At 39.6% G+C, this 71169-nt stretch overlaps 4 protein-coding genes and 1 long non-coding RNA gene across 10 annotated transcripts; 1 reads left to right on the top strand and 4 right to left on the bottom strand.

The window, feature by feature from the left end:
* Positions 1–950: 950 nt before the first annotated feature.
* ywhaba (tyrosine 3-monooxygenase/tryptophan 5-monooxygenase activation protein, beta polypeptide a) lies at positions 951–17651 on the top strand. The gene is made up of 7 exons (XM_044025022.1): positions 951–1066; positions 9080–9240; positions 11237–11371; positions 15365–15488; positions 15783–15946; positions 16027–16122; positions 17008–17651. The coding sequence occupies exons 2-7, from the start codon at positions 9088–9090 to the stop codon at positions 17062–17064; spliced, it is 729 nt and encodes a 242-aa protein (XP_043880957.1). The 5' UTR covers positions 951–1066; positions 9080–9087; the 3' UTR covers positions 17065–17651.
* A 2582-nt stretch (positions 17652–20233) lies between these two features.
* Positions 20234–28271, bottom strand: tomm34 (translocase of outer mitochondrial membrane 34). Of its 6 annotated transcripts, XR_006360357.1 has the most exons (10): positions 27958–28271; positions 26667–26812; positions 25795–25894; positions 25476–25628; positions 24669–24841; positions 24345–24492; positions 23456–23582; positions 23022–23151; positions 21749–21779; positions 20234–20571 (listed from the first exon to the last, which is right to left on the bottom strand). XR_006360357.1 is itself a non-coding variant. In XM_044025017.1 (9 exons), the coding sequence occupies exons 2-8, from the start codon at positions 26797–26799 to the stop codon at positions 23050–23052; spliced, it is 936 nt and encodes a 311-aa protein (XP_043880952.1). In that variant the 5' UTR covers positions 26800–26812; positions 27958–28270; the 3' UTR covers positions 20234–20571; positions 23022–23049. The 6 variants fall into 6 exon arrangements, 4 of the variants coding, with proteins under 4 accessions (XP_043880952.1, XP_043880955.1, XP_043880954.1 ...); XR_006360356.1 differs by having other exon boundaries at positions 21749–23151; positions 27958–28270; XM_044025017.1 differs by lacking the exon at positions 21749–21779 and having other exon boundaries at positions 27958–28270.
* A 1049-nt stretch (positions 28272–29320) lies between these two features.
* Positions 29321–29698, bottom strand: LOC122768665. The gene is made up of 3 exons (XR_006360342.1): positions 29673–29698; positions 29421–29592; positions 29321–29340 (listed from the first exon to the last, which is right to left on the bottom strand). It is a non-coding gene; the product is annotated as an uncharacterized LOC122768665 (long non-coding RNA).
* Positions 29699–35889: 6191 nt separating this feature from the next.
* Positions 35890–46820, bottom strand: tgm8 (transglutaminase 8). Its single transcript, XM_044022970.1, has 15 exons — positions 46702–46820; positions 43678–43848; positions 42817–43071; positions 42600–42718; positions 42170–42298; positions 41872–42049; positions 40927–41062; positions 40278–40387; positions 39767–39882; positions 39300–39426; positions 38981–39144; positions 38046–38220; positions 37790–37956; positions 37279–37412; positions 35890–37173 (listed from the first exon to the last, which is right to left on the bottom strand). The coding sequence occupies exons 1-15, from the start codon at positions 46724–46726 to the stop codon at positions 37026–37028; spliced, it is 2154 nt and encodes a 717-aa protein (XP_043878905.1). The 5' UTR covers positions 46727–46820; the 3' UTR covers positions 35890–37025.
* A 2334-nt stretch (positions 46821–49154) lies between these two features.
* On the bottom strand, positions 49155–56946 carry ccndbp1 (cyclin D-type binding-protein 1). Its single transcript, XM_044023028.1, has 11 exons — positions 56781–56946; positions 55608–55667; positions 55287–55366; positions 54902–54983; positions 53922–54018; positions 53529–53602; positions 52587–52663; positions 52041–52300; positions 51904–51964; positions 50035–50081; positions 49155–49743 (listed from the first exon to the last, which is right to left on the bottom strand). The coding sequence occupies exons 1-11, from the start codon at positions 56866–56868 to the stop codon at positions 49635–49637; spliced, it is 1035 nt and encodes a 344-aa protein (XP_043878963.1). The 5' UTR covers positions 56869–56946; the 3' UTR covers positions 49155–49634.
* Positions 56947–71169: the final 14223 nt, after the last annotated feature.

The following is a 71169-nucleotide window of genomic DNA, read 5'->3' on the forward strand; positions in this document are numbered from 1 at the left end:
TGAATGATGTCATCAGATACCTGCTGTGGAAACTTGCCAGATGTACAAAAGGCATCTTATTAGATTTGAGGAGACAAATGAATAAGTATTTCTTCATGTCTGACAGTGTGGCGCTGTCTGGCACAATTAATGCTTTATTGCTGAATTTAAGGAGACTTATTTTGATTTTGGTCCTCCTATGACAGTAACCGGAATATTCTTGTTATGTGGACAACAACTGAGGACATATTGAGGTTTGGGGAACAACAGACAACTCTTGAGTGTCAACTCTTTAGTTAATGATGAAAATATCTGTACAAATATTTCACCAGTGATTTGAACATTCTCCTGTGATGTGAAGATAATAATAATAAAAAAACAGGTTTTGACAGGTTGTTCTAGGTGCAGCATGAAAGCAATACTTACTGTATGTTCTTGATTTGCTGTCTTGCAAAAGGGCAACATTTAAAGGCAAAAAATAGTGACGTGGGATACAAAAATGTGGGAAAATTAAAGTAAAAATAAGTGAAAATGTGGGTTGCTTTTTTTAATCTTCTTTCTAGATGAGTAATTTGACTGCAATAATTAATAATCACATTCTATATCAACTATAAAGTCAATATTGAGTGCTCAGTATTTCTTAGAAAAACAAATTGTCATAAGTGTCAGTGTAGGTGGTGACGAGTGATTAACAAATCTGTTGGTTATTAACTGCGTACACTTGTTAAAATGAAGAGGAAACAAATCTGAGTAACGCACACAAAGCTGTGTCAGCTGACACGATGGTGAACTCAGATACGACTGCAGCGGCCTCTTGGAGACAGTTGCCACGGAGATTTGCGCACGTCATTCTATGTAGCGGTTACCATGGTGCTCGTGACGTCAAAGCCCCTCGCAAGATGCTTAGGAGACCCCTGGCACAGTTGCCATGGATACTGGCGGGGGGAGGGGTGGGGTTTAGAGGAAGCGGAAGTGTCAAAGCAGGCGGAAGTGGTACTGCCCTGAATACGCTTAGCAGCAAGCGGAGGACGGCCTGATAAACTCATCTTTCAGAGAATAAAATCGGGATTCCACGTACGCTCTAAATGTGAGTTAAATTGCTTATCATTCGATCAATGTCTTGTAGATCAGTCAAATGTGAGTTTTTCGGGTGGAATTGCAGTCGCAGCGGTGGCCTTAATTCTCTGCCTTTGCGACGGAAGGTCCCTATTGTGGACTGGGGCTGGGTTCGAGGATTTAGGCCGAGCCTTGTGGCCACATAGCCAGAAATAACCCACAAATTTCCTGGCATGGGGTTACCTGTATTCTTTAGCCGGTCGATTGCGCTAAAATGGTTGCTTTTCTTTGTTCGTTTTTAAATAAATATATAATTATATATTTATATATATATTTATATATGGCCGGCCTCCGCTCCGGACCATGCGTGATGTCCAGTGCCCGTGTGGGTAGAGAGACGCGGCCCCGAGTTTGCCATTTTGACAGGGGCAGCCGTGTCCCTGCCCGTCCTTAGCACCGCGAACCCGCAAGACTGCATTGTCTGGCGAATAACGGAGAGTAAAGACAACGCCTGAGGCCATAACGGGACCGCCGCATACACATGGCCTCAGCCTATGCTGAAAGAGTCCGTTTCGACGCCTTTAACTGATCACTGTCATGGCGTATTGAATCAATGTGGAAGCTCAGACGCCCTCAATATTTGCGAAATTCATATTTTTTTTCCCGTTTTTCGGTATTAAAACTCTTTCCTTTCGACGTCGTGTAACGACTGGTGGGGCTTCGATGGAGCGTAACCGAAGCCGTTTTGTACGCGTGACAAAAAAAATTCTGCGTTCAATATGTAGCATCGCCATTCGGTCTGAACTGGGTCATGGTGTGTTAGCAGCTGAAGTGTCCGCTGAGTCCATCGACCGCGCATTGACGTTCATTTAGCATGCTAAGCTAGGTGGCGGTAATCTAGCTCTCCATTTTAAAATTCCGCAGGGGAATGCGACAAGGAGGGCGTAGCTGTTAGCAGAACGACTGAGCCTCGTAGTCGGAATATTCCTTCTCTGAGGGGGGAGTGGTGGTGAGCAAGAGCGATGAAACATTAACAGAGGCTGTTTTGTAAGCCGCTCGCCGTATCTCTTCGCAGTTGAAGACGGCGTTGTCCATTTTTATGTCGGTGCGCACAAGCACATAAACCTCGGAGCGAGCTAGGCAGTCGGATGACGGCAGCATTGACAATATCGAATGCGTTTGTGACGAAGCCCGGTGATTGTTACCATGGTAGAAGAGGCCTGCGTGGATCGTCGCTAACCGATGCGTGGATCGTCGCAGCGGTTAACTAGCAATTGATTTAAGCGTCTGTAATCGCTGAGGCAGTTACCCGGTGCTAAGTGCTAGGATGCTAAAATGAGACGGATTGGCCTGACGGCATTACGTGGTTGTTGAAATGACAGCATTGTCTGTGTGAATGCCACGTGCAGCCCCGAAATTCACTTTCTGTTGTAATCTTTGTTCACTGCAAATATCCGTCATTCAGCCCTGTTGTTGTTTTTTTCTGACATCTAAGTGGGGGGTGGGGGATCTCGGCAGTCTTTCTGAAAGAAGACGGTAAAATATGATTTCTATATGTGAAACTGCGTTTTACGATATAAAGGTGCTTATTCATACTTGTATTTTATGTACCATAGAAACCAACAGTAGATGAGTCAATTTAAAATTGTGACCACCTCACATTTGAGTACAGTCTGAATTTAAATTTATGGGCTACAACGCTTCTGGGGAATGATTTGATATGACACGATATATTTCTCAGATTTAAACATTCATTTTGAATTGTGAATTAGAAAAAGCCAAATCTATCACTACTAAATAGGTATTTCATAAAATATGGTAGAATCATGTAAATTTAATGTACCAAAAAAATAATGAACCATTCTCCTACCGTTTTTTTTTTTTCTTAAGCACCATTTCACAAATTATAATAGAGGCATTGTGAATATTAACTTAGTCTGTGCGGACACACCCATGCCCATAATATCAAAAATAAAAAACGCATTTCAGAGCCATCAATTCATTTTGTAATGTTATGAGTCATCCTACCATAGTATTTCTATTTTCCATACTAAATAGCACATTATCTTTTCCATGATTGCTCATTTAAACAAGTATTAGCTCTTTTGTCATTACAGTCACTTCATATATTGCAGGTTGCTGTAAAAGTGAATGTGTCTTAACAAAATCTTAAAGTACATTAGGTGGATTTTTGCAATGGCAGGTAAACCATCCTCCACCAGTATCTTTTCAATTTCACAGGTCCTGATGGGAGTTAAAAAGTCCCTCATCTAATAAAGACTGTCAATGAAAGAAGTGTCAATGTAGTAGGGCTCCACATCAAATGTTTTGTTCAACTGATTTGTTCTTAAAATGTCTTAAATTTATGTCACTTAACCTGAAAGAGGTTCCAGTTAGGTATGCAATCACATTATGCTTATGGTGATTACACAACCAATAATAGGTATATATATATATATATATATATATATGTATATATGTTATGTTGCTTCTTATAAAACAAATTAAAAAATGTAATTTATTGGAAATTTCTACCCATCCTTCAGTCTGTTTTTGTTAACTTATTTTCAGAATTAAAATTTCAATGAATAACAATATTCAATGAATAACAATATTCAAAGTATGTCCAGAGCTTAGATATTTGTAAAAATGGTATTAGTTGTTCGTTTTAAAAGTAAATATGTTGTGAATATAAGGTCTCTTGCTAAAATACCTCAAAGTGATCATGTAATGATACTGATGTTGGGGATTGGGTCAATGCCAAACAATCAGATTTAGTTTTTGTAAACTAATGGAACTGCACTCAATATCAGCAGGTAATGGATTTTTAGGGTCTAGCCCTTGAGTCCGCATTGGGAATGGGCCATGACTGCTCTTGATATACAGAGGTAGACCATAGATAATGCATTAGTGGCAGCACGATCAAACTTTGTGAATGAAGGTTTAGAACGTGTGCTCATCTATTTTTCACAGTTGTAGCTGTTAAAGTAAAACTTTAAGCAAGTCTGGTCACTTTTTTGCCTTCTTTTCCAAGGAGCTCCCCCTTGTGTCTACTGCTTAAAATTAGGTTAAAATCCTGCCATTACTATCTTATGTAAAATAATGATCATACCTTACATGTGATAACTTTAAGGTGAAATTAAATAATAATGGTAGTGATTTTCTGTATTAGTGTTTTTTAAGGGCACATAGCTAGTAAATATAGATACGACTGTGAAGCACAGTGAAACATGCGATACATAGGATTTTTAGGTTGTATTTGTCAGTATCCCATACCGATTCCCAAAACTAGTAATAAGTGTGGGTGAAGTAATTTGTAGTTTTTGTATAACTCACCCAATCAATATTTTCCCTCTAATTTTAGGGTTAAGTCTATAATATGCAACAGTGGCCTTTTTCGTGAAGATGAGAAGCATTTCACATAACACAGGGACATGGTTGTTAAGAAGAATTAATCTAGGGAAAGATACAAGACATTTATCAAGGCCCCAAATTCTTGTAGTCCACTAAGATCACTCATGTAGATATTGGGGAAAATATGGCACTGCTGTAAATCTGCTGTCAGAAGTCCCTTTTCTTACAAATAATGATAGAGATGGGAGCCCAAGTGTGCCGCATAAACTCTTGATGGTAAACTTTAACATAGAAGAAAATCTTGAATGCATCATTTGACCTACAGCAAATTTGACTATTTTTGACTGACCAATATTTTTAATTTCTGAAGCCAAATCACTGGCTTTTTATTTTTCAGACAATATTTGGGTTCTGGAAATATTGGTCTTACTTCTGTGATGCATTAGGCAGGTGTCGGTGGGGTCTCTGAGGGTTGAGTCATTATTTCGCTCCTGTACTCTATTTCCACTGGTTAAAAAAAAAAACTACTTAATCCCGGGTTTAAACAGACTTTTTCAAATATTAAAGCAGGCTTTGCTTCTTAAGCCAAATGCAATTCATAGAAAAATGGATTTATGAGTTGAAGTTACAGTTATCTGTGGCAGAAGATTTGTGTTGTGGTGTTTAATTAGCATAGTTTATATACCTCTTATGCCCACTTTAGGGAAGTCTCATCCTTATACCTCTGCTTTTAAAGGGAGGTCAGAGGTCAGGTAAGCTTCACACTAACACAACAGGGTGGTGTTTCCCTCTGGATGGGTGGTCACTAGGTTAAGCATCAAGAAGGCAGAGTTGTCAGGATGAAGCTGGTATTTTGACATATTTTGATTTATTATTACAGCGTTTAAGTGTTTTAAATATAGAATTGAGGTAGTTAATCCAATTAATTAAATATACAAATATGGATGATTAAAATGGATCACAGTCCACTGTGGAGGGTTTGTAGAGATGAGTGGATATAAAGATGTAGATGAGACTGTGGCCTACTTAGACCTACAGAATCATCTGGAGAGCAAAAAGCCTCAGGGGATGAAATAACTGGGAGCAGCCATTTCTCAGGATTTTTTTGACATTTTATGAAGCACACTTACAGTATGTTTGAGGGTTTGGTACTTTTTGGTGTGGCATAAGGATTGATACATGTTACTGGTGTTTGCTAAAGTGTGGGGCTAGTTAGTTTACAGGATTACATGGTTTTATGTGTCATCCTTTAAAAACACTAGGGAGTATGTCATATGTGACGGTCCTCACTTGTTTTCCCTTCTTGAACAAGCTCCACTTATCCAGATCTCACGCACCCATATTTCTCACACATATTCCTGCCATTGTTATTCTTTTCGAGTAGGGCTTGGTGTCGCCACCAACTTCCTGAGTCATTTTGATTTTGATTCGAAAGGTCGCGATTTGTTTCCAATTTGAATAGGAATATTTCAGTTAAAATACCAGTCTTACTTGGGTCTGAAAACATACATAGAATTAATACTGTTTATTGTACAAGCATGCCTCACACCTGGCATTTTTTTGAATATTAATATTTACATTAACAGAATCCAAAGCAGGTACATTATTGTACTTTAAATTTAACATGACCAGCACGCTGATGATCACATGGCATTAAAGTGCTACATTTCATGCAGAGGCAGATTGCGTCATAAGTGTCATTGTATTTGTAGTTAACAAAACACATGTAATTAACGAAATCTGAACAGCTGTCCAGTCCCTGAGAAAGACAGTGGCATTCTGAAAATGTAAACAAATTAAATATTATCTTCATGTATGTATAATAAAATAAGATGTATAATTTTTTTAACCGCCAACTGTGGTCAGCTGTGACTCTCGCATTGAAAAAGTGCAAGCCATCTTTTTTTAACTCGTTGAAAGAACCAGTTTGTGAAACATGTAAAACTCTTGACAACGTAAATTGAATTGTGCTTTGAAAAGTATGTGAAACTGAGGCCCTTTCATGACTTCTTTCTCATTTCACATTTTTGAGATTCAAAAGAATTTTCTGCAAGAGCTGATCTACATCAGCGTCTTAGTGCAGTTGAGAAAACTCTCAGATGGGACACTGGTCCCTGGAATACAAAGGTAGTGCTTTCCTTGGTGAGCCAAAAAGGGGATACTCTACTGCATGCACCCTCCAATATGTTGGTGAATTTTCACAGAGTGGAAGGGATTTTACTTGTGTTCTATTTGTTTACTTCTTTCTGTGTCTTTTCAGTGAGACTCTTGTGAGATACTGTAGATTTTGTCATATAGGTTGGCCCAAGGAAAACCATCAATGGAATAGGGGCTTCATTCACTGCAATAAAAAAAAAACAGTGGTCTTGCTGTGCAGTGACAGTTTCCTCAGCTACATCACCTTTAGGTGCTTGCGGTTACAAAATAAAAAATATTAACAAGATAGACTATTTAGAATATTAATCAGGGCCCTAGAAGATATTCGACATCTTTTTCATCTTCTCAAGCAGCTGTGCATGCAGGGGTGCATTGACAGATACAGTTGGAGACTTCACTACAGTAGCTGCCTTCAGTGGCTCAAGAGCTTTCACCACATCTTCTGCAACTGCTAGTGCAACTTCTGTCCAGGATCGCTGGTCATGCTTCAGGAAGTGTTCCACCATCTCCACATCACTGTTCCACTGAGTCACCACATCCATCACCAGCCTAAGTGCAGGCAGTCCCAACTTAATTTTGGCTGTTCTTTGAGCATGTGGCTGGTGGAAGAACTGTGGTGAAAAAAATGATATCATGCGCCTCACACGGCCTAGCAGGAGTCTTTAGAGCCAATTGTGAAACTAAATGGAGTGTGTGTGCACAAAAGAGCCAAAATGTAATGTAATGTTTTCAGACGGCAGTTCAACCAGCGTTTTTATACATTTCTGTGCATTTTCAGGGGCTCAGAAATAATTGGACAGTTGACTAAAAAGCAGTTTTATGGCCCGTTGCCTCACTATTCCCTATCAGAACAAGCAGATAAAGGTCTACAGCTGAGGTCCAAAGATATGTCAATGCAAGTGAATAAAGCCATAATTTGGCTAAGAAAACTAAATAAACCTATCAGTGAGATAGAAAAACACAAGGGCTGGCCAAATCAACAATTTGGTACATTCTTAACAAGAAGGAATCCACTGAAGACCTCAAATACCAAATGACCTGGAAGACCATGGAGGACAAGTCGAGTGGATGATCTCAGAACTTTTCTGAAGGTGAAGAAGAACCCCTTTACAACATCCAGCCAAGTCTAGAACATACTAGAGGAGGTACTGTACGTGTGTTATTGTCAAAGTCTGCAATCAAGAGACGCCTTCATGACATACAGAAGGGTTTGCAAGAATTTGCAAATCACTGACAAACACTCAAAAAGAGAAAGGCTAGATTGGAATTTGATAGAAAATATCTAAAAAACTAAAAGCCTGCATAGTTCTGGAAAAAGATTCTCTGGACAGGCGAAACAAAGATAAATTTAGGAAGAGAAAAGTGTGGCAAGGGAAAAGAACAGCTCATGATCCGAAGCATACCACGTCATCAGTCAAATATGGAGGAGGCACTGTTATGGCATGGGCAGGCATAGCTGCCAGTGGACCAGGCTCACTTGTCTTTATTGATGTGACTGCGGATAGAAGTGGCAGGAAGACCTCTGAAGTGTACATGATTATAATCCTCTGCTCAGATCCAGCTAAATGCTGCAAAACTGTTAGAACGGCATTTCACATTACAGATGGATAATGATCCAAAGCATACTGCAGAAGCAACGCAAGTGCTTCAAAGGTAATGAAATGGAATGTTCTTCAGCGATCAAGTCGTCACCTGATCTGATACTTTTCAGTTACTGAAGACAGAAATTATGGCAGAAAGACCTGCAGACAAGCAGCAACTGAAGGCAGCTGTAGTAAAGGCCTGACAAAGCATCTCCAGGGAGGAAGCTTTTGGTGATGTCTATGGGTTCCATACTTCAGTCATTGATCCTTTGCATTGACTGCAAAGGATTAAGTATTAAAAAAAGGCCTTTAATTTATTAAATTTATATTTATGATTTGAGATTGTCCTATTATTTCTGAGCCCCTGGAAATGGATACAAAGGGAACAATAATGTGTAATGAATCCACACTTAAATTAAATCTTGATTGTTTAATTTCAAATTCATTGTAGTGTACAAAGGCATTTAAAAGTTGACACAGCCTTGGTTGTTTATTTGAGCTTGTGAAAAACTTCTAGGTAACTTGAAGGCAAATGCCTTCTCCAGTGAACAATTCGTGTGCCTGGTGACGTCACAGTAAATCGTAGTATTTCCACAGTATTTTACCTACTTAGCATGCTCTTGTCCATCTACCGCTGTTACAACATTATTTAAATCCAAAGGCACTTTGGATTTAAGCGTTAATTGTGCCTTCAAATTTGGAGGGCCCGCCATGTTGGTAATGTCTTCTTCATGCGGCCAGATCTTGTTGATAGTCTCATAAGACAAATGAGATTAAAGCCTAAACGCCTCGGGGGGGAAAAGGCTTGTATTTAAAGATCGACCTTTATATCTAGCCCTGTTTCTGAGTCTATCTCCCTCTTTCTATCTTTTCTGCCACCTGACCTGGCTGGTAAACAGAAAACCAAAATGCTAATACTGTCTTTTTGTCTCATGTTTTCCTCCTTTCAGCCTAAAAGATGGATAAGAACGACCTGGTGCAGAAAGCCAAGCTTGCAGAGCAGGCCGAGCGCTACGACGACATGGCGGCTGCCATGAAGGCTGTGACGGAGCAGAGCTCGGAGCTCAGCAACGAGGAGCGAAACCTCCTCTCTGTCGCCTACAAGAACGTTGTAAGACATCAATTTATTTGCTGTAAACCACCACCACATGTCTGTTGGGGCTGAAGTTGTTACTGTATTATTAAGTTGTACAGCTTATCATCTGTTACTTTTTGGTAAACTGAACAATAAAATTGAATTCCTGTGATGGTAAAGGGTAATGATGGATGAATATACAATTCATCAATATTACAAAAAATACTAAACTGTGATATCTTATGGGAACACTAAAACATTTTGAGTTACTTTTGAAAATATGGTTGGTGCATTTAACGAACATGTCTGCATGTAAACAGCAATTAACTCATCACTTCTTTGTCCAGAAAGATCATGCATACTATCAGAAATGACATATGCTGTTTTTTCTTACAAAGTGCTCCCAGCATTGGAGAAAACTCACTGTGTAGAACGCACAAATATGAGCTCTTTAAGTGCCAGTGTATCAGCAGACCCAGCTGGTGGTTGTGCCACCTTCAGTCAAGATTTATTGACGGCGTACAAGCAGCACAGGGAGGGTGGACCATGATGAGCGACAACCTTTTCTCATAGTACCCCAACAGACAGGAACCTGTTCTTACTCTGAACCCATTTTCGGTGCCTAACCCTAAAATCTACAGGCAATAAATCCACACTTCCCTGGTAAATATTGAAACCCTGATTCTGGAAAGAAATATGATAAATGCTATTCATTTGGATGTTGCAACAAAGGAATGGAATTACAAACGACATAACTGCAGTGGAGTTGTTGTTACTCCAAGTAGTCTGTGTAGAGGACATGCATGGAAAGTTAAGTTACCGATGATGTGTTAATTGTTTTGAACTGTTTCACGTTGTTGCTGCTTGTTGTCATGAAAACTGACCACTTTCACCTCACGGCCCAAAACAGTCCAGCGGTGAAAGTGGTGCAAAAATGCTGTACTTCACTTCTAATTTACACAAACAAATTTAGATTGGGATTAATTTCAGATGTGTAGTATCACTGCGTTGCGTATTTTTAAACATTGCGTCTTTCTGTATTGTTATAATTAAACACACATGCTGCGTTTTGAGTTCATGATTAAACCCCTGTACTAGCTGGGAACATTTCCCTATTAAGTTATAGCCTCTGTTCTTCCTCCAATGACTGCCAGATCTTTCTTTGGAAACATTTAGTGTGGGAGCCTCGGGAAACAGGACACAGTGTACAGACTGCAACACTGCAGTGTGCTTTATAGCTCATCCTATCTTGACTCAACACTAGTTAAAATTAAATTGTACACTTCACCTTTAGTGATATTGTAGAATAGAGGATTTGTAGTAATCCTGTGATAGCTGAATATTTTGTTAAACACAGGAGCTTCTGTCCTAGTGTGGACACTTTCACTGGACATCCTGCTGTTATTATTATTATTTTATTTTTAGTTGATGAATTTCTGGCCCAGGACAACTTTTTCTTGTGTGTATGGCCCCAAAGAGATCGTCTCAGGTGTCAAGTATGTGCGTCTATCTGCAGTCCTCTGGTTGGTTGAAGTGCGACAAAAGATTGTGGTTTGACCCGTTTAAACTTCAACTTTCAACCACCACTGGCCAGAAAGCAAAGCTCAGACACATGCGCAGTAGAAAGAATTCAAGTTCAGCACCGAGAGCAGTTGTTGAAATCCTGACTTTGTTTCTCTATGGCATGGAACCTGGCAGTTGATGTTGCTGGGTGCATTTTAGCAAGAGAGACACTTAACTGCATCATGCACAGAAAGCTTGGTTTGTCTAAGTGACTAAGTAGTTTCAGCAATTTGTTAAATTTATGTTATAGTTTTAATCGCCTGGAAATAATTCATAGGAGAATACTCCGCTTGGATGTAAGTGGTCAACATGTTTGTGGTAGATGAGAATGCACACATTGCAAGAGAAAAAAGAATTATTATTGTTCAGGATTGGGCTTTCGTGACAGTTTGGATTATTTCTGCTGTATGTTCATTAATTCATGCCAGGTTTAAGTGTTAAGTGTTTTTTGTGTTTGTTTGTCTATCAGGTGGGGGCCCGGCGTTCCTCCTGGCGCGTCATCTCCAGCATCGAGCATAAGGCAGAAGAGAAGAAAAAGCAGATGGCTTCAGAATACCGCTTGAAGATTGAGAATGAACTCAGAGAAATCTGCGAGGATGTGCTGGTATGGAGAGGGATGGGAAGGGATGGGAAGGGAAGGGCTTGAAGATGGGGAGAGAGAGGAAGAGAGGTTTAAACAGGGTCGTGGTGGGTGGGAGGATTAAAATTTAAAAGGCGCAAAGAAAGAAAGGAAGCGCACTAGATTGGATCCCTCCTGGCTGGGGGAAGAATGTCAGTCATATGTTGTTACTCATGGAGACATTCATATTGTTGCTGTCAGCTGTAGAACTGTCAGACAAAGCTTTCATTTTTTAAATTTCTTCCCATTAACATTCTTGGGTGTCTTGGTTTGACTGGGAAGATTACACTGTGTTGAATCACCTACAATGCAGAGTTGGGTTAGGCGATGGAAAGATTTACAGTGTCCTGCATTATCTAAAAATATCCATGGTATTAGTTTCATTACAGTAGTTTAAAAAAAACAAATCTGCACAATGTGCATATATTGGCATGGCGTATAGTATAATATTAAATACACCTTCAATACCTAAGTAGTTTTCATTTACATACCCACCTAAGTCTTTGATCTAGTGTGTTTTTATTGACTGATGATTTAAGAGGTCACATGTGACATCGCATGACCACTTCTCTTTCGACGAGGGAGAACATAAAAGATGGCTGTGTTAATCAGCCTTGATCTGATTAACAGTCAGTTAAAGCTGGAACTCATACTAAGCTCGAGACCAAATATAGTGATGGTGAGCGGATGCACGAAAGACGTACCGTCCTCAAACTGCAGTGTCGTGGAGGATGTGAGAGTGATGAGACCACTTTGGCTGAGAGGAAGGAGGTGAGACTGGAGAGGAGGGACAAAAAGCAGCTGCAGTGGCCTGTATAGCCAGTGATTAAGAGGGAGACACAACCTGTCAACGAAGAAAAAAAAAAAACTTCTTTTACCAGGAGGAGCGAGCAAGTGCAGCGAGGAAAAACTATTGAACTTCAGGCCAAAATGTAAATAAATATATAAATGTTCACATGTTAATCATACACACACGTTGAAGGGGGCCCTTGCATCACTGCCACTTTTATTTATTGTTCTTTTTTATTTTATTTATTTTTACACTACCTCTGAGCCCCATATAAAGTTATTTTTTCTTAGTCTAAAGCTAAGTTCTTGGGGAGTGTGTGTTTTTAAAGAATGCATTCATAATATCTATGAAGCGGCCTCGGTCAAATTAGGCAGTGTAAATTTGGACTTGGAATTCAACTCTAACTTGTCGTGCATAATAAAATTCTAAACTTTTTAAAAAAAAAAAGAAAAGAAAAAAGGTTCTATTGAGTTGATACTTTAATAATTGAGCGTAACACTCGGGGAATATATAGCGTGAAATGTGCACCATTATCCACACATAATTAGTGCTGCTCAATTAAATGATTTCAATGGTCTATAAATCACAAAAAAAATGAAAAATAAATGGCAAAATGTCGTCTTTCTTCCCTAGATCCTTAGTAGAACTCATCAAATGTTTTGTTGACCGATGAATTCTATCCGATCCACCCATTATACCATTGTTTTCAAGGTTAATCTTCCCATTAGACAAGGTGTTACTGTGCTATTTAGTGGGAAGAGTGATGTAAAATTGCATCTGATTTAGTAATTTGATGAGATCGAATTGGAATCAATAAAATGAAAGCAGTAATTGGCCCTTGATGTAGCTCTGTAAACAGCTTTACCCTTCAACGTGATCAAATGGCACATACAAGAAATGATTGAATATTGAGTGAATCATACATGTGACTCGAGTCATACTGAGCACTGCTGATTCTGTTACATGCCGCATTAATGCCAATATATGCATTCTAACTGTAGCTGTACTGTGGAGCAGAGAAGAGAGACATTCTCTCTCTAGCCAAGAGCAAGAAATGAGTAATAGCTGTGCAATTGTTACTAAACCTGATTCGACCAAAAATACTCTAGCTGGACTCAGTGAGATGTTAAATAGGGATGTACGATATTGACTTTTTGCCAATATCCGATATGCAGATGTCAGGAGTGCTTGGGCTGATTACCAATCCAGATATATGTGCCAAACTGCAGAGGTCATTTAGTCTCTTGTGTAGTGAAAAAAAGAAAAAATAGTTGGAAAGGGGGCAAGTAAGGAGGTAGCAGCCTGTTCTGCCTACCGTTACTGGGGATCCTGGCATGTTTGTGCATATTCAGTGATACATTTTAAAGCCAATATTGGCTGACGACGATTATACTGTGCGTCCCTAATAGTTGAAACTGTCAGTCTGTGACCAACTGAAACGGCTCAAGGTCAAAGTAGATTCAAATGTTAAGCTCCTGAGCTGACTTCTAATAATATGTATGCTCAAGGTCAAACTGGAAGCATCTGCAGTGATGTAATGCGGTAGGACTGAAGGGAGGGAAGGACAGATGGAGAGTTAGTGTCCTTAAAGCAGTCGGAGACTTTAAAGAAGAACCATAAAGCAATCATAAAACAGAAAATGTGTGTATCAGACTGATTTGAAAGGAGAAACACTTTTTCATTTTATATATATTGAAACAGGGGTTGAAAGAACCCCACATTTTTGTAGCCAAAATTAACTAACTTGAACTAGTTGCTTCAACTGTAATTGGCCAGAAGTTTTAAATACTGACGCTAGTTAGCATCTGTAGTCCGTGGCCCGGTGTTACAGTCGGCTTCCTGAATACTAAGCTAACAAACATAATTAGTAGACTCAAGTTGCGTCTAAAATTCAGCATTTCTTGTCTTCACACATTGTATATGTTGGAAAATAGTGGAAAAGCAAAGTTTGGGGTAAAGTGTAGAGTAAAATGTAGGCATGTCTAAAACATGGGTTCAAGAGACACACGTGGGCAATATGAGAAAACAACTCACTTGCACATGCTCGGACACTACTGCCCATAGGTTAAAATACTGCCAAAATAGTGATAATGTCGCTTCTCTACATAATTTGGTAAGGTGGTCACTAACACATTTTCCTGTAAGGTAACAAAGTCAGAAATTTTTTTTATCACTTTACAGTATTTGAAGACAGCGATGTCTTACCATTTTAGATGTAGTACATCTGAAATGTTCAACTGCTTGTGTTCATGGAGGCTACTGGAAAAAACCTTGGTTTATCCATTTGGCAGAATGCAGCGGAATCTTCACAAGGCTTATTGGGGCCTCCTTCTGGTCTTAATTGTCATCACCCTTTGTGACATGATTAATTTAATCAATGCCTTCTTCCCCTGACATCAATGACCTCACTCTTTTCTTTTCTGCCTGGGTTTTTATAAATTCACATAAATGGTCACAAAAAGGAGTTGGTTGTAGGCAAGTGGATTTGCTTTAGTTAAGTCGAAGATGTTTCACCTCTCTGAGAGGCTTCTTCAGTTATGACTAACTGCTAGAAAAACATTTCAGCTACACAGGAAAACAAGCAGGAGAATCCACTTAAGTTTTGTTCTTTTATCCACACAGAACCAGCTTTTTTTCCAGAGCACTGAAATGCTATTTTTGGAAAAAAAGAGTCCCAGAGATGCATTCAAAACGCTAGCCTTGCTTTTTTGTGCATGCAGTTAATGCACTACTTTGCGAAAACTATGCAATAGTCCCAACTCTCTCATTGTGTCTCTATTTCTGTAATTGTATACTTATTTGAATAAATCTTTACACACACACAAAACATGTACTGCGTGCCTCTCCGCCAACGTGGTATGATAACTCTTGTCTCCTCCACTGTACTGTACTGAGGGTTGAGGAAGGTGCGCCTACTCTTTCACATTTTCTTTCACGTTGGCAAGAATTCCAGGTGTTATTGCCTCATCTGACACAGTAGACTTTCTCACAGTAGAAAGTCAAAGAAGGCATTATGTTCCTTAAGACTCATCTGCTCTTAAAGTAAGAAAACATAAACCGGTCACAGCTGAGCACTTTTAGACCCCAGTGCAGAAAGACTTGACCAGCTGATGTAACTAACTGAACTTTAGTTGTATTGTAAATGCGTAACATGATTAACGGTCTCTCTTGTTTTCTGCCCGTTTCAGAGACTCCTCGACGAATTCCTTATTGCCAATGCAAGTCAGCCGGAGAGTAAGGTGTTCTACCTCAAAATGAAAGGAGACTACTACAGATACCTGTCCGAGGTGGCCATTGGGGATGATAAGAAGAGTCAGTATTACTGTTTCTTTTTTCCTCTTTTCTTTTTTTTAAATTCTGATTGTGTTCTTGAAGGAAGCGGGGTGCTATGAAAACAAAGAGAAGTAGATGAAAGATAGAGGACATGTGAAGCAGCAGTGTCCTCGCGAGAGTCACATGGTGGCATACTCCCATTTGATTAGAAATGTACATTTGTAACACATTCAAAAGGTTGCATAGAAAATGTCCTTTCACCAACACATCTCAAAGTACGAGACACTCATTGAGGCTAATGTTGAGGATCCCGTTGTCATCCGTGTCGCGTAGGAACGGTGGAACAGTCTCAGCAGGCTTACCAGGGCGCCTTCGACATCAGCAAGACGGAAATGCAGCCGACGCACCCCATCCGACTGGGCCTGGCCCTCAACTTCTCCGTCTTCTACTACGAAATCCTCAACTCTCCTGAGCAGGCGTGCACTCTGGCCAAACAGGTGGGTGCAGCTTAATCGCATATTCACACCGATACAAAGAAAACGAACGATTTTGATCCAGCGAATGTCTCTCTCTGAAGGCTTTCGATGACGCAATCGCCGAGCTCGACACCTTGAACGAGGACTCGTACAAAGACAGCACGCTGATAATGCAGCTACTAAGGGACAATCTCACTGTAAGTAAACACTCTGACGCACCAGACATGTTCTGGGAAAAAGATCATCCTATAAAGCGAGAGAAAATGCAGCAGATGGCTCGTAGGACAAATACATGTGGTATATAATAAAAGCATGACGTGGGATTTAGTGGCATCTGGAGGTGAAGTTGCATATTGCAGTCAACTAATTACCCTTTTTTCTTTTTACCTCACACTCCATCTCAAGTGTACATGAGAACCTACAGTAGCCTTAACGTAGCGTAGATACATTAATGAAACATAATTAGAGAAGTTGTATTCAGTTGTTGATGGGATCCCCCTAAATCGTTCACAGTGAACCATCGGCTAATCGTTAACTGTAGTAACCACATGCAGTAGTTTATTCTGCGCTTTGTTTTCATCAATCATTAACAGCGTCACAATCAGCCATAAAACACCCAGAAGTCAATTATTATTTGTGTTATCTCAAGTCCAGTTAACCAAATGACGACACCGATCATTTTCATTCTTTACGCTAGAGCCGGTCAACCTTTTAAGTAAGTAATGCATCGATAGGATATCTATAAGTTGTACACACCCACTAAGAAAACTAAAAAATGATGTTTATTTTTTGCTCATAGAACAATGTTATTAAAATATTCAGTAGCAACAATCAGTCTTGAATTATGACATTTGCAACTAATGAATATTTTCATCGTCGCTCAGTGGATTTAGGAAACGGAACACGTTCACATTTCATAAGCTGTGTTTTGTGTTTGTTTGTTTTTATTAACTGATAAATGGAACATTTTATGGCGACGATCCTTGTGGAAATGGACTAGTTCTTGATATGATTTTTTTAGATCGAATCTAAAGTCACTGTCAGTACAAAGTTGACGTCTCCGTTTGTCTCTTTCTGTGCAGCTGTGGACATCAGAAAACCAGGGAGATGAGGCCGAAACCGGCGATGGAGAGAACTAGAGCGCACTTCACTGTTAACCCATCCCCACTCTCTTCCTCTTCCTTTTATCTCTCTTCCTCTTTCTTCTCTTCTTCCTCTCTTCGTACACATAAACAGCCCATTCATTCCCTCGTCCCACTTGTTCAAGCCCAGCCTCCCAACTTCCCTTCTGTATAACCAGCAGCATGAATAGTACCTGACCTTCACAAATGAATTTGAAAAAATAAAAAGACCTGAAGACCTCTCCCACCTTCCCTCCATTGGTCATGGCACTCCAGTGCCAGCCAGCACGCCACAGCCACTGGCTGGCCTCGTCTTATAACAAGCACGGAGGGTTTTAATCCACTCCCATAAAATTATGTTTTTACTCTAGTTTTTAATCTCTCGCCTCTATTCCTTTCTTTCTCTCCCACCCCACTCCTCCTCCCTAACATCTCAGTATGTTCTCTCCCCCTCTTTTGCGAGATCATGGATTTACATAGTTGTTCATCCCTTTTTTTGTCCTTCTGGCTATTAGTGTACTGGCAAAAAAAACTGGCTGGTTTTATTCCACTTTAAACAACAACAACAAAAAACGTTATTAAACTGTCCGTTTATTTCCAACAAACACTGTGATGCTTAGTTTTTCCTCCACCTCGCCACCAAATTCTCCTTTAATGGCAGACGGGAAACTGAGCTGGGCATGTTTGAACAGCAGTGCGATTCTGCTGAGGTTTATACAGAAGGGTCCACCAACAAGGCTGTATTGTGACACTGACAAATCTAAAAACTGAAGTGTTTATACATGCTGTGTAATCAAACACTCGATGTTCTGTTTTACTTTCTAACCGAGACCGCCACTCTGCTTATCACCAATCTTCAGGAGCTAAATAAAAAGTTTTGATTCGGAAAAATAACTAAAACATTTATTTTATTTCTTTAAATAAAAAAACCCCGATACATTTCATCTTTCACAACAAACGGGATCCACCTGCTGTCACCGGGTGCTGTTGAATAACTGTGCTGCTGTCCCTGAAGTTAATTCCTTAAGCAAACATTCATTTCCCTTGGTGACTGCTTTTCCTCGTGAGTCTGGAAGTGAGACGGAGACAAATCAAATTTTTGTCTTTGTTCTGGTTTTTTCTTAGGGAAATTGTAAAACACCTTTGGAGCTCGGCTTCTCAGAAATCTGTATTTTTGGAAACGGCCAACATCTGCTTGTAAAGAAAAGTCAAATGTTTGTCGTTATCCACGGCATTTTTGACCTGGCTTTCTTGGGGACTTCTTTCTTTATTTTTTGCTCCTCCCTGTCATAGCTTGTACCGACAAGTCTAGAGGTTTCCTCTCTCTGTTGTGTGGCCTGCCAACAAGGATGCTCACTTGTATCGGCATCTAAATTTACCACCGGCATCATAATCGGAATTATACACCCTGTGGTCCGTTACCGTGGCAGTGAGACCTGGTACTGATGCTTCTTCCTGACGATATGAGCTTACAACCAGCCAAATAATTGCAAAGGGTTCATTTAGTAGCCAGTAAGTGGACATTGACAAATTAGGAGGGGGGGAAAAAAGAACAAGGAAGCCGTGATTTTTAGCGCCGTCTTCGTCCACATTAGAGGCCGAATTTTCACGGCAGCCAATCAACTGTTAGAGGAAGTGGGGGACCTGTAGTGGGGGTCACAGTTTATCAATTAAGGCTGGAGTATGTGAACGCCCGTGTACGTTGAAGCGACCTTTGGATTATCTTTTAAGAGGAAACACTCAGCAGCTACCAGTGCATTGTCAGGCTCATTTGTAAGATGTGATCTTTCACAATAATCATTGTAATCTGTAAAAATCTTGTTGAAATGGCTTAAATACAATCCCAAACAAGAAAAGTCATTAGTCCCAAATTTAAGAAAAACTGGTGGGTGTCATGTGACCACGACGCAGTCCAACAGTCTTGTCAAAAGCCCCCGTCTTTTATTTCCCCTCGTCCACTCAGTGTCACAATAACCTTGTCATTAACCAGCTTGACATTCCACTCTGTAGGTGTAGAAAAGTCATGTGTCTCAATGTTTTGTTTTTCCTTTAGCTGGGGACAATTGTTTTTTTTTTTCATGCACTGAAGTTTTAAAAGGTTAAAAAAATCCCTCCCTGCCGCTCTTTTTTCCTCTATAGCTGAACAAAAAGGCAGTTATTCTACGCTTTATAAGGAAAAAAATGATCCCATGCAGTAGTGAATGTGGCACCGAGCCTGTCTGTATATCTGGTATCTCAACTCATTGTTTTTACTGACCAGTATTCTGCTTAAAATAAAAAAGTAAAAAAAATAAATAAAATTAAAAAATGTACAAAAAAAATAAAAATACAACCCACCCAACCCCCCCACCCCCGCCCAAAAAAAGTTTGCTTCTGTGACGGTTTTTTATTTTATTTTATTTTTTGCTTAGAGCGCACGTGGTTGTGAAAATTTAGATTTTAGCTCAAGGACGCCGATAAATGAGAAAATGACACAAAAAAATATGAAGAAAACCCCCTCGACGCCTTCCCCCACCCCCGCCCTGGTTGACGTAATACTAGATTTGTGTATGTCTTTTAAAAAAAATTCCAGCTCTAGTTTCACCTTACATGTTATAAACAGGACAAAAATGTAAAAGACGATTTAAAGTGAAATAAAGGTTTTATCAGTTCTGAATCAGCCCTGTTGTGCCTGTTCATGTCACGTGTTTTCGCCTCACACTCTGTTGCATGTTGTACAGATTTGTGTATAAAAAGTGGATGACAATACCTTGATATAAATACAAAAATGAAGCAGCAAATGTTGACGTTTAACGCGCAGGACTAAGACCAACATTTAGGGTGCGAGAGTCGTTTACTTCACCTGCGACACACAAATGCAAATACAGTGTTTCTATGATAATGCGGCAACATGCAAATGTTGAAAGTCTTATTTGGTTTTTACAGCCGCACAGGGTTCAGGGCAGGCATCCAAGTCCTGAAACCAGATGCTGCATCACTTCCCACAAGGTGTTTCTATACCTGAAAGTCCTGTCACTTAATATAAACGACTGAAAATAAGTTAAGTAGAGTCACACTGGTGCATATTAGAGCCAGGTTAGCTGTTCCCATTTGTTACCAGTCTTTTTTCCAAGTCAACACTGTAGACTGTGCACTTGAATAGTAACGTGAAATTGTTAGGATTAAGAAAACACCCCAAAAAACCCCAGCATTTTAAGATTCAGTTTAATGAGGAACAACCAATACAAACAAGTTACAGGAACAGAAAAGGTGAGACAGTATAAAGATGCTCAGGTGTGAAGAGTGTCTGGCTTCTTGATTCACCTGTGCGGCGTGAATAAACGGGTAAGTTTCAACAACGTTCCTAGGCTCGTACGCTTATATACTGTAGAGACTGAATCCAGAGTAGCATGCAAACTTTCATAATCAGTGAAATAACAGGAAACAGAAAAACACGACACACATGATATGAAGACCCGTCCTGAGGACTGTTTCACTTGGTTCACGTTTGTCTTTCAGTCAGACAATCAAACTGACACTTTGATCCTAAAGGAAGTAAACAGACATGTGTCAGTACGGACACCTGACAGAAGGTAAGAACACTTCATGTTTAATCCAACAGTAGTTTAGGATGACGCCTCTCTAGTATGAAGGGTTGGGTACTGCACTCACTGCCAATTTATGAGAATTGAATCTCGTACTAATTGCTTAATTATTAATGTTCAAATATTGAAGTTTTGACTTTTTACACAATTAAAATGTTTATTTTAATAGTTAAGTACTGAAAGAAAGGCAGAACACATTTCAAAGTACCCAACCCTCCCTGTGTGGGGGATGACACTGGGAATTTGATGCTGCACTCACTTCATAAGGGACTTTGAAGATGTCAGTCACTAATATCAAAGTGCACTTGTAAAACCTCTGAACGTTGTCCCCCCCCCCCAATTAACTCTACACACAACCATGATGCGATTGCTCACAAGTCAAAAACATCTCTTCACTCCACATCATGTGACCTGAATGCAGCATGAATACAAAGGCCCCATAGAGACCTAGAAACCTGCATGAGGATAAAGTATGATTGGTCACACCTGGCATTAAAATGCATCCTGTCACCACACATGATAAAACCTCACTTCCACTGTCCCATATTCAAATGCACACGTCTATTCCAACAAGAACAAACTGATGTATTTATACGAGTCTGACTGTACAGAAAAAAACTCACGGCAAACGGGACTGCAATTAAATCAGTGTTTCCCAATCCTGGTCTTCGGGAACCACTACCTAGCTCCAACACACCTGATTCAAATGAATGGCTCGTTAACAGGCTTGATGACCATTTGAATCAGGTGTGTTGGAGCTGGGCAACATCAACATACAGGTGCTAATTAAAAACCTATCTGAGGATGGGGACAGGGCAGATTGGGAGTGTTATTAAATAATAATACTAAATTAATCAGCAACTATAGTGTTTTGGTTTTTTAATAATTAAAACAAGCTTTGTTTAGCTTCTTTAATGTGAATATTTTCTGGTTTCTTTGCTCAATATAACGAAGAAATCATTCAAATTGAATAATTTTGGTTGGTGGACAAAACGAGACGTTAGAGAACATCATCATTTCCAGGTTCTCCATTAATCACTCAGGATGCATGTTTAATTAGCAGGTCTGAACAGGTTCAAATATCAACCAACTGATAAAGAACGCTCATGAGCTCAAACCTCGGAACTGCAGCATAAATCAGTGAGTGACCTGAGTGTAGAACAGCATGTGGCGTGGAGAAAAAAAAGAAGCTTGTTTACTTGTTATTCAAAGACCAAACCTTAATGATCACCTGTGTTAAAATACAACCCATGAGTTATATTTACATAGAAACAAGCACCTAGATTGGAACATCAGTTTCATATTCAGTAAATAACTGGAGTTATTCTTAAATTTTCAGATTCTCAAAACATTTATTCTGTTGAATGTAATATGACGATTTAATGGAATTCAATCAGTATGGTGACTTAGAGTTGTTTACTGTCCATCCTTTTTTTTTTTTTTCAAACCAGTGTCGTCTTTTGTTCCGTCACATCTGAATGTCTCAAACTTTGGGCAAGTCTTTTTTATTTATTGTTACACTCAATTTTCATCAGCTTTCAAGTGAATTTCGAGGCCTCTTTGTAGTTTCATGGAGAATCCAACATTACCTCATACTATGTTTCACACCTTCAAAGTATATTAGATCCACCCAGATAACACTAATGTTACAGGCAGCTGTTTTGTTGCAATGTTATTTGAGTGAAGAAGTTGTTTCTATACCCCAGTGTTAGTGCTGATGCTTAGGTTTTATGACTAAGCAGAATTAGTTAGAAACTGAAATATTTCTAAATGAATCCATATCAAATTAAATCAGGGCCTTGGAAATGAGAATGAACTTGATTCAGTTATTTAGTAGAGAAACCCAACCCTACATTTAGGCCAAAAAGAATAGCATAGTATGGTATGGATTTGGGATGTCGTCTTCAGCAAAGGGAAGCTCATGTGACCCAATTGTTTACGATTGTGCACAGGCGATTGTACGTTAATGTTACATTCTGTGATGAACCGGTGTTATGCTGTTGATAAACAATTGCAAAAAAAAAGAAAACAATCCGTGAGTTGAGATCATTTGTCATATGCACCACTTAAGGTCAATAACAAAGATTGTATCGCCAAGCAGAGGCATCACATGACGCTCAATGATCTACTGCATTTAAGCTTCACAAACAATATTAGTTGAGGTTTATTATCAGTTATGATGTGTGTCATTTAAACTTTAACATTCCCAAGGCTGAACAAGGCACTCGTCCATTAGTTCCACCCATCGACCAGGGCTACATTTTCCAGAAGTGTCTTAATGTGACTTAAAGTGACTGAATCGTGTCACCGCTTGCACACTTTGACGCCATCTGACTACAAAGCCACCAATACATCCTCCTCACTCCTCACAGTGCAGTGACAGATCCTTACCGCTGTCTCCAGACTCCCTGATGCATCCTCACTTCTTCCTCTGCACTTCCTGCAGCATTTTTAGGGCTGCAGAGTTATTTGGTTCCACTTTGAGCAGACTACTCAGGTCGTCCACACAGGCTTTCGTGTCCTGCAGGAACAACAAGTAGAATCTTAAGTTTACAACTGAATAAGGTTGAAGGTCTGAAGGGTTGAACTCAAACTTTCAAACAAGACTTGAGAGTTGCACTGTGTGGAGCTGAGTACTTGGCAAACAGATGAATAGTGTTGAGGAGAAGCTCTCACGGGAAATACGAACATTTATCACAGCAGGAAATTCTTTTATTTTGTCATTATATTTAAAACCTCCAGACAGGCTCTCCTGAAACTTAACATCTGATTGCCCTGGGTGAGAATAGAAATTGAAGAGCAGCGATGAGGATTGAAGCACTCACTTTAAGTTCTTTATGAGCCTGAGCCCTCCTGTAGAGAGCCTTGATGTTGCTGCTGTCAATCTTCAGAGCCTCATCACAGTCTCTGACTGCATCTCTGTACTGCTTCACTGACAGGTAACATAGTGCCCTGCAGAAAAAAGGAAAATGTGAATTATACATATATAAGGGGCTGTATGTAAGATTATCCATGAATTAATAGTTTTTCAATACCAATAAATTACCAGATCAAAATGTGACTTAAAGATTAGACCTTGAAAATCTAAAGGATGTGACTTTACACTCCTGTGTGCCTCAGAATTACATCAGTGGCTGTTCAGAGCCCTGAGTGAGTTTAAGTTTCCATAGGAATGCCGTCTGCTTATGACAAATGAGCAGCTGGTCATCTCTATGTTTGCACTGCGATGGACTGGTGAACTGCCCAGGGTGGACCCCGCCTATCACACTGTGTCAGCTGGGATTGGCCCTGGAATGAACACTGGTACTACTGGGGTGGCAAACAATTGAATTTTGGAACCTGATAATGCAACTGGGATCTGAGCTACTACTGCATGTCAAACTTCAGTCAGACCTGAAGAACAATTCCAACTCAACAGTTAAAGGCTCTTTTAATATATATACATATCTATATATATATATATATATATATATATATATATATACACACACACACATATATATACATACACACACACACACATATATATATATATATATATATATGTATATGTATATATATATATATATATATATGTATATGTATGTATATATATATATATATATATATATATATATATATATATATATATATATATATATATATATATATATATATAAAAACAAATCACAAAAGAATATACATATATGTGTTAAGACTTAAGAGCACACCCACCGGTTGGTGTAGGTGGTGACCTCAGTGGGATTGTACTTGAGGCTCTGGCTGTATTTTTCTATAGCCTTCTTATGCTCTCCTTTCTTCACCAGACCGTTGCCTTCCTCTTTCAGGGCCTGCGCTCTCTTTAGGTCTTTACCACTGGGAGCTGACAAAAAGGGAGAACAACGTGATTAGGGTTGGACCATGTGGGAGAGAGTTATCACGACAACATATTCCAATCTTTTGATATCGATAATTATCATGATAAATGTCGGTCATTTCAGATTTTTAAAAAAAAAAACCCTGATAGCTCTCTGTTCTTTTGAAAAGCTATGTCCTTACCGTTCTGTTTGGGTTCACTGATGTTGTTCTGCTGTGGTGCTGGGTTTGGTTTGACAGTGTTGGCTGCAGTTTGCTGGGTCAGTTTCTCTCTAACAGACAGAGGAACCATGGGGATGGGAGGAAGCTTTTCTCTCCACAAGGGGCCGTCGGCCTCTGTGAGCGCTTTTGTCATTCTGTTAAAGAATAGAGAAAGAGAAATGTCTTATTATGTGTCCATGTGGCACACTCTCTCTGGCTTAAAATAGTCATTATGATTTTAAATTAGATTGCATAGTGTATTGGTGACAGGAAACCAACACCTTACGTTAAAACTGATGTATATTGAGGGAATGGATGCAGACCACCTCAATGCGCCCTCTGCTGGAAAACTTGGTAATTACTTAAATTTTCTAATTTCATTTTGAACTTGAACAAGTTTTTAAGGTTGGCTGTTAAATCAAATCAGAAGTTTGCATTGAATCAGGACCTTGTCCATCAGGTAATCAGCAGCCCAGCCCTACCATACACATTATATTGCACCATACAAGCCTTGTTTTCATTATGTTATGCTCATGACCACCAAGACACGGACTAGCTGGTTAAATTTTTAATGTATGTTTGAAAACTATTAACTATATAAAAATTTGCAGTGTTTTTAACATGAAATCTGGCAGCAAACTTTACGATGGTTTGAGTTAGTCCATCAATGACAAACCTAGATGTGGATTCATTTGTGGCACTCTCAGACCCCTTCACCCTTTTTTCTTACCAGTCTGATTTGTGACATGAACACAGAATTTCCACTGAGTTGGCTTGCAGACCAAGTACCTGTTGGTTCCCTCATGAGCGGCTGTTATGTTGCAGTCAATCTGCAGCGCAGTCTTGTAGTCCACATATGCCTGTCTGTATCGCTCTAAAGCTTCATGGGCAGCAGCACGGCGAAGCAGAGACTTCACATTAAATGGATACAACTCCAGAGATCTGAAGCAAAACATGTTCATATTACAAATTATACAAGTTATAAGAATCACATTAGTCAGACTATTTTTTAACAATGATCGTTTCATAGTAAGCAAAAAAATAAAGCAACAAAACACCATGAAAACAGAAAATCACGGATAACCAAAGTCCAAATGTAAACACTTACATGTTGCAGTCTTTCACACACTCCCCACAATGTCCACTCTTCAAGTTGCTGGCTGCACGATTTGTGTACAAAATGGCCAAATCCTCTGGATTCTTTTTACCTTTACAAGAAATAAGACAATGTGGTTAGGGGGAGCATGACGTCATGAACCTACTCACATGCAAAAAAACAACAAAAAACAAAAGGCCAGTAACTGTAGAAAATTGAGGTACAGTTAAGGCCATATTTTGAACAAAGACAAACATTTTGTAATTTTTCCTCAGTGCACCACCACAATGAATTTGAAATTAAACAATCAAGATGAGATTAAAGTTTAGACTCTTGGTTTAAATTTGATGGATTGACAAAAATATTTCATTAACTGTTGAGGAATTGTAAGCAATTATGTATATACAAAAATGTATATATATACATACATACACATATATATGGCTTTAACCGTATATGCCTTAAAATTGCAAGATGCTAAATAGATACATTTGATTTGGGATTTGAACATTTAAAAAAAAAAGGATGTTAGATCTTTATTAGCCAGTGTCTCACTTGTTTTCAGGTAGTTCTTTTACATCGTACATTCAGTCAGATATTACTTATGTGAGGTACAGCTCATAACTTAAGTATAGTACATAGGAATGTGTTAAGAATTCAACTTGTTAAAAGGTGTGACTGGAATCACAATATTGTCCACTTAAATTAATATATGATATGATATTAGCCTTCATATAAATTATAATCTATTATTATTATTATTATTATATTGTCATTGATTCTGCTTGCTGCTGTAATTACGCTCTTCTTCTATGGTGTGCATTACATTGTGTTTATAGTCAAAATTTCTCACTGTGGATCCAGAGGTAACAGTTAATACTTACTAGATTTCTCCAGCTCTTTGATGGCCTCACTGTAAAAATTGATGGCCTCTCCATACTGGCCCCTCTTGAAACAGTCATTTCCTTGATGTTTCACCTCCATCCAGGACTTCTGCGATTTCTGTTTGTGAGGCATCTCTTCTGTTTAGCTGTCACATGAAAAGAAGACTCACTGGTAACCATCCGATCTGTGCTGGAAAATAATGCAGCACATGGATACAGACACATACTCTGACCTAAAGACCTGATATAAGCCCATCAGATTCTTAAATGTGAACATGTTCTGGTTTCCTTGCTCCTCTATTACAGTAAACTGAAAGAGAGAAGACATTTGTGTATGTCTTCATTATGAAGTCTGGCGGAATAAATATCCACACTATTAACATGAGCATTTTACATGCAAACAACTATTTGCAGGCCCAGTGTGATCTACTGTTCACAGAAAGGCCTTTTCTTCACACAAATATGTGCCCTTGCAAATGTGGACTTCTATTAATTGGTCCACAAAGCATGTTGTCACCTCTGCTGAATACAGATACACGTGTGTCTGTATTTGCCTTTGAGTAGCATAATCCAAAATGTAAAGGTTCGACTTGAATGAAATTAGAATTAAGTGGTGATCCACACACAAATTCCCGAGCGCTTTCTCTGGGTTGCTTCTGTACTGTTGAGTAGATGTCAGTGAAAAAACACTTGCATACTCTCCATCTGAGTTTGTTCTGAACAAAAAAATGGTACAGAGGGCATCATTCACTATGTTTGTGGCGATTAACACGCAGGGCAACTAATGGCCAGTTGCATCCCCTAACTGTAAATCCTGTACAGTGAGATCTCTTAAACTACTATACAATGACCCCTGATCACACCCACTGTGTCTTCTACTACACCTCGACATTAAGTGTTTTGAACAGGACACTAGAAGAAGTAGTAGTAGTGATGATGGTGGTAGTTGAGGAGACCATTAAAAGGTGGTTAGCTTGACTACTGAGCCTGGTAACCGAGCTGCTTACTTCCTCAAACCGGTTATCATTTGTGACAGTTTTGGTTTTTTGAATAATTTCTTTAGTTAAAAAAGACAATGAGTGATTACAGCCATATATTTGAGTTTGGTTATGAAATAAACGTTTAACCGACGCTCCTTTTACCGGTTACTAGCCGAGTTGGCTGGCTAGCTACGCTGTGCTAATTCGAGTAGCATTTCGAATGCTGCAATGTGCTAAAGCTAGTTCAGCGACAGGCTAACCGGGGCTAGCGGTGCTAACGCTATGAAGCTAAACTCTCTTTACACTCTTACCGGCTGCTCGGTCAGTGTGTGAACAAAACAACCCGCTAGAGGAATCCCCTCCTCTTCAAAACACAAACGGTAGAAACGTCAACGAGACTCCTGGTAACTGAAGCTATATTTTCCCCTCTGTGTACTCGCCGTCACTACACTGACACTCCTGACTGGTTGAGACTCACGCCGTATACCTCTGCTGTCTGCGGGGACTCGTGTTGGAGGCTGCGGAATTTGCCGACTGCTTCTGGTAACTTCAGTGCGGGGACAGTGGGGGTACAGTGGGGGCGGTGGTGTGCATGAGCTCCTTCCGTCCTTCCTTTTCCGTATCAGTTTCGCTTCATTCTGACGCTGCGTTCGAGTGCAATGGAAAGTGTAGGACCTTTGAATGTCGTAGTCAGTAGTATGTGTCGAACATTATCGGAAGGCCTATGATTTACTAAATAAATCGTCAACTGTCAACTGTTTTTTGTTTGCTAGCAACACGCCACTGACTTCTTTGTCTACCGCTCGGTTGTCCCAAGTCTGATCTTTACTTTGGGAAACATCTTGTGCGCCTCACACTTTGGTGTTTTATTTAACTGCTGAATATTTTCCTGCACTAATGTGTGAAGCGTTATCTGGCTGTGATTCATCACACATAAATATTAGCATTGCATGTGTGGCTGCTCATATTGCTGCTGGTGTTAATGGTACTGCAACACTGTTCAAATAACTATTTGAATAGCACTTTTCAAAACAACTCTACAAAGTGCTTTCCATAGTAGAAAAATAAAACCTTTAAGCATAAAATGGTAAAGACAGAATGAAAAGATAAAATGAAAAGCCAGATGAAATAAAGTAGTAAAAATACATCTGTAGTTAAAAGAAGGCATTTTAAAGCAAAGTAGTCTAATGATCAGTGGCATATTTTTATACATATTTTATACCATATTTAGTGTTAGCGGCTAGAAGTAAGGAAGTTGTGAGATGGGGGCAAGTAGCAGCATCACCATCCACTGTAGCATTCCCTGCTTTAGAGTCCAATTTATTATATTCCCTTTAAAACCTTGTACATATCCATATAGGGTTTGAGTTTTGTGGTTAAGATCAACCGAACACTTGGAGCAGTGTCAAAAGGTGCCAGTAACAGATCAGTGCAATTCGTTTTAAAAGAATTCCACATCTTTATGTTCAAAGCACTAACTTGTTAAAATAACACTCATCACAGGATTACTGAAAAAATACAATCAACAATAAAGTTAAGAACAAAAGTTTTACTTGAAATAAAGAAGGCGACACGTTTTCAATGTCTAGTGTGGCGATGCATCACATGTATGGTGTTTTGTCATGTGTTGTTGTGGATCAGGGGGGGTTAAAGTCCATTTAAAGGCATGTGTACAGTTTGGCAAGGTCCAACATCTAGCAAAAAAATAAATAAGAGTCAGCACACTTTAGTAAACATGGATTAAACATATTGACTACCATCGGAAAGAACGTACCTGAAGACATCCCGTGGAAAAGGTCGGTTCATCTTGGGTGAAGTCGTCGTCATAGAAGGGTCGGGTCATCTTGGACTAGGTCAACACCACAGCCATCCAGGACGGGACTTCTCCAGGTCCTGGTGTCCAAAATGGAGCCTTCTGATCCAGGAATGTGCTGCGGTCTTCATCTCTTCAAAACAAGGAAGAATTTGATAAGTCACAAGAAAAAAAGAAAGTAGCTAACAAATGACAAATCTTCAGGTAGCTCACCGGGTCAAGTTTGACATCCAGTCAGAGCTCACCGATAGATGCCCTCCCTAACCTATACCTGCCTTTCCTGTCCTACACTGACAGTTACAAGCATTCTTTGCCAGCCATTTGGGATGATGCTAACCCCAATGGCTTGGTTGGCTGCATGAAAAACTGTAAATCTCCCAGTTGCCCAGACAAACGTTCCTTCTGATTCTGTAGCCTCGCCACAAAAAGGTCTTCTGCTTAAACCCTCACTTTGGGCAAGCCGTAAAGTCTTACCATTTCAAGCAGCTGCCAGCTTCGCAAAGAAGAGGCAAAGTCCACTTGTGTTTACACGTTTACATGATCATTGTTAACCACAAAGCTCCGGACACCAAGTCAATCCAAGAAACAAATCAAATAATGAAAAATAAATTAAAAAGCTGCAGCTGCTCACTTCTGCTACAAGAGGGTACTTGCACAACAGTCTTTAACATGAAACCAAATTCTGTCTGATTTCTGTCTGAATTCAGCCCACAGAATAAAGGTTTTATTTCAAAGCTTATTGAAAGATAAAAAGTTCAAACATTTGGCGCAACTTTCACTTAAATAATCCGAGTTGTCTCTCTGCCAGGTTTGTGTCATCCTAAAGAAAATAAACGCGCTCTAATCCTGTAACCTACAATCTAATTTATGAAAGAAACTATGCAGGATAGCTCTGCATCCCTAAAGCGAGTAACGCATAGTTTTGCAGGGGAAGCTAAAAATCCCCTGCTGGGAGGCCTCCCAACATGATGTGCAAAAAGACTATGAACATGAAAAGGTTCAACTCCTTTAGAGGGAAATAAACTTGGCAGAGTGAGACAAGTCAGCATAAATATTGAATGCGATTTCAGTTAGCGACTACAAAGGCTGATGGCAGTGCGTAAAATTTAAGAATTAAATGGATATTAAAAGTGTGTCATAACATTATCCATGGGCTGAATAACACCTACAATCTAATGTGACTACACTTGCATACAAATCAAAAGTTTAGGTTCATAATCAAATCAGGAACCAGTTATCTTATCAAAGCAATTACCAGTTGAGAATAAAGGAAGACCTGGTATAGCTCGTCATAATCAATTACTACATTTTTACAGCACTTTGAAAGAACTTTAGACAAGCTACAGTAAACTTTGATGCATTTACTACATGATTCATCAGCTTCCACGTTTGTCAACAGTCCAAGTTGCAACTATGACAACTGAGATTCAAGACCAAAATTACATTTTTAAATTAAAGCCATTTAACAATAAGGTACCACAATTTCCTGCAGAAATCAGACGCCTCAAGACTAATCAACTTTAAAATCATCCATTTAAATTGAGACTAAAAAAGTGACTAAATCCGACACAGGAAAGACAGACAGAGACCAGACACACGAGACAGAGACTGGACACACGAGACAGAAAGACACACAGGACAGACAGACCAGCGAGAGAGAGAGACAGACAGACCAGCGAGAGAGAGAGGGAGACGGACAGACCAGCAAGAGAGACAGTGACACATGCCATGACGGCAGTCTTGGCATGCGTCAGTGTGTAAATAAAGGCCTTTGCACTCAGTAACGCAAAACAAAAACATTTGATTATTGTAATGCCATTGTGTCAGGCATTGTAAATGTTTAGAGGCAAATTAACTTTACAAATTGAGTGGACACGATTTACCCACAAAGATCATGTGGCAAAGGCCTTTAATACTTACCTGAAAGGTAAAAAATTTACCTGTTTTTGAAAGAATTTGAATTTGCTTGTAGTCTAGTAAATTTTGTTCACCTTTCTGGTGCAGTAAGTCAATTGGTGTGTTAGTCTTGGTCCAAAGGTCAGATAAACGTCAGTCCAAGTCAGTCAACACACACGCACTGGAAAACTTAGTAGGAAAAACAGATCAGAAATTATAGACTGGCATTAATACCAAGACAAGTACAGTCATGACACAGTGGCCATGAAGAATCAAGATTCAGGTCAGAGCAGGTATAGTAATGGCACAGCAGCCAAGCACGAAAGAAAAACTGCACTTAACATTTGAAATTTTACCTTAACTAAAACGCAATCTAATTAGGATGGACATGCAGTGATGTCGGTGCTCCTCTTGACTGATGCTAAAAGAAAAGTACAGGTTAGTTCACTTACTGTGCATGGACGCGGAAGGCACCCATGTTTGTCTATGTAAAATTACTATACGCGCAAGGCCAGACGTACAATAACACAAGTAAGCCATGAAGGCGCGGGCACAGTTAGCGATCATGGCCTACTTGCATTAAGGGACGTATGGCAATACAAAGGCAATGACACAGCTGCCATCCAAAGCCAGGTACTGTGTTTGTAGATCACCAGGATCTATTTTAACGTTCTAGGGCTAACGGTAGATTAATGGCCACGATGGAAAAGAGAGAGAGAAAAAAAAAAAGGCACAGCGGCCAAGAAGTCTAAACCTTGTGACAGAGTGTACAAGGCACAACATTAATTGTATTCCTACAATCTAGCTTTAACTGTACACCAACATCCATTTAAGATCTGGTCCTCCAACATCACTGTATTTTAGTGCTAAAGAAAACAGTTCAAGTTGATATTTGTTTTCCCTTTTAGAAGTGAGGAAAGGCACAAGAGCCAGGACAGATCGACACGGCGGCCGGAAGAGCGATGGCCCGCGGCCTGCGTGTGACTTACCGTCCTAAGAACAGTTGGAAAGAAAAAGTGGTTAAGGGCAATGCAAGAAAACGCCTCCATCCAGAGGCGTGTTCTTACCTTTGCATGTAAATTGTCAGTGATTCGGTAGTTAGCTGTGAGCAGCTAGACTAGCAAGTCAGTTGCCGACACCTAAGTACCTTCACTTTCAAAGAAACACAACACACAAATTTTCTTTTGTTTATTCCCCTACTCTGCAAACCCTAGCACACATGGAGGCCAAGACAGTAGCCCCCAGAGAAGAAATAAAAAAATATGGACTCACCCTTTGTAGACAGACCTGAAAAGGAAATGTTAGTGCATTATATCAAGCATCTAAGCCCTTCAAGACACCATATCTACTTTAATGTGAACTGCTGAACATAATCATATTCTCAGACCATCTTAACTATTCAATCCAGGCATCTCAGTCACAAACAACCCATTCATTCAGAGAGAGAATTTCAAACACTCCATCAGTCACTTCATTCTTTCAAATCACTCTCAGCAGTTCCACAAAAATATAACCAACAAGGACCAGATTTACATCTTACAAATTCAGACCACCCAATAAAGTGGACAGGAACATACAAAACCAACCTGTGGCAAATGCTCCATGTACAACCCTGAGCTATTTGACAGATGGAAAGCAGGAGAATAGAAAGAACGTGGCCATGTTGGACAATGCAGAGAGATGTAGGCACAGCGGCCAAGAAAGAGTGGGGACACAGCGGCCACCCAGAATTAAATCATGACACCTACTATTTGACGATCTTCATGAAGATCAATCTGGGGGGAAAAAAAAGACAAAAAAAATGTTTGAGTCTAGTCTCCAGCCTTGACAATGTTCAAGTTCATATTGTTACAGGTGTAAAATAACTAGGTAAGGTGTTCTAGAATGTGTTTGTATGAGGTACAGACATGGTTCACCCAGCTTGAGATATAAAGACTTTCAGTGAAAACATTGCTGCCAATTTCTATTCTAACAGTGAAAACAAAGAAATTAACATAATCACAAGTGATGTAGAATAAAGTTGATTAAGATTTAAGTATAGAAATGTCAGCACCTCATAAAGCCACTCCTTAAAAACACAATGTTTTAAATGTGTGATTTAATTAATATGTTATATTGTCATAACATTTTGAATTAAGTAAATTATCTCTGAAGGTGTCACTCACCTTTTTTTTGACAGCCTCAGGCTTTTGTATATGGCGGGTCCGACCAGGTCTCCATGAGCAGGAACAGGTTGTTCCTTTAAAAAAAAAGTTTGTATTTTAATGACTACATTAAAAGTTTGGAATTATAAAAGACATGTATAACCCTGAATATGTTTTTAAACATTTATCATAAAAAACAAATAAGTCTTTCCAGTGAAAAACTCAACAGTAATGACCATGAGTGGAACAGTGAGTTAGTAGCCATTTCAGTTCATTGCCAACATTCTGTTTCCATTATTGAATTTGATTTTTCATTCCCAAATGTACAATTACTTGTAGCCTGCCACAGTGTAAAAAATACTATTCTAAATAAATAAAAACCTATGAATACAAATAGCCTGTCTACTTCTGTGAATAAACATTACTCCTCAACCATACAAGTCCTCCAATGACAAACAATTATCTGGACACTGGAGTAAAACACTTAACACAAAAAGTATATACTATTACAGTTCAATTAATTAAACTGTAATCATTTAATTAACCTAATTTAATTTAAACCTTAATTAATTAACCAATATTTAACCTTTCATATCATTTAGATTTATTCTTTGGCTTAATCTGGGATGTTTAACAGTATGAGCAAGTATGAATGAACAAAACACTTGAATGACCACGCAGTCTTTTCAGTGTCAGTGCTTCAGTCGTGCTCTTGGGAGGTTGTTATGGCGTCAGTTGTCCACCAGATGTCAGCGTCACTGAAGCGTTGTTAGGAAAGCCTCAGTGCTTCATCAGGCTTCACTTGCCCACCACTACAATTAAGATAACTTGACAAAAGTTACTCACCATTCTGGACGGGCCACCACTCTGGACCAGGTCGAACACGCCATCCTGGAGCGCCTTGCTGCATCTTTATACAGGAGCTGATGCACGACCACCTTTTCGGCGTCTGACGTCACATCGCGGTGGTTTTCTTTTTTTTTCCTCTTCTTTTTTTAAAGTTCCCTCTTTATTTTTTGAGGTTTTAGTGCAGTTGGTGCATTACCGCCACAAGTTCCCTCCTTCCGGAACAGTTTGAGTAGTTAAGCAGCCTTTTTCGCGTATTTTCTCGTTCCACGGCTCGTGCAGCTTCTCTTCAAAGTAACATCACGGAACTGTTGGCTGGAGGAAGATTATATAAGAAGAGGAGGAGGAAGCAATCAGCGGTCATCAGCTGATTGAAAAACACCTGCGTGAAGACGAACAACGATTTGGTGCATTACCGCCACCATCTGGTATGGAGACACACAGACACACATCCTATATCCTCCCAATCAACTTTGTGGTTTTAAGAAACTGAAGTAATATCTTGTAACACTCACTCTGGTTCTTCCGCAATACATCTACCAACTCCAATTCCTTGTCAATGTCTCTCAACTTTTTAATCATTACTTCTCTCTCCCTTTGGTATTTCTGACATTGTGTTATAACATGATGAATGGATTCCTCCTGCCCAGTGATCGCATCTGTCTGTATTGTGTTTGATTGATGAGAAATAATGTGTTGTTCAATCCCGTATGGCCTGCTTCTTTCCGTGTGCCTAGCCGCTTCCACTTTTCTTTGGATACTGTAAAACCATCTTCCTTTCCTCTCCTCCTCCCATTGTTTTTGCCATCTCTCCTTTAGTTTATGTTTAATGATGCTGTTCATTTCTGTTTTGCTTAATTTTATTGCTAAATCTATATTATTATGTCCTGTTGCTGCTTTTGCCACCTTGTCTGCTATTTCGGGTTAGGATTTCTCACTCAATGACCTTCTAGCCCCACGTAAATAAATGTCTCTTTTTTTCATATTGTTAAAATACTATTAATAATGCTAATAGTAATTAACATTTACTTGTAACCAGTTCTTTGATAATCACAGGCCTTCTGTTCTCTTCCAGAGAAACAGAAGACTGTCACTGTTCTCAGCGCAATCATGAACTTTCTTCACTTTGGGAAGCAGAGAATGGACATGGTCTTGGTCAAATTTGTATGTAACCCCCCCCTCCCCACACACACACACACACATACATACATACATGGGTTTAGAAATGCGCACATCTGTCAATAATCTCAACCTATCAATGTTAAATGACTTTTCAAGATATAATAATATGTCTCAATAGTAATGGCAATATTTTTAATATTAAAAAAAACATCAATATATGTGCTGTGTTTATTGATGTTGTGTGCCATGTTTCTATTATGACATTATATTAACCTCTGGTATAAAGTGTTATGATGACTTACAGTATTTTTTTGATTGTTTTTTTCCAAATAGGATAGAATATGGCTACAAAACTGTGACACAGCAGACATTGCAATGTCCTCTGCTCAACGCAAACATGTGAGTGAAGAAAAACAAACAAATGACTGTTCACTGTAGTTTAAATGCAGCAGTCCCCAGTTTTATTTATTTTTTTGATATTTTATTACGATTACATTCACACTCATTTTATAGAGACATACAATCATAGAGACCTAGCCATCATTCACATCCCTGTAGTTGCTAATTTCCAATACCATCCCTGGTAGTACTCAATACAACAGAATTAAAGAGGTTTTTCAAAGGGGAAAGACCCACACAGTGATGAGTTAAAAAAAGAGAACCCCCAGCATCATAAAATAAAATGTTAAAAATGAATAAACACAGATCCGTTGAACAATGAAGTCAATCTCGTTAGAAACTACAATATACCACCAAAAAGCTGAGAGAAAAGCTCACATTTTCAACAGCCCTAAATGCACCACAAGAGAGATAGAGCACAAGCGGTTTGGTTTCTATTGTGGAGAATGGAGATCAGTTCAAATTCTGACTGCAACTGCACTACACTGTGTGTCCAGCAGAGCTCGCTGTGGTCTGAGAAGCTGGGGTAAGATCAGTGAAGAGGATGACAGGGCTGTTTTGATTTAATTGATGACTTTTTATGAACACGTGTCAGTTATATGCACCACGTACGAGTTCATATGCATGCATAAGTTGTAAGGTTTCTGAAGTCGTCAAACCATATGCAGGTGCATTTCAAAACTCAACACTGAACTAAACTAAAAAAGCGATTCACATTATTTGGATTCACATGTATTTTCATGGAGTCATAATTGAGTCTTAAATTCCAAAGAATCAATTTATAATTCCTGTAATGTCTTGGCATGTTACAGTCATAAAAGCTGTAGATGGAGTGGCAGAGTTGTGGTGCCATCAGTGACCACTAGCAAAGAGGCACAGAGAAACTAATTCAATGATGGTAGCCATTTGATCACGTTTTGGATTTAACAGCTCGCATAGATAGCACTTGGATAAGATTTTTTTCTTTGTCTAATGCAGTGGAATGGGAACATTTGCAGATTTTCAATCAAATCGTGAGCCCAAGAATCAAAGCTGAATAAAGAGATTTTGCATGCACGTATCCCCAACGTAAACTAAATAGTTTCAAATGTGATCATTAAAGAAAGAAAGCTATGCAATTGATGTTTTGTTTCAGATTGTTGCTCAGCGACACTGATGTCTAGTCAGTGACGTTGACAGTGCAGGTGCCCTTGATGTCTCTGAAGGTCTTGCAGTCCAAGTCGACCAGGAGAGTCTTCTTTCCCTTCCTGTAGGGAATGAAGTGGACTCCGATACGAAACTGGCATTTAGGAGGAAGGTCTGGAAGCCTGTAAGTATCATGACGATTAAGGTCATACTGTATGCGTCGAGTTGATTAATAGTTTTAGAATAAACACTTTGTTACATGAATGTCATGTAACACACACACTTACTTGGTTATGGTCTCGTCTCTTAATAGTCCACTCCCTGACAGAGTCAGTTTGCAGTCCGTCAGTATCTCGTTTGCTGGGTTCTTGAAAATGACGGCCACTTTTACATTTTTGTGGAATTTGACCTCACTGGAATCCTGGAACACAAACATCATAACACATACACTCAGCCACCTAAACAACACTACACAACTACCCAAGAAAAATTGCCAAAATAAAGCTTAGGCACAACCAGCACCTGGTTAGGCTTAGGGAAAGCTCATGGTTTTCGCTCATTGCCTTGAAAATACTATAAAACATGCCAGAAAGTCCTCACAAGACTGCAACAATGTGCAACAAATCCTCAACATTTGGTTTCAGCCTGGTGTCGAACTGGTCTCCAACTTTGCTGCTTGGCAGACATCTGGCTTGGTTACACACCACCACTAACCTACTGACCTGCCATTGATAATTCTGCCTCAAGCGACATCACTGTTAGTGATATATCAGGATATAAACAGTTTGATTTTTTTACCACTTGGATGATGATGGGAGGTTCGATCAGGACAATGTCGTCTTCAGCCAGGTAAACATTGCCTGGCTCTTTCAGGTCTGTGACCATAGCTGAAACCTTCATGCTTTCACCCTCCAACATCGGTTTGTGGTAGGCCAAGAACGGAATCAGGATAGGAATGGTGAGATCTAGAAGAGACATAGGAAGAGATTTAAGAGGTTTACTTTACATTACATTTTTAACCCTTGTAACCCCTAGTATGCAAAAGAAGAGTTACCTTTCCCAGGCTGCAGTGTCTCTTCCTTTACGTCCTTCTGGAGGTTCACAGCTGGTGTACCATTGTGTCTCATGACCTGAACACTGATCGCGATCGACAGTGGCCTGGCAAAACTGCTCTCGCTGTGGAGCACCAACCTCAGGTTCACATCCTCACCGTTCTTCGGCTTGGCTACCTGAGAGATGTGGAAGGAAATTGACTGTATGTTAAGTCTTTCACTGACCTTTCCCACTTACAAGGGTGTCAGCCATTCAAATTATGTGTGATCCAGACCAGCACTATAAACAGCCCATGGAAACTTGAGATGATCAAGGACAAAATCTCAATTGGGAAGGAGACAAGATGATGACAATATGATCCACATTCACACCACAGTTAACATTTTCCTGATGAGTGTATGTCTCGGTCACGAATTTCAGGTCTTCATCGATACAGCATGTTGCCCATTTGGTAAATTCAGAATCAGAAGACCAGTATTTGTCCTGGTTACTCCAAAATGTAAGAGTAAAAGACAACAGAACATTTTGGTCCAATTTAGAGCTAAGTAAACAGTAAAACACAGCATGTACTGGGGTATGGACACTGTGTGATTGACAGGTAGTACCATTCAGCATTAGTGCAGTGCTAACCCCCTTATCATAGCATGAACCCACACATATTTGTGCCGACACTACATGTCATGTGAAATATTTGTATCTTAGCATCACATCATGTGAGACTGTGTGTGCCTGTCTTATAACCATCAGCTCCCGACGTATGTTGTTGCATCTGTAGAAATATGAAGGGTGAAAATCTGGCCACGTCACAATAAAAACAAAAAAAACAAATACACCTAAAGCAACCCAAAATGACCCTGGATGAAGAAAAAGGAAATGACATTTATTACAGTCAAATAAAAAAGGGAGCTCAAACATATTCAAGCTTCTGTGATGTACCTCTTCAAATCGCATGGTCAATGGGGATGGTGGAATAATGACATCTGGGGTTTCTTCATCTGTACCTCCAGAGGTATCATCATCCTCACTGTCCTCCTCAACCTCGTCACCCTCCTCTAACTCGAGGACGGCGTACTTGAAGGCAGCTCTCTCCTTCTTTGATCCTATGAGCACAGATTCGCTTAGTCACCTTTATTCAGTTAGTCACCTTTATTAAAATCTCTGACTTTGTTAATATCTTTGTAAATATCTCTGACCTCATACAGCAGCAGTTCTCAAACCTGCTCCTGTACAGTATGAACACCTGAAGTGAACTCACCCTCTTTGAACTTGTATTTCTTTGTGATGTATTTCTTCTTGTTGCTGCCGACACACTTGGTGACCAGGGCAGCGCCAACTCTTTTGGTATCAGAGAAGATCTGTTTTTTTGATCCGTCAGCTTTGACCTAAAAAAAAAATCAGATTAACTTGGAATATGTTTTAATTCATGACTAAATGTCATCCTAAAGTGGTCCTACTAACACTACTAAAATCCTCTTAAAAAGTTATTTCACTGCCAACTTAAATAGCCCCATGACAACATATGTAATATTAAAATACATGGAATGGAAGAGTTTGTAGTGATTATTATGGAATGAAAAACAAGTTCTGTAATAACAAAGTAATCTGTTGTCTTGTATAGTGACACACATGGGACATTTGTATGGAGGTTTTGTTTAACTTCAGTTTCAGGATTATTACACCCATATTTAAGTATCATATTCATGTGGTTATCTGCTCACTGACCAGCCAGTCAATACAGTCTGCATTAACTTCAGCGTAGACAAACGGGGCATCATATTTAAGGTCAACAAATCCATTCCGTATGGCCTTGACTGAGGCTGGACCACAGCAGTACAAGCCTACACAAAAAGGAAAAACAAATGATCTGATCAACCCACCCATCTGACCTCGCAAATCTGTTGTGCAATGACAATAAAAAAAAAGATCCAGCTGAAAATGGCGATGATGATTTTTGGTCTAACAGAGGAAACTGTAGTACCCAGAGAAAACCCATGCTCACACAGGGAGATGCAAACCCCATACAGAAAGCTCACAAGTAATCCGAATTGCAGTAATATCACAGGAGGCAAAACAATGTCACTGAGCTGCATTGCTATAGGTGTGGAGTGGAAATATTCCAATATACATAGTGCAGATTGAGGTCAGCATTTAGGAGCAGAAACAAGGTCATCAGAATAAGGAGGAAAATGTGTCTCAGTTTAAATGAAAAGAAAAGAAACAACAGAGTGTTTACCGTTGCTCGCCTCCTGTGGTGTTGGATCCACAACTTGCCAGCCATCATATTTCCCATTTTCTGCCAGGTCTGGACGTTTCATCCACCCCTCCACCCACACATGGAAATTCCTGAAACACAACAGAGCATTTAGGGTGCGTAGCAAGTCAAGACACTCAAAAGCACCATTGTAGATGAGAAATTGATCAACACTAAAGCTGTCCTCCAAAATGGACAACCATGTTGATTTTTATTGAAAGTTGGATTGAATTAGATTGTAGTCTTTCTTCTAGTCGCTCTTTCTTACGAGTCACCACACCTAACCAATAAATACCTTGGCATCGTCCTGGCAAAATAATTCACTTTTGAAATAGCTGTGGTTATGAAGCTCTGAGATGATAAATGGCCTATTTTCTGTAATCTGGCATAAAGATTAAAGTGATTTACTTGCCTGGTCTGTAACGCAAGCCATGACACACCAAACTGAGCAACCAAATCAACAGCCTGCCACTGCTCACAACGACCAAGACGTTTTAGGCAATGCCAAATGACTTTTACCTGAGGCCTGATTCTCTTCAACTTACTATATGTATAATAAAATTCACTGAGCCGATGAGATGTGACCTGGCACATGAGAGATGTGTGTATAACAGATGTTGTATGGTCTCACCAAACACTGTCAGGGGAATCTTTCTCTGCAACACCATAGTCGGCGTGGTATGTGTCGATGATCAGGTTCTTGTTGGTGTCATGGGCCGACTCGAAGTTGGTGACAACGCGGCAGGGGATGCCCAGAAGACGCATCACTGTAACAGAACAGCAAGTTTGGAGTCATTGCAGTATGGACAGACCATTTGGCAGTTTCTTACAGCAATAAGCAAGAGCAAGCAGACATCAATACAATTGGTTTGTTTTTATTCCAACACGACTGTGCCCCAATGCACAAATTAAGAACTATAAAGTTTGGTGTGGAAGAACTTGACGGGCCCACACAGAGCCCCTTTGGGATTAACTGGAACAGAGATTGTGAGCCAGGCCTTTTCGTCCAACATCAGTGCCTGACCTCATCAATTCTCTATAGAATGAATGGACACAAAGTCGCATAGAAACACTCCAATACGTTGGAGGCTGTTATAGCAGCAAAAGGCAGACCAACTCCATATTAAAGTACTGTATGTGTATTTGAATAAAGCATTACAGTCACCGTTGGTGGAAGGGTCAGGTGTCCGAATACCTTTGTCCATATAGTGTATTTTGGAACAGTGTTTTGATTAGCTTACCATTAGCCATCTCAGCATAAAGGTTAGTGGCTACAGAAAAATATGTTCACAAGAATGGGGACAGATGGATGGACAACCAGAAAGCAATTTCTCACAGCCACAGTTGTCACTGGTGTGGATTGGAGGTATAAAAGTTAAATTCAATGTCTGCAATCACAAGTGGACACCTTTAAGCAAAGAATGCTCCAATGATGATTTCTGAGATATGATCATTCAGACCACATTTAGAAGTGGTCTCTGTGTTAAGCTGTGTTAAGCACAATTAATGATCATTTATAATTGCTTAGATATTTTTTTAGCATAATATTACGTTCTGTTTTGTGGTTTTTCGTTACCTGAACACATTACACCAGCAAACACCCAGCACTGGCCATACTTGACTGGGTGGCAGTCTCTATTAAACCATCCCTTAAGGATGGCATGGCTGCCATTCCAGTGAGAGGGTGAGAAACCGCCCTCAAATGAAGAACCCCAGCTTCCTTCCAGGACGCCCGAGTCATCTGTAGAGTTGATCTGGAAATACACACGTTTTTAATTCCTTTGCTTTTCATTCTGTCACACAAATAAGACAAATATACTGATAGCACATTCATGAGCACTTTCAAAGTTCTGCTATAATTAAAAAACAATTACCATGGCGCTGACCACACGACTGACGTAGATAGGATCACAACGATCGCCACGATCGGCAGCTGGGTCTTCAATGTGTTTGACGCTGCGGTCCAATATCTTCATACAAATCCTCACCATGTCGTCTTCAAACTGAACAGAAACATTGCTCTTTTAGCAAACAGACAAACTGTCGATATACATCGTGACAGGGTTTGAAGAGGAGTTGTGGCTCCTGTGTGTCATGGAGGTTAACGATTCAAAGATTTTTTACTCCGTAATTCTTTATTCCACAGTTTTCCTCACATGTTTTCAGCCACTACTTTCTAACATACAGTGTATAATGTGTGAAGAGGAACAACTCTTTGACTTTAAGAATCAGCGTCACTGATCATTGTGTGGCCTTTATCTGTGGATAATGCAACAAATGTTAAGTTCAGCAGTCCAGGCATACCTGTCCAAAGTCCCAGGAAAGCGGAAAGTGGTACATTGCACTTCCTCTGTAGATGATCCCCTGTTCATTCATGACATACTCCTGTCTTTCCTCCTCAAGAGGGAGAAACACTGAGTCATCTTCAAAGACAGGGGGATAATACAGATGCAGGTGAATGGTATAGAACTGTTTATTTACTTTGCATAAATTAAACTTTTTAAGAACGTGATAAACCTACCAGCACACCAGGGGTTAAAAAGCACTGTGGCTATTGCCAGCAATGTTTCTTCGTCCTTGTATTTTATGGTCAGTATAAATTCTCCTATGGGAGTGTCAGCTGCTGGAGTAATGGCCAGATGCAAGATGCCCTTTTTTGGGTAGGACTCCTTTTTAAGCTTTATCTTCCACACCGCCTTTGCTGATGTTGAACGCTGCACATTGTCTGGGATACCAAAGTACGAAATTGTCCCACGTTCTTCACACGGCTGAACACCTGGAGACAGGAGGAGGGAGCCAAGCACTCATGGGTAAATACGTCGATACATCCATACCACAACCATCCAGAGCATGTGTGTAGGTTACTTCTACTACTTAATTACAAAATTCACATATCTGTACTTCACTTTGTTATTTATTACACTTGGTCCTGTTAGCATTACTGTTAGCAAAGATGTACACACTGAACACTGTAGTGGGTCTAAAAAGTGCGGAATTAGCGTTGCAGTTTCAAGCTGGTGGGCACGTAACAAAAAAAAGAGTGAAGATATTTCTCGACTCAGGGGAAACTGAGGTTGGGAAGCACAATTTTTTCAAAAATACTACCCTCATACATGATTCATTAAACATTACTCCTTTAATGTGCTTAATTTTAGTACCATATGTTGGCAACGGTGACCTTCACCCTCTGTTTACTTTTGATAATTGTCTCTCTACTGTTGATATTTCCAGGAAATTCAAGTTAACAACAGATTATTTCAGTACAAGTACACACATCATTTGAATGAACAGTAGCTAACCAAAAAAAGGACATTAGTACCCCTGTAGTCAAAAGAGCTGGCAGTTATTGTTTTACTAAATCACATAACTTTTGATGACTGACCAGTCAGTGCAACAACTGTGAGCGGGTGACGGTCAGCGTGGAAAGATTCTGTCAGTTTAAGGAACACAGTGAAGGGTTCGCCTCGTCTCACGATCAGCTCCTTGTTTGTGATTTCATTGGTGCGGTGTTTAGCGTTGTTGCTCTCGATCTTGAGCTCCACTTCCTTAAAAACTGTGAGGAAAAAAATTAAGCATAGTAAATCTCTCGAAGAAGAGAGACATCAAGCGTGGACAATGTTTCCAATCAACAAATACATTGACATAAATGACTGATAACTGTTCCCATTGTTCATTTATTACAATACCTTTAAGTCAGATACAATTTTAACTTTCCAAACTTTAACTTTTCTCACATGCAGACTTTTCTGTAGAAATGTATTTTGACACTGTGAAAGGGTGAGCAATCAATCCAGGTGTGTCCTCATTAATCTCATCCAGTGTCAACTGGGATTGGTGTGTGATTATAGTATTTGCACTTGATGTTAATGTGTTCATTTTAATCCTAAATTGTTATTTATGTTGATGGATAATTGAGCACTTTTGTTGTGAAGCGAAATCTTTCGAGTGTTACAATGGAGCCCAGCTGTAATGACGAAAGATATGCAGGTTCTGAAATAAAGAGGACTTTTTATTAATTAGCACTCAATTTTTGTGTCACAGGAAAACAATAATATTTGGGAATTATTGATAGTAGGCTCATGTGTTGATCCGAGTCATGATTCAAAGTTTGGGTGTGCCTCAGAGGATTTTCAGATTAAAGTGGGCGTGGTTGCTGTAGAGGAGGATATGTTTGTTTTATACACGGCATTGGCACATCTATCTTGCAAAAGAAATACATGCTGAACAAAATGTTTCAGCTGAAAATGTTTACTTTATATAGATTTTATCCTTCTTTGCCAACAAAGTAATACGACGTCCATCAACGGGTACAAAAAACGCCATTCCATTTAGGGCTGTATTCTAAATGGATACAATTCTGGTGCTGAGGAAGTCGTGGATAAAAAAGGCGAGGTGACCTCAAAGCACCTTAGCAAACTGGCTCAGCAAGTGAGTCACTGTGCTGGCTCGTAATGTAGCCAAACTCTCGGGCAGGGCTTGGTGCAGAGTGGGAGGACGGTGAGAATAAATAAACACTGTGCAAAATGGCACCAATGTGAGGTGATGTAATGAAGAAATATGTGTGTCAACCAGCCAAGTCAGGACAGGAGAACGATTGTGGTTCAACAGATCAAGGGGAACGAGAGAGAGACAGGGCAATGAGTTCTATATAGAGCTTCCCATTAACCTAAACCCAATGTGCCTGTCTTGTGAATGTGGGAGGAAGCTGGAGTAAAGCAGAAAGACTCGAGGACATCATGTGAACCTGAATGAAGAACCCTCATGCTGTGAGTTGAGAGTTCTTATTACCACACAATGAAAAAAATAGTAAATGTCCCATCTTAACCCACTGTAATTTAACTTGATGTCTGGATGCTTTTTGACCAGAAAACTCTCCTCAGATACATTTGGACTTGGAAATAATGACATTCAGAGACCATCCTGGTGCTGAGCAAGTTGTGGGTCATTTTTAGAAAGTTTAGTTGAGGGTGTGGCCGTCAATAATTCATCCAAGCAATGTCACCGCGTTGGCTTGAAACTCTCAGGCAGGGTGTGGTATGAAGTGGGAGGACGGTGAGAATAAATAAACACACCATAATGTAAATTGGCACCAACCTACAATTATGTAATGAAGGAATATGTGTGTCAACATGACAAGACAGAAAAGGGCCATTTAAGGACACAATTGTCTTATCTAAGCATCTTTGGATGACAACCAGAACACATGTCAGACCTCTGTAGCAAGTAAATAAATGAAACAATAAAATCAAACTTGGACACAGACTCCTTATAAGTATTGAATATTTTGGTTTTGGGTTAGTTATGACAGTCATAATTATATTGTTGATCTTCAGGGAATGTGTGCACAGACTCTAATATAAGATAATTAATCCTATGATGAGGAAATTCGTCGTTGCATCAACATGACGGCAGTAGCAGTGTGAAAGGACAGTAACAATTACTGTAGGCCCATAAATGCCGTTTATATATACATATATATACAAAAAGTATATAAAAACGCAAATGTGTATAATAATGTGATTATTATAATGTATAATGTATTGTGTACGTGTTAACAGTGCAGTTACTCTCATTTGCAGGTCCCCCAGTCAGAGGTGGAAAGTAACAAATTATATTTACTCACATTACTGCAGCAGAGTGGTATTTTTGTGCACTGGTACATTCGTCTAAGTCATTTTTGAAAGCTGTACTTTTACTTTTACTTAATTTTTGTCCAAAGCACATGATAATGAGAAGAGAGACGGCTTCATCTGTGAGCATCAATGATGTCCCTGTGGGTGCCACTGTATATGATGCTGATGATTATCTTCTCTTACCAAATAAATACCACCAGCTTTGTTGTTTTTATGTCTGTCATATTCTGTGATCATTGGTATTTGGACTGGAATGATGTGACTAAGAGCTATATATAAGCAAACCTTCATTGAGTCTAACTCAAACAACATGTGTTTGTAATGCTCAAACAAGAAATGTGTTATTTGATAGCAGTATGGGTTCTTTTGGCTTTGGAACCTCCTAAAAAAATTATTTTGGTGATTTTGTGTTGAAATACTTTGCTGTTCGAAACAGATTATTTATCTACAGTTACCCCACCCACTCCACAACGGTTGGTTTGCATTTCTTCCCAAATGTTTTATATGCTGCATGTAGATATAAAACACTTTTACTCTGAGTAAAGTTAAAAGTAGTAGTATAGTTGCATACTTTTGTACTCACTTTTGTAAGTCGCTTTGGATAAAAGCGTCTGCTAAATGACATGTAATGTAATGTAATGTAATGTAATGTAATACCCACACGTATTTTTGTTGCAGAAAACCTGCTTCAACAAGTCAACACCTTTGGTAATTGCATTTACTAACCAATTTACCTTTACAGGAAAAATACAAACGCAAAGTGCCATACTCACAAGACATTTTAACTTCTTCCGTCATTCTTCCAGCGCTTTCTCTCTCTCTGTCCCTCTCAGTAAAATGCAATCTGGCTGGTACTGAGCACCTCTGACAGGTAACTCGGCACAGATGGATTTTTTTTTTAAATACCTGTCAAGCCCCACCCTTTATCAAATTCATGTTGATAATATCTAGGTAGGCTGGGTTGTGAACTTGTGGGTGTTGAGCCGTTGGTTGCAATCCTTTGAAGCATGTACCGTACATGAATTGTGCAAATGTATTTTAACACCGTCATCACGTCAAATAAACAACATCACTTTTGTCAAAATCAATTGTGTGAGCCAGGTATCTGCATGATGCTTCGTTGAGTCACATGTTGTCGGGTAAATATTCATAAGGGCGTGGGATTGTATGAGTATGAGATACTGTAACTACTACAGCCGACTATACTCTCCCTGTGTACCTCTAACAATACCTCAGCTAAAGTACTGTCTTAAAGCTGCAGTGCATAACTCTTGCTGACTAAGCCTATCAGCTCCACACGAGTCTCTCTTTGTGTCGTTCAGTTTGACAATGTTTTGTTTTCGTGTTCCTGCACTGCACACAGAGCGATGCATTTCACCTCATGACCGAGACAGTCATGAATTGGAATGAGGACCAGGAGTTGTCCTTTTCAGAAAGATCTGCAGGCTAACCTGAGGAGTGGGCAACACATGAAAAGTACTAATAGTCCTGCTCACGGAGACAGACTCTGTGTGTCTCTGTGAGTCAAACATTCACTGAAGCATGCTGCAGCGGCGCTACTTTTAGTGTTTATTGCACGTGTCTCATTTGTTTGACATGAAAAGTCATAAACATGACTGTATATTTATTGTCTATACTCCAAGAACAACAAAGGGTTTCCAACTTGGAACTACTCAACTGTGTATTTCCAAACGGTGAACTCAGAGGTGGCATCACTCCAAGTTCTGAATTTCTATGTAAATTACATGCACCACTCGGCTGCATTTCCATATCTTACACCGAAGTCTACAAACAAAAACAGCAATAGTAGCCCGTAGGACACAGGAGGTTTTGGTTTTACTGCTGCCGTGATCAGTAATTATACTGTATGTTACTTGGTATTTCAAATACAGAAGTGACTAAATATCAGTGCTCTCTGCTTCCTGTAAGTCACTGTATTTGTGGACTACACCTCCTCGACAGAGGGAATTGCAGAATGTGTATTTTACTCATTTTATGGCTGAATGTTGAAAAGGTGTGTGTGTTTGGGTGGGATTTGTTTTTCAGTTCAGATTAGTCTGAATTATAGTGAGAAACCTTAATTGCAGTGTTTTTTGAATTAAGGGTGTAGGAGGCACCTGTACACTACACTTTGAATATTTTCAGCACTTTACCAAGCAGACTCACTTTTTTTTCCAGATCTGCCGTCACTCTTTCTCCAAATAGGTAGAGTCGTGTGCTCAACAGTCTTTAAAAAAGTGCTAAACTATCCATTTATTTTTAACCTTTATATTTGTTCACCTTGACAGTTCCTAAAGTTTCTCATGTGGCGGTTACTCCTCAGCCCCCCAAAAAGCAACATTCACATCACATTAGGATGATTATTAATGAATCACCTTCTTTGTTAAATTCCTAATCTTTTGCCAAATGTCTTATTAACACCGTGTCTGTTGTGTGTGTTTAGCTTGTCCCTTCTTGTATGTGTAGATTGACAGATAAGGAAATAATTTTTCAGCTTCGCAATATTTAAACAGTGAGGTCTTTGTCAGATGTGCAAACCCTAATTCATGCATTTGTAACATTGAGATTTGACCATTGTAATATACAAGAACCAAAAGCCCTTAATTGGTTCAATTGGAGGCGTAGAGTAATTTGAACATGTCACAACAGTCTTTTCTACTTTGGCTCTCTGTTCGTGTGAGATCAGGTGTTGAGATGCTTCTGTTGACGCTTACCGATCAGATCTCATAAATTCCTTTTTCGCCTTGGGCTGTCTTCTCATAAAACACAGGGCTCCTGTCTGTTCCCAGGGTTAATAAGTCAACTTGTCATAGGTGTTTTTACTTATTGTGCCCTCTTCTTGTGGAATAATCTCCCTGCGGACATAAGACAATATGACTTTCTCACCATCTTTAAATCAAAACTTAAAACTCACTTTTTCAACTTTCAACTCATTCATAAGCATTCGGATGATTCACTTAGGTTGGATTTCTTGTCCGATCTCCGTCTTCATGACATCTCGATTGTTGCAACCAGTAGTCTAGGTTATCCTGGCGACCGTAAACTACCTACTAATTGCCCCCATCTTAGACCATGAGACACCTGCCTCACATCTTTTCAAGTTTCCTCACTCGATGTGAGAGTCTAAAGACAGAGGCTGTCACTTGCTGTCCAGACTGTAAAGCCCTTTCAGGTAAACTGTATTTGTGATGTTGCACTATGTAAATAAAAACCGACATGACTCAACTTAAAAGATTAAAAAAGCTTTGTTTGCCATTTAATTTAATCCAGTTTGGATAATTACAACTGCTCATTAGGCAGGTTTTGTGTGGGTGTGTGTACTTGAAAGAATGTGGAGTAGCCAAATGTTGAGAGAATTTTTATGTAACAAGATTCTGTTGAAAAGAGAGGTCATGTGGGAACAAGTGCTTTTTTTTATCGTTATTAAGGTTAACGTAGGCGTTGAAAAACATTCTTTGCACGTTTCCACCAGCTTGACTTGACTCGTCTGACCAATCAGTGGCCGGCAGCCTCACATACAGTAGTATTGCCTCAGCTTGCTTGGAACCTCGCCAGATCCTGCTCCTGTTACCAGGTACTATGCTAGTGGGCAAAAGTTAACTGGGCTGTGCAACAGCGTGTCAAGCCTGTGGAAACACGCCATATGTAATGGAAACGTGGCTTCTGATACTAACTAGTTAATAGCACACACAAAAGCACACACACACTAGCTGTCCTGCTGAATATGGTCTCTGGCTTTCTGCAGATTGTGATCAACGGCTCCATCTAAGAACTGAACCCAAGTAACCTCTGATTCCCCACACACATGACTGGACCTGTAGACAGAGAGATGGGAGATAAAAGAAAAGAAAAATTATGGAATTATTGTATTTTCAGTCTGACAAAGTACACCAATGAGTTTGGCTGAAAAGATAAACAGACACACCACCCACATTTCTTAGACCACACCTGAGAACGTTCTCACCCATCAGGACTGATGCCAAAGGTTTTAATCATTAATCAATCATGTCAACACGCACCTTCACTCATCACCTCGTCTCACTTTTCAAGTTCCACCCCAGTGCACAGTGCATGTTACTGGTCATGATCGTGTAAATCAATGTTACCTGATAATCTCCAGGATTTTCTTTAGAAGTGCTGCCAGTTCAGAAACCTGTAGAGAAACACATGTTTCATTTATATATTTGTTTATTTTTCATTTACATATTTTTGAAAACATTAAAGCTGCAGTAGGCAGGATCGCAAGAAAAATCGTGTGATTAGACAACCGAAGACAATCTCTCGACCCCTAACGGCTCACCCCAGAGCAATGTTTTACTGCAGTCTGCAAGTAAGGATTATTTTCAAAAGTGATTATTCTGACTGATTAATCAATTAGTTGCTTGGTTCATAAAATGTCAGAACATATCTTTTCGAGGTCATATGTTCTAAAATACCTCATTTTGTCCACAAACCAAAATTATTAAATTTTTTGTGCCAAAGAACTCGTAAAATATTCACATTTGAGAAGTTGAACAGTCAGAGAACTAAAAAACAAACCAAAAGATAGATATTCAAAATAGTTATCAATCCTCGCAGCCCTATATTTATTGTGTTTATTAAACTTTTGTTGAGGTTGCTTTGCAATGCAGGCAGCTGTTACCACTGCGGGAAAAGCAATCTTTCTACTGAAGGGACATGTAGCACACCCTCTTTTTTTGAACGGCTTTCCGATTGGTCAAAGTCTCTCATCACAGACCACATTTCACCAAGACTGGAAACAGAGTCTAGAAGAGGTGCAGAGGTCTAGTTCTCTTTCTCTCAGATTCACATGATGCTGAAAGGTAATTATGGATTTCTTGATCAATAACGCCACAAATCAATTGCCTTTCATCGCATTTTAACTCATGATATAATCGACGATAACAATATTTTGATCCATTATAATCAATATATTATAAGAAAATCGTATCACGATACATCACTGTATCTGTAAAGTGCATACTTTGAACGAGTTAACATTCTCTCACTGCAGTCTGCCATGAAAACCATGGTCCACTACAGATCAGACCATCCGCATTCACTTTAACCATAACGTTTGGATAACGACACGAGTCATGGTATTCGGTGACAGCATATTGATGATCAAATCTCCCCAGAAAGGACGATATAAACTACTGTGCTGAGTGAAAAGTCTTAGGCCACCATGAGATGTATATTTTAAGCAATGCTATAATGACCTTATCAAATTGGGGGTGGAGTGGCTCAGTGGTTAAGACCGGTACCCTATGTGCGAAAGACATCATGGTCGCAAGTTTGACTCCACCCCTGGCTGATTGTACTCAATTCCATTGTAAGTCGCTTTGGATAAAAGCGTCTGCTAAATGACATGTAATGTAATGTAATGTAATGTAAATTACCTCTCACTCTATCTATGAGAACACAACCAGGAAATATGTGCAGTAAATAAGCAGGCTCAAGTGTCTCATTAGACTAGAATAATAGCAGCGCATTGCTAGCTCCTTTATGCTTGATAAACAGGTAATTCATGCCCTTGTTACCTCATTTACTTACTTACTGTACATGTTGTATCAGCTTAACTCAACGGAAGCTTGCTTGTTTAGTAAACGTTGCATATAACCAACTTTTCTTCATATCAAAATGCCACAAAAGACCACAAAATGATTTCACAAACATACAATCTCAAAGTCTTTACTAAAATAAAAAAAAGCTTGTGGTGGCCTAAGACGTCTGCACAACACTGTATTTCCATACCAATGTTTGCCCCCATCCCTAAATGGTACAGGATACAGGCAAATGACAAACAAAGGCTGAGAAATCGTGAAAAAAAACTACATTAAAAATAGACATAACCTAAACTAGTCACAGGAGACGGAGGAAACCACTCTACGTCGTCATGCTAGTTTTATGGTGCATCATTATGGTGTGAATGCAAACTGATGCTATTGAAACTATTTTGACAAAGTATATCTTACGTTGTTTTCTACCCCACTGTAGTCCATGGGTGGGTACAGGCAGAGCGCCAGATCATCAACACTGGGGAGAAAGAACAGTTTTAGTCAATATTTCTTGTCACTAAAATAAAAGTGTGTGTGTGTGTGCACGCGCCCACCCAGGACTTATTTCCTTGGTGATGCAAGCCAGATCGTCGAGCTGGGACAGATTTTGAGGCGTAGTGACATCACCATTGGATTTAACGGCCGACATCAGCTTCCTAAGGCATGCCGCTGATGCCTTCATCAGCCCCTGGCATGGACTGATCACACGCCGGTCTTTGTCTGACCAGTGTGTGTCCTGGTTGCCTCGAGGCTCCTCCCCGTCCAGGTCGTCATCGAGGATGTCATTGAACGGATCCTGTGCCTCAGATAAGGCCTAGAAGGAGAGGAGAGGTGATAATTGCAGATCATGTTGCAAGACTCTTTAAATGCATGTTTCAAATTAAGTTCTTCAGACCTCATAAATATATGGCCTATTATTTAAGAATTAAAGCCAGGGTCAGTACGTTTGGAAAAGCTTGAAACAGTTAGTGACAGACAGGAACATCAGCCTATCATTTCATGTGAACTGAATAAAACCATAGGTTTGTTATGTCTTTTCTTATTTCAAACAACATAAATAATAGAATTTCAACAAACAAAGTGTGTGTGTGTTTGTGTACCTGTTCAATTTCCTCTATGGCATCCTTGACAACACCCATCTGAGCAGACAGAACCACCAGCACTGCTGCTTTATTATCTGTGGAACACACACAAGTCACACCACCAACTCAATACTCACAGTATGACTGACATTCATAATAAGATGGGCAACAAATGTTACTTTTTAAGAATCAATGAATATTCAAGTTGTTAACCTGTCATAATTTAAAGTTCATGAAAAAATTCCCATTGTCAGTCCTCAGATGACATCTCCAAACGAAGTGACAATAAGAGAAGTGAATGCCATTTGTTGCTGTGTGTGTATATTTAGATATTCAGTATATTGTTTTAGTAGGGCTGCACCGATTAATCAATTACTCGATCAATCGACAACTATTTTAATAATCAATTCACTTCTTACATAAATAAATCAAGCTCTCTAATTTTTCAGCTTGTTCACGTTATTGGTTTCTTTGCACCATATAACAAATAATGGTTTGTGCACTAAACAAGTCATTTGAGAACATTTCAAGGTTTGGGAAACAACAGTGCAATTATTTCTCAATCATTTTATTGGAACGCAGCCAGAAAATGTGGATGCAATTTTAAACTGTGTGTCCTACATTTAAAACAACACTAGAACAAACCCTCTCTCTTTGAACTGGAGCGGAACCTGAACCAGTGTTTGGTAAAACCTGTTTTTGTCCAAATGTATCTTCTGTGAAAAACACCAGCTATATGTATTTTCCTCAAAGTCTCACCTTTTCCATTCACACAGAGACATCTCAGTAAATATAAACTAGGTCCCTACTATTTTTAATAATCAAAATTTTGTAACTTAATACATTATCACCACCTGCAGGTTAAGGTCCGAACTACTGCTGTCAAACTGTAGCATTGAGGTGAGTGCAGGTGGGAACGGCACCTTAACTCGTCTTTTCAAACCAGTCGAATCAACTAACCTTTTGGCAACTGGGCAAACTGGCTGCAGGTTGACCACACGCTACCTGTAGATGTCAACTGTTCCTGAGTCAGACTAGAGGAAAGAAGAGGAAGAAAGGCAGAGAAAGTCAGACAAACATTAAAGAGAGAGGGTGCAATCTTTCACAAGGACACAATAACCCACTTTTTTTGCAACATGCCAGTTTTCTGTAGGTGCCTTAGCAGAAGCTATTGTGACCCAGTTTACAAAATTAACCATGTCAAGATCAAGTTAAATAATATATGATGCACTAAATAATATAACACTACTGTGCATGTTTCATTTAAGTTCTGTTTAGGAACATTAACTTCAACATATTTTAATATCTCACGTAACAAATAAACTGTCTTTCTCTTTCTGTGTGTGTGTGTACCTCTGCAGCGGTGAGCTCAGTATGACCTCCACCAGCTGTGCAACACCCTCCAGAACCTCCACGGTTGCGTCTCTGACCTGCTGTCGCAAACTAATACCTGAGGAACAGAGAGGAAAGATGAGCTAAACACAGTGACACAGGATGACCTCTCCTTACTCAATGCCTATTAACCAAGTGTTGCGGTATAAGATGGCATTTAATTTTCAAAACCCATGGTGGTTTTATTCATTATAATTAGTATTATGTTGGCTCAAATGTTACTGTAGGCATAGATGTATCACAATTAATTTGCCAAAGAAAATCCTTGGTCCAGTTGTACGATAAAGAATTATATTTTCATTACAATTTAGACGTGGATGTTCATTTCACACAATTCTGCATGCAAGACCAGTGTTTCTCTCAAAATTATTCAAATATATAAGAAACGTGGACTCCCAAGATAAGTGCATCCCACACCGTGTGATGTAAATATCATCATCTGCACATGTCTGGGGCTCAATGCGCCAACATACGCAACCACCCCGACATCATGAGACGTGCACACGCTCCATTTAGCACAACACTTTCCAGTCCAGTTTGTTTTGTTTGATTGGTAAAAAAAAGAAAACAAAGAAGAAGATAACCATGGACACTTGCATGAGGTTACACAAGGTGCTCAGCCAGTACCTACACAAGTTTAACACATTGCTCAAAAATCCAAGGACATACAAATGGGGGTAAACTCCTGGTGAGAAATTGCAGGTACTGGAATGGAATGTGTCACAAACACGTGTGAGGAAACAGTACACTGACTCGGACGTTTATTTTAGTATGAATGGAACTGCAGGCATGTATGCATAGATGGAAATGCATTGCGACACTCTGCATACATGGAATAAGGACAGTATGTTTCAGCTCTTAGGCAATATTAATATGAACTGATAAACTTATTTCACTATGAAACAAAACAAAAGTCAAAATCAGTTGTGACATGGTGTTACCTTGGCTCTTAGGTAGCCAGTAAAACACTGTGGACAGAGTCAAGACACTCTTCGTGATGGACTCGGCCAACTTCTCTCCATCCTACAGACAGTGGAGGAAAGAAAGGAATCTGGATAAAAACAGATTTATTTAAGCTGAAAACACTTTGGCATTGCTTTATAATGCTAAAAGGACCAGTGGATACACATCTACTTTCTTTACTACAGAAATTCCCGAACCTAAAAAATGGTAATGGTGTGGTTTAAAAACAGCCTGATCCAGTGTGACGTCCAATTACTAACAGATTGCCAAAAAGAGTGTGTGATGACAGGTTATGTTCACTAAATGCTGTGTGTGTCTAAATAGTAAAATAAGAGCTTGTTACGAATACAACAATTATCTGACCTGTTGCGATGGCAGTGGGGGTTTGGAGAAGGCCAGGCTGAGTTTAGTGGCTTCATGGGACATTGCCTTCGCTGCCTGGTCTGAAGACAGAGGAGACATTTATATCACTTACAAAATAAATAATTTAAAGTATGTCTTAACATTTTATGCATGAATCCGGATAAAAAAATGGTGTTAATAAATATAAGTAAGGCTTATAGATAGATAGATATAAAGGCTGGTTTGTTAATGGAGAAATAGCAGTAATAGTCTCTACACTGAGAAAGGAGCAGGATAGTGTGGTGGGGGATTGGGGGTTGGTAATAACAAATGAAACTCAACTGAGAGTGTCCCAAAAGTTGGAAAGGTTGAATGCACCGTCTGACTCATTGGACTCTCCATCTGTGGTGGAAAATGAACATGTGATTGGAAACATCTTTCACTCTTGCAGGTTAAATTCATGAAAACATACAATACTCAAATGCCAAGTTGGTACCAAGTTGGACCACCTTTTGCCTTCCAAACTACCTTAATTTTTCATTCAACAAGAGCTTCTGATCGATTTTTACATGACTGCTGCAGTTTAAATGCACAATGAGTCTGCTTTATTTCAAACTATATCCATCTGTAAAAGTTAAGCTTTCATTTTATATTCTGTTGTTGCAGCTTGCTTATTTTAAGTCACTATCATATATTGTATTATCTAGCATGACTATTACCAAATACCTGTGATTCTCAAAATGTGTTATACCAGTATCACCAGAGAAAATATTTAGCTCTCCAATTACTACTGTTATAACAAACATTAAAATACAGTATACATATATGACACATATGATAATTTGCTCTCTTATCACCCTCACATGTACTTCACACAAGGTATACTGAAATTAGGCTAAGATGAGCGAGTGATAGCTCTATGACTTGAATTATTTTTATTTAATTAATAAAAAAATATGTTATTTGTTTCATTTTCTATGCACTCTGGTCAAAAATACATCAGCTAGTACCACCAGAGGAAGCTCACGTACCACAGTTTGAAACCAAGGCCAATAAATAAAAAACAAAACAAAAAAATCCAGTTTCATGGTCAATGCTGAGGCTATTTGTGCTGTCGAACCTGCCTTATGGTGTCTTTCTAACGTTTGTTTACCTCATCTTTTAGAAATATCATCATGGATTTAAACGAATACAAATAAAACTGTTCCTACAAAATACGAACTTTGTGAACAACACTTTCGTTTTAACACGTTTTATCTGATCCAGTGCAAAATTGATAACTACATTTTAACTTGATTTCAGAGAGAAACAAAAGAAAACAATGTGTGGTAATAAGGTTTTTACTAGAGTGTCATACACGGACCAACCCAGTACAATAAAACTGGAATTAGAAACTATTTTAATACACATTACAACAAAAACGCCCATGCTGATGTTAGCTTGCCGTGGCTAGACTTTAGCATGTTTGTAGACTCCAGATTTCGTGCTGCGTCACATCTCATGTGTGCTGTTTACCTCTGACTCGGTCTCTAATGCACTGTATGGAGTTGAGTAGGTTTCGTAAAGGCACAGAAACATTTCCAACAGAGTTATCGGCGCTCATCCTGGCTACAACGTTTCCACAGCTCGGTGTCACACGCGTGTTGTGGAACTTAAAGAAAAGCACAGGATGTCGTTGAACCCCGGACTGAATTGACCGAGACACGCATAGTCGGAGAAGAAAAAAGTGACACAATCGAAATTGTTGTGGTCATCTTGTCGTGAAGTGGCAGTGCTGCTCTAAGTGTTGATAATAACATGTACTGTATTTTAAACATGTGGTTAAATGAGCATTTATTGATGTGTTTATTTGTTCAAACACTAAATAACGGTGACGTTGACCTGCTTTGGTCCCACTGTGTGTGGGGGGGTTTGTTTCATGCTCTCCTACACTTGGTTAAAGTGGTTAGAAAAAAATACAGGGTTGTTATTACAAATTAATTAAAGTGTGCCAAATACATTTATGCATACATTTTTTTTGTTAATCTTTTTTTGTCTGTTGTAGTGTTATACAGTATATATGTTTGTGTGTGTGTGTGTGTGTATATATATTCTTTGTCTATCTCAAAGATGCTCAAATGCCTTACAGTGTTGTAAATGAGTTTAAATAAATAAAAATAAAATGTGCGCATACTCTTCAGTCTCACACGCACACCCACGCACACCCTCACCCATCCATCCCCTTCTCACTCTCCCTGTCTTACTCCTTCTGTCTCAGACAGCTTCCCCTTTAGAATGAAAGGAGGATGTCAGGGTAGGAAGGCAAACAATTTGATAACCTCCTTCTTCCCTCTCTTCAATAATTTCATTTTTAGTCTCCCCCCATGCTCTTTCAGGTGTGATCTGTGCAGGGAGTCACTGTCTAGACAACCGATTATACAGAATAATGAGGGTGAGTGCGGGTGGGGTGGGGTGTGCATAAAAGAGGAAAAAAGAGGGAGCATGATGTGAAGGAAAGAGAGGTGCAGAGTCAGACAGACAGAGAGTGTAAGACAAAGGGGGAGGGGGTAGCAAGCAGTGGGAGTAAGAAGAGGAGTAAAAACAGGGGATTCAGATACTAAGAGAAAGAAGAAAAGAAAGAAAATCTCACACAGACTTAACATCCCTCAGCTGCACAGAGACAGACGGTGTGTTAGGAAAACCAATCAGTTACATCTGGGGTTTACTCACTGTTTGTGTGTGAGTAATCAACCATACCAAAAACTTCTAACACACACACACACACACACACACACACACACACTGGTTTCTGTGGTTACTTTACTAACTCTAAACATACACAATTCAAATTAAATTGAACCACTTCGTCAGAGGTTCTGCAATAAATAAGGACTATTATCTTGGTCCTGACAAGGTCAGTGTTTATGCAGGTCCAAAGGAGGTAACAAAGAACACACACACACACGCACAGTCAGGGAAGTGCTCCAGCAGACAGATACTCTCGCGACAGAGAAGCATCTTTGAAAAACAAGCACAGTGAGACCAGACGAGAGCTGACAGAGAGTGAGTAAGCAAGAAAGTTAGATAGTTAGACAGACAGGAGTGACACAGACAGTAGTCCACTTGGACAGAGAGACAGACAGCCGGGCACCTCCTCTCAGCTAGGGGCCCCTGGCAGTTCTCTGTTTTGCCCTTCCTGTTGCAAACACCACAGAGTGGAAACCTCTGTTAAATTCTCGCTCTTGGTTTCTGACTGACTCAATGGAAAATGATTAAATTAAAGTGTTATTTGCTTGAATGTGTGCATGTTCTGGTCAGCAACATTTGTTTTCAGTGCAACACCGCCCTGAGATGGATGAACAGCATAGTGGAGAGCAGGCTATCTGTCTGTCTGTGAACAGGACACAGACAGAGAGTGATATGATATTGACAGACAGGTGGATGGTGAGACAGTCTGACAGACAACTAAGAAGCATCAAATCTGTCACATTGTAATCAGATTAGTCTGATTAAACAGTGGTACTAAACACACACACACACACAATCAAGCCATCAGTCTACTTGCCACTGTTCAGGTTCAAGTCATAAAAGCACGTGTTTATCTTAAAGTAAAATGGTGAAAAGTGCCTTTTCCCTCTTTTATCATTCTGTTAATCTTTTCCCTTCTATCGTTAACTCATGCCTGTTTTTTGCTGCCCCTCTCTCTCATTTTCCCTCTTTGTATACAACACAGCCTCATCTTGACAGAGGACATTTCTAATAGTCTACTGCACCTCGACTCACAAAGGGGTGGTGGGGGGAGTGAGGGATAGATGAGCGAGGAAAAGATGAGAGTAAATGGTGTAGAGAGAAGGGAAGTCAGGAAGACACACAGAGAGAGAGAGGGTGAGATAATGAGATGACAGAAGGAGAGAGAGAGAGACAGGTGGATTTGTTTTTCTTGCAGGGTGTTGCACAGACACAGACACAGACATTACCTCACACAGCTGCTGCAGTGACGGGAGAGGGTGACAGAGAGAGAGAGAGAGAGAGAGATTGTGTGTGTGCGCGTGTGTGAGTGAGTGTGAGCATGAACCTGTTAATAATATCCTGAAGAACAGATTTTTGGTCAAATGTCAAAGCTTTCATGAGAGAACAGGAAGATTACTTTAAACAAGATTCAAATCCACTTTGTGAAACTGAAAGTGGGCGAGCTTGAAGTGTAGTTTAAGTGTAGTTTTGCAGTGCATTGGAGGCTAGTATTTAACCTAGACTGTACATCTATGTACTGCAGGTTAAAGCCATAGACTCTAACATAATACCGGTGATGTAGTCTGCTGGTTGCAAAAAGGACATCCATTGTGAAGTCTGGCAATTTACGGTTGTCACCTGCAACCAAACACCTTTTGAATGATATTAGCTGTCAGTCACACTATTGTACACACACATTATAGTCTATTTATTCTAAATGGGAACACACATAACAAATATTGACATGATTTTCTTGTGAAAGAGAGCCGAAAACCATTAACTCCTTCGGAAAATGTTAACTGACATTATAAATAGAATAGGAAGTATAGACCAGATTCAAATGTCTCTTTGCAACTAGTGGACAGATCCATCCGTCCCCCTTAGCTTCACTTTTCAACTCAGAAGGCAGCTGTCCATTTTGAATTTTTCAAATAGCTTAAGATCTTATTGAACTCCAATGAGTTCCTGTCCCTATAGGGGACGCTGTAGCATCTCCATAGTCCAGATTTAACCCTCACTGAACATTTATGACGATGATTCACAGACTGTTCCCATGAAGTGTGAGAGTGCTCGAGAAGATCCACCAGAAACAATAACAACAACACTGACTTAGCCCAGGTGTGCAGAGTTTGTAGAGACTTGACCAAGATGAGTGGAATTTGTCCCTTTTGCCAAAGGGGCTTCTACTGGATCAACATATTGGGGGTAGTATGTGTAAATTAAAAGTTGTTGTCACGTAGACGAACAAATAAAACTCTAAAAAGCGGAAAGCTGGCGTAGATACCGTAAGAAGGCGATCAAAATGACCTAATTCCGAGCAGTAGCATTATCACGAGTTGAGTCAGCAAAGTGATTCACAGGAGCCCTTTGTTTTACCCCAATGATCTTTGAACAGATCTTAATGATACTTTTCAGTCTGGTTCTATCTTTGAGTGAAAGATGATAAATAAAGCAGCAGATAAAAGGTTACAAATAATAATTGCGTGAATTGAGTGAACTGAAAATGGATTTCTGACCTCTGCTGGACGCCTTTTATTGTCAAATTTGTGTGAGGGGGGCAAGTGAAGCCAAAATTGTTGATTATTCTTTATCTGAGTTCATGTGTTGGTTTGTTTGTTCATGACACTTTGTGGACAAAGGGATAATGAGCCACAAAAGGAAGTTGGCTGAGCTAAAAGGCTTCATTAAATTTAAGGGCACTGTTGGCAGTGGTCAACACTTACTGCTGAATGTCATTGTAGTTGATGAATGCTGATACGACAGTTTGCTATAGTGTAATGTAATTTTAAATTCAACAAATTGCATTTGCAAATGTATTCCGCTGCCATGCAGCAGGACAGCCAATTGCCCGCTCAAAATGTATTAAATGTCATCAGTACTAAAGCATCAAAGTTTCCAAAGAATGTTTCAGGAAAATTTTGAAGAACCATTTCATGTTAATCCCATATGACTGTAAAACCCCCATCTGAGCTGTAAACCCTAATCCTGACTGTGGTCTTAACTCTAAACCCTAAAGCTAAAGCAAAAACACGTGGATGTCAGGACCTACGTTTTTTTTTCTTCCCTTAAATATCTGCTCTTTAGAAGATAGTTACTTCTCATAAGCAAAAAAAACAACAAACACACAGACAGGGCACAAAATGCAGTGACGGAAGAGTGGGATTGCACAAGTCTGCAATTTTTCGGTACAAGGCTAGAGACAGATTAGTGCTAGTCTGTCTGTCTGCTTTCAAAGAGAAACATGCTTAATCCCTGTTTAATCCACCTGCAATGGTATTGGCCACCGGCTAAGACTCTGACAGCAACTAACCCGAATACAGGCTTTACATGCAGACTACCACACACCTGGGTTGAGAGACAACAACACAGAGGGACAAAGAGTGAGGAGAGAGAGATGAAAAAAGAAATTATATCTGTTGTGTCAATTCTGAGACTGTCTCACTCTCTAACAATGCATGTCTAATTGAATTAAAATGAAAAGCGGCAGAGGAATGAGTGGAGAGGAAACTACAAAGCCAGGGATTTGGATGATGATGATGATGATGATGATGGAGTGGGAGGAAAAATAGAAAAGATGAGGAGAATCCAAAAGAGAAAACTATCATTATGGGACCTGATAAGAACTTGAAGGAAAAAATAAAATAATACCGACACAAAAAGAGTGTAAAGCAGAAACCAGGGAGGTTAGATGACTGAAATAAAGAGGAAAGAAAAAAGTCAGCTCTGCTCTCAATAAAACGGTTAGTTTCAATTTAGTTTATTTGACATATCAAAGATGGAAGACATCACCATATAAGATGTCAAGGATATCACATTTTGACATGTCACAGCGGGAAAAGTGTGAGTTTATGTTATCATTTCCAAAATCTTGCTGTCATGGACACCAGCTCACTGTCACACTCTCTCAAGTGTCCCATATCTAAATGGCACATTTGCATATTGAATATTGTTTCTGTGCATTTCACTCACTGCTCTCCCTCTTATTTCAGGTCACTTCAATTCCTGCCCTCCTGCGTCTTCTCAACCCTGTGCTGATCGTCTGCTTTGACCTATTTAGTCACACCTGCATCTTGTTAACCCTCTCTTTCCCTTATGTATTAGAGTAGTGTGTTTTATCTGTTTCCTGGGTTATAGAGTTTCAGCAGTTTTTTCCCCTTTGTGATAGTTTATATGTATGACCCAGTTGTGTAGGATTTAGCTCTTTTCCTCAAAGTTTTTTTTAGAAACCTTTGCTTTATTGGTCTGCTTTTCCGTGTCCTCACCTCTTTACGTATTAAACCTACCTGTGAATTCAACCCTATCCGATATACCCTACCCAAAGTCTTCCATTCAAATTGAGTTTTCATTGCACCCAGTGCGAGTACTACTTTTTGGATTTGGCTTCTTGTAAACTAAAAGATTACATCAGTTTTTATATACAGTCTCCAGCTCATGTAGGGTGAAAGGCTGGGTATGGTACTCCCTGAACAGGTTGCCAGTCCATTGCAGGGCAAATACATGGAGCTGAAGAACCATTAATTCTCACACTCATAACTTTTGGAACCCAAAACCCAACAAAGAATCCACTTTCGTCTCCTTGTACCAGCTCCAATGTTTTTGTGTGTTTTTGTCACTGTTGATTGAAATCCTGACTGCAAGTGAGACAATATATAGACAATGTTGAAATCTTGTAATCTAGTGACTTGAAGCATGTGTCCGGACTTGTTTAGCAAAAACCACGATCTGTCCCTTATACCTCATCACTACCTGTTTTGGCAAACCTTTATCTTTATTCATGGCTCTGTCTCTTTGAGACCACTTTGATAGTCACCCGAATTATGACAGCGAATTAATTTTAAAGGTGGAAGTTGCTGCCAGCATGATACTTTCACTAAAATATATATTTAAAAAAGCTCCACATTATGACAGCGACACCATCCCCATGAGTCAGCCAAACAATGACAACACTGACATCAGATTTAATGTTTGCCTTTAAAACAGAAAATTGACATTAAAGGGAATTTGTCGAGAGGCAAATTGACTTTGACAGATTTTATTACACCTTCTCACTAGTTCTAGTCACTAGTAGACAAATGCACTTGCAGTGGAATAGATGATTCAGCTACTTCAGTCTTCCAAGGAAAGGTGTGATAAAGAGAGCGATAAGAAAGAGAGTGACACAAGTGTGAGGGAGAGAATAAGACAAACAATGACCACACCAGGAAGTCCATATTGGTGACTCAGCTCCAGTCGCCGGTAAACTGACTCACTGTCAGTTCCACTATCACTGACCCTGTCTGCCTGTGTTACGGCCTGTTAAACACAAACAAAGGAGATCTAACGGTGCATTGTTCTTTATTACATCAGAAATTATGTGAAGAAACCATACAGTGTTCATCCACTTGGTTGAATTTTGTTTAAATCTGAAGCAGGCAGGATCACCAGTTAAATCTAATGCTATGTCATAGACAGTCTGGTCTCCTAGAAAACAGTGCCATTTTAATTTTCTAGCAAAGCGTGGGTTCATTGTGTTTCAGCCTATTAAATGTAAAAAAGGAGACCAACTGCCTAAGTTTCCCCAAGGCTGGAAAACAGAGCTTAAAGGGGACATATTATACCCTATTTCCCCAACTAAAATAGTTCCCTGGTGTCCTAATGAACATGGCATGGTCCCTTTATATGCAAATGAGACACAGGCAAACACACACCCACTTCTTCTAAGGGGTTTCTGATTTGTCCTCTTTACAGCGCTCACTCGCTCAGCTCCTGTTCCCTCAGCTCCATTCCTCTCCCCCTCCCTCCACTAGTTCTCTGACAATATCAACATGGCAGCGTGTGCGGAAAACAGCAAGAGTACCACTGTTCTTGCAAGCCGAACAGTGCCGAACTGTAAATCAGTTAAAAACACTTAGGGACAGCACCGCTGATCACCAGCGGTGAGCGGCAAGCTGCATAAACTGCTGCTGTATGTGATTGTATCAGACTGTCTGTGCTCCGGTCATGGAGGACGTACTGAACAAATATTTTTAATTAGGACGTGTCAGAATGGTCAGTTATGAGCTCTATTTGGCCTTTTCTTAACAATGTGTGTGTTTGTACGTCAGTGAAATGCGGTCGCTGACTAAATACGGGACCGCTGGCCGCAGTCTGATGCGAAGTGGTGCGAACACACGTTTGCTGACTTTATCCGGCACATTAGCTTCATATATAAAATCCTCTGAGGCTGGAAGTTTGTGTAAAACACTGTGCTCCACTGTGCAGCCACCAACAGCACACTTGTCCCTCTGCGTTGACATAATACTGCTCTTCCTCCCTCGCCTGCACTCTCGCAGGGACAAGGTGGAGCTAAGGTGGAGCTCGCGAAGTAAACTTACTGGTGGGGCAGTAACATTCGCGGTGAAATGCGCATGCTGCCGTCATAAGCGCAGGGAATTCAACATCGAGTGTTTTATCGCCTATACTTACACTAAGGGGGACCACGAAAAAAAGGACTGAGTATTCTTTTTCCACACTTTGGTGACTGATAGGGCCTCCAGAGTCCCAAATATAAGTATTGAAATGGTTAAAAAGTTGATTTTGCATCATATGTCCCCTTTAAATTTAGGTCCTGTTAAAATCTGTTTAAAGTTTTCTTTCCTCAATCACTGTTATTTACATTACTAACCTATTTTTTAATTGCATAACTGGCACTGAAGACACTGTGGTGTCATTTTCAGTGATCTCGCTTAATTGCTTCTTGTCTGTGTGAAGCTTATTCTTGCTAATGCCTGACAACTCTGCAAGATTGAAACTTTTCTTTATTAAAAACAAAAACATAATCCATTGCATATCAGCACAGTAGGAGGTGTGGAGCGTGGCAAAAAGAGAGAAGAAAGAGAACAAGAAAAAGAAGATGCCAACTGCTGTAAAACACCCAAAAAGAAGATGAATACTGGCAGATAGTGCAGCTCTTTTCTCTGACTTTGACTTTGACTTTTATCCACAAATAGGAAATGTGCTCTTGATGTTTTTTATAGTTTAGAGTTTAATTTTTTGTCAATCTCCCCCCCAAAAAAAGCATATGCATGAACTAACTGTTGAGTGTAGCAGAGAAGCCGTAACATATAATGTTTGAAAATGGGTCAGTACTACTGAAGACTTTAATCTCGACAGCAAAGCAAAACAGTTTTCCCAACTTTATTCTGCATTAGGCTGCACTAAAGAGTAAATTAAATCATGTTTCAGCTTAATCTGCTGAGTCATACTTCATTATCCAACTACACTCAGTCTTGTACCTGATAACAGCAGTGTAATGGAGGGTATTTTGGACAAATATCACCACAACCCAGTCTTGGTGGTGTTACTTGTAGCAGTGCCAGTGGAGTCCAGCAGAGGGCAGCAGAGGCCTGACAGGCTCTGTGCTTATCGACTGTATGAGGCTGACCAGACTGCCACCCGAAAATCGTGTTGACAACAATTACAACAATTTCTAGCTAAGACAAGCTAGAAATGAATACTTAATACTTTGTTTTCTTTGTTAAAGTCTGTCATGTCTGTAGTGCTTGTATACGATCAGATCACATGAACATAACTTTATTGATCACGCATAAAATAGAGAACTTTTGGACTTACCCTTGTCACTATGACATTAAAACTGACTACATCTTCCATCTTTCTTTCAGTCGCCACAGTGGATCATCTTGCCTTATCCCGTGTCCTCCTCTTTCACAACAACTGTCCTCATGTCGTGTCGTCATGTCGTCATCCATGAACCCTTTCTGTGTGGCCTCTTTTCCTACCTGCCCAGCTGCTCCATCTTCAACATCCTCTCTCTCCAATACCATCACCATCCCTCCTCTGCCAAACCATCTTAACCTTGACTCTCTTGCTATATTTCCAAAGTGTTCAACCCAAACTGTTCCTCGAATAGAAGAAAAAAATTGGTCTCCTATAAATCTTCCTGTCACTATTCTCTTGGCCACCAGGATGGGATTTTAGGGGGAAATGACACAGTGAACACATTATTTTTCATGTCATGACAAAAAGACCCTGTGTCCTTAAAGGCATCTTTCTACTGCTGGATATAGCAAACAATAAAACACACAGAACCACTAAGGACAAAGCAATATTATTTGTGTGTTGTCATTTAAACAAGGCAATAAAAGTCACTTTAATATGCATCTAAAAACTTCAGCTGACCTAATTAATAACTTGACCCAGATAAGACAAGGTGCTACTACTCACCTCATTGGTCTCAGGGTCCGACACAAGAATCAAACTGAACAATCAGTTAAAAAGACTTAAAAATCATGAAATATTGAATATCCAATATTTAGCAAGGAGAGTTCTAGAATCTCAATATTTAGGAGGAGTCTGGTGTACAGTGAGAGCACTGTTGAAAACCGGTAATTGTGAGATGATTCTGTGTGTTCGTGTGTCCGTAAAAAAAGCTGATTTTCTCAACAGAAAGAGTGTAATATTTGCACGTTATATCAAGTTATACATTCTGTATTTACCTCAATGAATATTTAGCAAAGTCAACTTCATACTTTTCAAATGTGTTCTTATGTGCAGTGCCTTTACAGTGTGTTCATATATGGCCTTAAGTATATTTGTTTAGAAAATGTTGGTCTTGATCTTCATCATAACATTGACTGAAATATAGAATATTTCCAGCCTTACCTTACATGTAACTCTTACATTCATAAATGAAAATTAGCGATATACGATATTGGACTTTTTGCCAATATGAGAGTACTGTAGCCTATAAACGTTTTTTCCATCCCAACTGCAAAGGTTGTTTAGTCTCTTCTGTAGTGAAATTAGCAAATATTTTTCATACTCATGTATCGGCATATGTACAGTAGATGTACAAATACATAAACATAACAAATAACAGTTGGAGAGGGCACAAGCACAGAAGTCAAGGGGGGACATTGAGGGATCTCCGCAGGTTTGCGATATCCAATAATACATTTTTACCAATATTGTGCCAGTAATATCACATATCCCGAATGATAATAAAAGCAATACATATCAAATACTATGTAGTGTAATCCAGCATCAGTCGCACGATGGGGAAATGTGCATCATTACAGCTGCACAGATGTATGTATGAGTGTTTTCAGTAAATATTAAACATGCACTATAACACCAGGAAATCAAATAAATATAGAAAAACATTCAAAATAAATTGTATTTAAAAATGATGATTGTATTTGATGTGATGTGAGGACAAATATTAGTTTGCAACAATTGTGAGGACATGTTGACGTTGTGAGGACATTTGATGCAGGTTCTACATATATCTTTTATAAGGTTTTCGGCTTTAGGATTAGATTAGGGCTGCGGTTGGGCTTTCGGCATTCAATTAAGGTGGATGAGTTGGTAAGAGCAAGTGAAGTGGCTGGCTAATACACTATACGTCTCTGATGAGTGTCAGCCAGAGACAAGTATGAGTGTGGCTGCAGAGGACCCATGTCTCTGTGCCACAGAGACAAGTGGAAATTGGAAATGAGACACAGAAATTGTCTCAGAGAGAGAGAGCGAGAGAAAGAGAGAGAGAGTTGAAAATCCATGGAGACTGAGGTATAGAATAGAGAGAAAGAGAAAGGGGGAGAGGGGAGGAGGGAGGAGAGAGGGGAGAGGTGGAGGGAGAAACAGTAGCAGCAGCAAGAGAAGACAGACGTCCAGTTTAGTCGCCGGTCAGTCGGCGGAAAGACACGAAGGCAGATCTGTTACGAACGGAACCGAACATTTTAACTGAAAGTGGCCGAACTGCGTTTTTTTAGAAAACAGTTTTTGAACGGCTGCACGTGTATGTAGATAGATAGATAGATAGATAGATACATAGAGGGATAGATAGATAGAAGAAGAAGAAGAAGAAGAAGAGAAGGACAAACCGGAGAGAGAGAGAGAGAAGGAGGTGGAGAGAACCGAGACAGGAGGAGGACGGAGCAGAGGAAAGAGGAGGCTGGAGAGGGAGAGAGGAAGAGAAAAGGGAGGATTTTTTGGCTGAAGTTTGGTTCCCCTCTTTCTCCGCTCGCCCTGTCTGCCTCCTCTGGAGTACACGGTGTTTCATGTCTGCTCCCCGGACTCTTTAAATGTTGAACTTGATGGGTGTTTTAAACACCACCGCCGCCAATGTCTCCTGTACATGTAACTGCAAACGCTACGCCTCCCTCCAGAGCATGGAAATCAGTGAGTAAACTTCCATTTCACCACTTTTCTCTGTTTCTACTTAATTACCTTTTCATAGTCTGTGAGCGTAAATCGCAGCAGTGGCACACTTGGATTTATGTTTAGTTTCAGATTGTTGTGTTTCATAGTGTATGTCATTGGTGGAGTGTGTGTTCCTCTACGACTGGTTTAATGTTCGTTTGAAGAAACTGGAAGTTGTGGTTTTTAGACATTAGAGCCGTTGGTTTCCCCTCAACAACGCTGCTGTCTGACGTCCAGCCTGCTGCTAGCATAAAGACGTTAAAATACGTAAAGTTTCCTCGTCCGTTTGAGTTTGAACTTGACCCAAAAAGCAGTTCCAGTTTCCATAAGCAGTGCCGAACTGAATAAACCCCCGTGTTGTTTCGTTCGTGTGATTTATAGCCTCTTTTCAGCTGCCTGTTTCGCTGTGTCTGGTAATTTTGACAAATACGATGGTTGTCTCGGCCGGTTTCCAGGGCCGTTTGCCTTTTGATCGTAACTTACTTCATTTTAAGAAGATAACCCACACTTTGCTGGATTTTAGCGGGATAAATGAGGCTTCGAGTGTGTGGAAACTGTCAGGGAGTTGCCACAGAGGAGTGTGGACACAGAGTATCAGGGGAAAGGTGGCGTTTGATGGTAGGAAAGGGGGGAGAGCTGGAAGTTTTGTCGCCGCTTCGTCATGTCGAGCAAAGCCAGACGTCTGTCTAGCCGTCTGCCTGCCTGCTTACGTGCACGTGCGCGCGTGCTCGTACCCCAGTGTATGTGTGTCGTATTCTGGAAATCCCTGTTCCCTGTGAATGTTTGTACAGTGTATTAGTCTATTATAATGTCTGTGTGTTTTTGAATAAAAGATCCAGTTACAATAGAAGTCACCTTAGTATGAGGGATACAGTCAGTCCATCTGTCAGTTATTTTCCTGGTTGAATACACTGATCACAAATTAAATCTTAGAAGTACATTATTTTTGTCAGAGCAATTGCACCTACAATGAATTACATAATGCTTGCAGTCATGTTTTGATCAAACATGGAAACTGTGATTATTATAAATTATTTCCTGTGGCACAAAAACAATTTGACAACTGTCATAATGATATCAAGCTAAACTGTAAATTGACACATTCTCCTCACTTCCCTTAAGACTCTGCTGAATTCAAATACTTAAACTAGTACCTTGTTCTGTCTGGTCACTAGTTGCCAACCTTAATAATATTCAAATGCAGGAAAAAGGAAAAAAAGACTAGGTAAAGCAATTCAACTTGTAGAATAATTCAAGTCCTCATATTAATATAAATACACGTGTTGTGCTATTTAAAATACTTGAAATCAAAGCTAGTGTTAATAGATTACATATCCATTCGTCATGCTAAGGTTAAAGACAGTATGAATGCATGGTGAGATACATATTAAATATTCATACAATTTAACAAAGCATCAGACGATGTTGTGACCTGTTTATGTCCTGAAAAACAACGGAATCATGTGAAATGCAATTTGCCACCGACATGTAAAGAAAATGGTTCAATGATGACATGAGCTTCTTTTTTTTTTCTTAATCTTGGGTTTATGTAGAAGACCAGGTTAAATATATGCAGGACCACACTCGTTTAGTGTTGCAGTACATGGTCAAAAATACTTGCACACATGAGGACCTGTTCTATACAGCCATGGTTCTCAAACTGTGGTACGTGTACCACCAGTGGTACGCAGGCTTCCTCTGGTGGTACTTGGAGGAAAATCCGAAAAACTGTTCTACTGTACATACCAGGGTATGTAGAAGTTAAACAAATAGCAATAATAACCAGTGTGTGAAGTATATGTGAGGAAGATTATTTACACCACTGTATTTCAACGTCAGCTCAATATTTTCTCAGGTGGTACATGAAAAGTTTGAGAGCCACTGCTATACAGCATGCCTGATGTCTGAAATTGTTGGTGTTAATCTGCTTCAGAAGCACATGTTTTAACCTTTTTGGCTGCTTTAAAAAGAAAAGTCTTTGAGCTGTCGTCTGTACTTTTGTAATGTTGAAGAAGGAGGGATTTTTTTATTTCTAGAATTCCAGTTCAACCCACAGTTCCACATCATCATCATCATCATTCCACACTGACTGTAACGTGAAGGCCTTGTCATATTAAAACAGGACTGGGGCTTTTATATGTCATTGCATAGCATTTAGATCTCCATGAACTGGATTTAAGGGACCGTGAAAGATATCTGCAGAGCACAAGCCCAAGCATGTCCATATAAATCTCAACAAAGGTGATGCAGCAGTAGCAATAACTATCAGTCAGTGTAATACAAATTGTCTGGACCTGTAACAGAAGGACATGATAAGAATGCAGGCACACACACACACACACACACACATAATTCCTCTGTCTGAGAACAGACGTGATGTTTAGTCTGGACAGCAGATGGAGGGAAACCAATAAACCAAAGCAGGCGAGAGAGGAGACTGCAGTGATGGCAAGAAAAGAAGAGGGCTGTTGAAATGATGCAAAATAGGAACAAGGTGTGTGGAGCAGGAAGAAAAGCATTGAAAGCGAGCAAACAATGAGAGAAATGCTGCAGTGAGGCAAAATCATCGTTGACTAGATGTTGACGGGAAATTTGAAATGTGTTGTGCCTGCAAATAAAAGCAAAAACAAGGTAACATTGACGATGTTTCAGCTGTGCCAGACAGTGTGCACTAGAGAGTGACGGGAAAGATGAAAGAGTCAACGTAAAAAAAAGTTCAACACAGGCATGAAGTGATCAAAGAAGCTGATAGAAAAAAAGAATGGGTTCCCTAGATTTTTACTTCAAAAGACTTGTCTGGGAAATGATTTTATTTTTTTACTGTCGTCACATAAGCTAAAGCTGCCTGTAGGAGTGAGTTCACCTCAGCTAAAAAAAACAAAACATTAATTTCCTCTGATAGAGATTTACTTGTCTGCCTCGGAGATCTGAGCCTCCATAGCAATGTACAATTCAACACCGGTGTTGTGTGTAAAGAACCAATGTTCCTGTTAGTCAAACGTTTCACAGATCAAAT

The sequence above is a fragment of the Solea senegalensis genome, linkage group LG4 (assembly GCF_019176455.1).
Source record: "Solea senegalensis isolate Sse05_10M linkage group LG4, IFAPA_SoseM_1, whole genome shotgun sequence".
Lineage (NCBI taxonomy): Eukaryota > Metazoa > Chordata > Actinopteri > Pleuronectiformes > Soleidae > Solea > Solea senegalensis.

What these genes read in the sequence shown, in the direction of transcription:
- ywhaba (XM_044025022.1), top strand. Translation starts at nt 9,088, where the DNA reads ATGGATAAGAACGACCTGGTGCAGAAAGCCAAGCTTGCAGAGCAGGCC. An exon ending in AAATCTGCGAGGATGTGCTG is followed by an intron (nt 11,372 to 15,364) that starts GTATGGAGAGGG and finishes TGCCCGTTTCAG; the next exon opens with AGACTCCTCGACGAATTCCT. An exon ending in CGTGCACTCTGGCCAAACAG is followed by an intron (nt 15,947 to 16,026) that starts GTGGGTGCAGCT and finishes CTCTCTCTGAAG; the next exon opens with GCTTTCGATGACGCAATCGC.
- ccndbp1 (XM_044023028.1), bottom strand. Translation starts at nt 56,868, where the DNA reads ATGAGCGCCGATAACTCTGTTGGAAATGTTTCTGTGCCTTTACGAAAC. An exon ending in CATTAGAGACCGAGTCAGAG is followed by an intron (nt 55,668 to 56,780) that starts GTAAACAGCACA and finishes TTTCCACCACAG; the next exon opens with ATGGAGAGTCCAATGAGTCA. An exon ending in CAACTTTTGGGACACTCTCA is followed by an intron (nt 55,367 to 55,607) that starts GTTGAGTTTCAT and finishes CTCTGTCTTCAG; the next exon opens with ACCAGGCAGCGAAGGCAATG.
- tgm8 (XM_044022970.1), bottom strand. Translation starts at nt 46,726, where the DNA reads ATGACGGAAGAAGTTAAAATGTCTT. An exon ending in GATTCCCCTGACAGTGTTTG is followed by an intron (nt 40,388 to 40,926) that starts GTGAGACCATAC and finishes GTTGTGTTTCAG; the next exon opens with GAATTTCCATGTGTGGGTGG. An exon ending in GAAATACAAGTTCAAAGAGG is followed by an intron (nt 39,145 to 39,299) that starts GTGAGTTCACTT and finishes CTGTGCTCATAG; the next exon opens with GATCAAAGAAGGAGAGAGCT.
- tomm34 (XM_044025017.1), bottom strand. Translation starts at nt 26,799, where the DNA reads ATGCCTCACAAACAGAAATCGCAGAAGTCCTGGATGGAGGTGAAACAT. An exon ending in CAGTGAACCCAAACAGAACG is followed by an intron (nt 24,493 to 24,668) that starts GTAAGGACATAG and finishes CCTTTTTGTCAG; the next exon opens with CTCCCAGTGGTAAAGACCTA. An exon ending in AGGCTCATAAAGAACTTAAA is followed by an intron (nt 23,152 to 23,455) that starts GTGAGTGCTTCA and finishes TTGTTCCTGCAG; the next exon opens with GACACGAAAGCCTGTGTGGA.